The sequence below is a fragment of the Ochotona curzoniae genome, unplaced genomic scaffold (assembly GCF_017591425.1).
Source record: "Ochotona curzoniae isolate NIBS_2020 unplaced genomic scaffold, NIBS_Ocur_1.0 contig_1274, whole genome shotgun sequence".
Lineage (NCBI taxonomy): Eukaryota > Metazoa > Chordata > Mammalia > Lagomorpha > Ochotonidae > Ochotona > Ochotona curzoniae.
Genome location: NW_024465023.1, coordinates 11,117,764 through 11,189,852, shown reverse-complemented (window position 1 = coordinate 11,189,852; position 72,089 = coordinate 11,117,764). Strand labels below are relative to the sequence as shown.

At 41.6% G+C, this 72,089-nt stretch overlaps 1 protein-coding gene across 2 annotated transcripts; it reads right to left on the bottom strand.

Annotated features, from left to right (window-relative positions):
- Window positions 1-28,559: 28,559 nt before the first annotated feature.
- On the bottom strand, window positions 28,560-47,263 carry FUNDC1 (FUN14 domain containing 1). Of its 2 annotated transcripts, XM_040999634.1 has the most exons (5): window positions 47,113-47,263; window positions 46,235-46,391; window positions 42,609-42,684; window positions 33,667-33,795; window positions 28,560-30,063 (listed from the first exon to the last, which is right to left on the bottom strand). In XM_040999634.1, exons 1-5 carry the CDS (start codon window positions 47,138-47,140, stop codon window positions 29,986-29,988), a joined length of 468 nt encoding a protein of 155 aa, XP_040855568.1. In that variant the 5' UTR covers window positions 47,141-47,263; the 3' UTR covers window positions 28,560-29,985. The 2 variants fall into 2 exon arrangements, with proteins under 2 accessions (XP_040855568.1, XP_040855576.1); XM_040999642.1 differs by lacking the exon at window positions 33,667-33,795.
- Between the last annotated feature and the right edge of the window lie 24,826 nt (window positions 47,264-72,089).

Sequence of the window (72,089 nt, the reverse complement as noted above, 5' to 3'; positions counted from 1 at the left end):
GCCCTCAACTAGGAGACTGTTTACACTGGCTGAGAGCCATGAGCCTCTGGCAACTGAATCAGCATGTGCCTAGGCTGAAAAATTACTGAGCTGGCCTTTCTACTTCTTCTAAACACAGGTCATTTCCCTGAAAGTACAATCAGTGTTGTAGCCATCGACAACATTCTGAGTCTGGTTTGGCAAAGCTCAAGTGACCCTGGGTGGTCTGAATTGGGCAGTAAGGGATGATAGGCAGAAGGAACCCTAAACTGTTAATGACTTAGAGCACCAGAATCAAGCCACCTGCAGGCAGATTTTCCCAAACAACATGAGATGAATACTTTATCGAAAACACTCCCACTCCTGAGATGATTAAAGAGAGTCTCAAAGCATACAGGAAGATTGATTTTCTGCTTGGTTATCACTGAAACAAAATCCTCTCTGCTATGTCATGAAGATTTTTCTCCTTCCAATTTCCTGCCCTTTGGACCTAAAACCCTATCTTCTAATCATTGCCACCCTGTGCCAGGCACCAGATCTGCAGTACACCCTATTGCTTTGCCAAAGAATCCGTGTTATTTCCCTTCAACAGATGAGGAAATTGTCAGTTACAAAGTCAGTAAGAGGAGGAGTTAAGGGCCTGGTGTAATAGCTTGGTGACTAAATCAATCCTCATCTTGCATTTGCTGGGATCCCAAATGGGCACCAGCTCTAATCCTGGCTGCTCCACTTCCCATCCAGCTCCCTGCTTGTGGCCTGAGAAAGCAGTAGAGGATGGGCCAAAGCCTTGGGACACTTAACCCACATGGGAGACCTGCAAGAAGTTCCTGGCTCTTGGCTTCAGATCAGCTCAGCTTTGGCTGTTGTGACCACTTGGGGAATAAATCAGCAGATGAAAGATCTTTCTGTCTCTCTAGAAACCTGCTTTTCCAACAAAAAAAAAAAAAAAAAAACAAATAAATCTTTTTTTAAAGAAAGAGATGGAGTCAAACTAAGAAAGCTATTCACACTATACTGCCTCTGTCAACATTTCAAGCATGTTGCAGGTTACCCTGAATCCAGGAAAAATGGTGAGATTTTAGTCTCAATACTTACACTCTTTGAAGAATTAAGAATGTAGTTACAACAAATGTCACACACCTAGGATCTGTGATTGACTTATCAAAGCAGCAAAGTTACAAAGGCACATGACTATATGGAAACATTTATAGGAGTTATTAATCCAAAAGACAGAGTAATGGAGGGAGAGATAAAGAGCAAGACATTCTCCGTCTCCTGGCTAAATGGCAGCAATGGCTGAACCAGGCCAAAGCCAAAGCCATGATCGCCATCTGGAACTCCTACATAGGTGGCAAGAGCCCAAGCACTTAGGTCATCTTCTGTTTTGTTTGTTTTGTTTTTCCTTTTTTCCCCAGGCATTTTACCTGGAATCTGAGTCAGAACTGGAGCACTTGGAACTTTAACCAGTGTCCTGATATGGGTTTCCAGCATCCCAAACACTGGCCTTTAACCCACTGCACTAAAATGTTGATATCCAAATAAAAATTTTTTACTATAAAAAATATATGTATACATGTATATTTGTATATGTTTTATATTATATATAGGAATGAGAATTAGGCACAACAGTAGGTATCCTAACTTCAACCCATATCAGAGTGCCTGGTTTAAGTCCTGCCTGCTCCTGGTCCAGCTTCCTGCTAATGGACACACTGGAAAGCAGCAGATGATGACTCAATACTTGGACCCCTACCAACCATGTGGGAGACCTGGATGAAGTTCCTGGCTCCTGGCTCCTGCCTTCACCCTGGCCCAGGCCAGGTCAGTGCAACTAAATGGGGAGTGAACCAGCAGATGGATAATCTCTCTCTCTGTCTCTATCTCCCTCTCTCCCTCCCTCCCTCTCTCCTATTCTGGAATGCCTAGGGGAGCTGACACCATCATCTTCTTATTTGGGAAGGTGGCTTTATAGGAATACACTTATATTAAAATTGATTGAGTTATATACATGAAGCATGTACCTTGATTGTAGTATATTTCAAGTTGTCCAAAAGCCATGGCACACAGCTGGGTGCACAGAAAGCCTTCATTTGAATAAAAAAGGAGCAAGGAGGCTCATGTATAACTCATGAGAAGTTTCTATGAAAAAAATGAATTACAAAATGTTTCCTTTGGTGAAAAATGTTTGAAATCTATGCATACTTTCACCATAATACATTTTTCCATGATCTGTTTGAAGACACCTTGTACATATTTGGATAGGCAAAGGAAGTATCTAGAATGATGAACAACAGCAGCAACAGCAAAAGACTGGCAACATCAGTTGTATGGGGAAAGTCAAATATGTAAGGAAGACATAGACTTATTTCACCATCCCTGGTGGATCTGCACTTTGCAAATGACTTTTCTGTTTTAAACATTGGTAAAGAAATAACTTCAAGGACAAAGAAGCACAGAACCTGTTCTAGGAAATGGTTAACTATAGAAAAACCCAGCATTGAGTGGAGTATAAGGTTCTTCTAATATGCTGAAGAAAACTTCAAGAAAATGATGAGTAAACAAGGAGCTGGCTTTTTGTTTTGCTTTGTTTTCAGATTTATTCATTTATCTGAAAGGCAGAATAACAGAGAAGGAGAAAAATCTTTCATTATCTAGTTTACTCTCCAAATGGCGGCAAAGTTTGAATGTAGCAGCTTTTTCCAGGTCTTCCACGTGGGTTCAGGGGCCCAAGCACTTTGGCCATCTTCTGCTGCTTTCCCAGGCTCATTAGCAGGGAGCTGGATGGAAAATGTTGCAACCAGACCTCGAACTGGTGCCCATATGGGATGTAGCATTGCTAAGCAGTGGCTTCACTTGCTGTGCAGCCTAGAACGTTTACCCATATTCTCAGCTTCTGCTCCCGAATTGCCAGTAGCACTCCCCAATCACAACAACCAAAAGTGCCTAGACATTACCAAATGACAGCTAGGTGGGAGGTAAGGGGCAAAATCATGGCTGGTTAAGAGGCACTGCACTCAAGGATAATATCTGCGATTAGAGCCGCATTAGTTATTTCCAGAAAACAGCAAGGTAGCAAGTCCATACTTAAAACAGAATTCATGAGAATATTGTATTTCAAAAAGTTCGCAGAAAATGGAATGAAAGGAGAAGTTTGTTTTGGTGCTAAACAACTTTAGAATCTATGCAGTTTCATCAGATTATGCTTTTTTTTCATAAAACTTTAGAAATGTCTTTGTGTAACTTTTTGGAGAGGTACTAATGTCTGTCATTTACTTTGAAATATGTCATGAAAAAGAATTAAGATGGATTGAGTGATAAATGGATAGATACCAGATATAAAAGCAAGTAGAATGTTCATTGTAGAATCTAAGTGATGGGTGTGTAAATGTTCATTTTAACATTCTTTCAACCTTTCTGTATGTTTGAAAATGTTCACCATAAAATGTTCTGGAAGAAGAGTTTATGCACCTTTAACTGTCATAACTAGAGAAATCAAGAGGTTCCTTTCACTTAAAAAAAAATCAGGGGAAGATCTTTGTCAGCACTGTAATAGGGATTTTAATTTTTTGGTCACTTTATTTTTTTTTCATTTTTAAAATTTTAGTCTTAATATTGTTTACATAATTAAGGGGAATGTTTGCCCATGTGGGCCTTAGATTAGAATAGGGAGTATTGAGCTATAGAGGAAAGTAAGTGGGGAAAAATGTTTCAGTTTTTTTCTTTTTATTTTCCTGGTCGGCTGAGGAAAAGAGAAGATTGAGGATAGTGGACAGTCATTTGATGATGCCATAAACCTCATAATGTGAGGAGGAATATTCTGAGGGTGTTACCTGAGTGGCTTTGATGATTCTGAGATGTCCTCTGCTTCATTGCAACAGGATTGAGAAAATCTTTTTAAGATCTATTGGCTGACCATGTTCACCTTAGCGCATCCACAGATCCAGGAATATGCTACAAAGCTTGGCGAGGAGAGTGGTTCAACCTGTTCTGCTTTCCATCCTCTGATGAGGCAGTCAACATCCCCTGCTGGCCTAGATGAGCTGGCTGTCATGTCCCCTGTATGCATCTGCAATTATTGTCCACTGCACAGGCATCAGCAACTGAAGAGTCCCAGTCTTGATATATGGATTCCAAGGTCAGACCACATATATTTTAACTTTCTCTATGACCAGAGTTTGAGTCCAGCAGTCTAGCTTGGGAGTCCCCCAAAATATCTCTCCTAGAGTGACCTTAGATTTGACTTCTGTGTGTGGCAGCCAGTGCAGGGTCCAGTTCAGTCATTTGCACCAGTCAATGTATATATTAGTGGATGCAACCTGCCTGGTCAGTTCCACCCCAGCCCTACCTCTCATGTAAACTGATGGGTGCTGTAACCTAGCCCAACCCAGCCCACCACAGGCCCAGTCTTTACACACCTCAGCGGGTGCCACGGTCTAGTCTGCTCCTAGTCCTGATTTATGTGTGTGCTATATGTGCTGTGGCCTAGCCTGGTCTGTCTCGCATCCCATCTGGTTCTCACGCACATCCATACGTGCTGCAGCTTAGATCAGCCTGACCTGCTGCCAGATCTACCCCACATTTATGCCAACAGCTGCCTTGACCAGTCTGGCCTGCCCCCAGCCTGGCTGTCGTGCTCACCAGCAGGACAGCATATCAGTTCCCTTACCAGCCCTACTTTCAGCCTGACATGACCAGCCCCCAGTATTGGCACACACCAGTGTGTAATGTGGCCTAACCCAACTTGCCTGCCACTCACTCTGGCTCTCACCAGTGGGTGCTATAGCCTAATCCAGCCTGATCCACCCTCAGACCTGGCTTTCATGTGACCTGGTGAGTGTTGCAGCTAAGTTTGAGATGACCCACCACAGTCTTGGCATTCACCAGCAGGTGCTGAAGCCTAATTCAGCCTGGCCCACACCAAGTCCCAACTCTTAACCAGCAAGTGTAGCAGTGTAGCCCATCCTGGCACACTCCCAGCCTCAGCCCTCATGTGAATTGGCAGGTGTTATGGTCCAACCTGGCCTGGCCTGTACCCCATCCTGGCTCTCACTCAGGACGTGTGCTGCAGACTGACCCAACCCAGGCAGAGCCCAAATAGATGCCGATGGGTGCTGCAGCCAAGCATGGCCTGGCCTGACTTGACCCAGCCTCAGTTCTTGCACTCACCAGCAGGAGCTATGGCCTAGCAGGGAAATTCCCCAAGATCCCCTACCAGGCCTGCTCCCAGCCCCAGTTCTTGCATGTGCTGGTGGGTGCTTGGACCGAGTCTGGCATGGCCTGCCTGTAGTCTCAGCTTTCACTGGCAGTCGTTGCAGCCTAGCCCATCCAGGCCCAGTTAACACCCTGTCCTGACTCTTGTGAGTGCCAGCAGATGCTGTGGCCTGGCCCAGCCCAACTTGGTCTCAGAAATGGCCTAGAATGTCTGCCAGTTACTAGCTGCATTTTTCCCAGCAGTGTAACAGTTGCCTGTTATACCTGGGGGACTGATTTTGGTTTTAGTTTTGTTTTTGTTCTTATTTTGCCACTTTATGTCCATCCAGGATTGTGCTAACCAGTCTAACTAAGCTAATCACATGGAAAACCTAATAGTTAAGTGAAAACATTGAACACTGGGACAGGTGTTGCAGCACAGTGGGTTAGGCTGTTGTGTCCCATAACACAGTGCCTGGGATTTACTCTCAGCTCTGTGCTTCATTCCAGTTTTCTTCTAATGTGCATCCTAGGAAGCAGACATTGATGGCCCAAGTACTTGGGTCCCTGACACCCATGTGTCAGGCAGATGGAGTTCTTGGTTCTTAACTTTGGCTTGGCTGAGCCCTGAGTGCTATGGGCATTGAAGGAGTGAACCAGAAGATGGAAGACCTCTCTTAGCCTTCTTTCCTTGTCATGTTGTTTTTCAAATAATAACACATATTTTTAAATGTTGATCATAGACTTGACTTACAATAGAGATCCCTGTCCCATTCACTGATTGTACTGCTTTTGTAGACGGAGCAATGAAGTCTTGGAGCGGTCATGCCCTTGTCTTTTCAAAGAACCGCTTTACACTGGAAACTTTTTCTCAGTCTTCCAATTTGAAGGATTTTCTTGCTGTTCCTGACATTTCATTAATTAAAAACCATCTGAAAAACAATTTCCCCTCCAGAAGTTTCACTGCCTAATAAAATCAGAAATATTAAAATCTCCAAGTAGAATCAGATACGTCACCTTCTGTAAAAACCTTTCCTGCCTTTAATTATGATTACTGTTGCCTTCAAGCATTTCATTAAATCATAATTCATCACACCATAATTCAGCCAACGTTTATTTGAAACTACCATATGTCAGGAACCGTGTGCACAGTGCCCACCCAGAGGGCATTGTAAATTGCAGGGATTTATACCAATATGGGATGGCTATGCCGTTGTCATTTGAAGACTTTTAGATTGATGGCTCCATGGCTGCAAGCTGGGATCTTTGATTCCAGTGTTCTTCAAATTTTTGAAAAGCAGGTACAAGAATGCAAAGTCTTCCAAATCATTAGTCATCAGAGAGATGCAAATGGAGAGCTTGGTGAGATACTCCTGCACCCCACTGCAGTGTCTGCAATATAAACATCTGCTCCTTTTACTTGATGGCAAGGAAGCAGCACAAGCTGTCTGAGTTGCTGATAGGAATGGAGAATGGCACGGCCACTTTGGAAAATAGTGTGGCTCTTCCTCCTACAGTTAAAAATCACCAACTGTCCCATTCATACAATGGGGTATTACACAACAGAGGAACAAGCAACTAATACACACAACACTGACTCATCTCCAAAACAGTATGCTAAGGGGAGCCGTACATTGAGAGCCACCACCTCACTCCATTACTGACAAAGTGTCCAATCTTAGAGTGCTATTCCATTTTCATGATATATTTTCTCTCTGATATAACACAACTCACCACCCCATTTCATTGTGGGCATATGATATATGAAGTCACTGCAACTGTGGAATCAGTTTTAGAACTCTAAGGGAATTTTGAGGTCATCTACTGCAACTTCTCAACTTTTTAATAAAATCTCCTTAAAATTTGGATAACAAGTACCAAAACACAGTGAGATAGAAGTAAGTCCTAATGCCCTATAACAGGAAGGTGACAACTATGTGAGTAGTAAATGATCATTTTATATTTCTACTTTATATTTCTGAGAAGGCTTCAAAGAATTCCAACACAGAAAAATGGTAACTGAGAAGATGGATGTGCTAAGAATTCTGATATGATCATTCATTACATATTACAGACACACATATCAAATCATCACACTGCACCTCATAAATTCTGTGCCAATTAAAATATTTTAAATAAAGGATTAAATAAAAAAAGTGGCAGAGCACATTAAGTTTCCACTTGTATCACCAGCATCTTGTATGAACAATGGTTCAAGTCCCAACTACTCTACTTCTCAGATAGCTTCCTGCTAATGCACCTGGGAAAGCAACAAAAGATGACCTAAATACTTGGGTACTTGCACCCATGTGGGAACTCTGGATGGATTTCCAGGCTCCTAGCCTTGACCTGGATGAGCCCTAGCTATTGTGGCTATTTGGGAAGTCCAACAGCAAATGCAAGTTCTCTCTCTCTCTTTCTCTCTCTCCCTATCTTTCTCACTCTTGCTCTATATCTGTCTGTCTCTCTCTCTCAGTCACGCTCTCTATCTCATCCTCTGTCAGAAACCCTGCCTTTCAAATAAACACATAATTTTGAAAAAAAAAAAAACTAAAGTATCCTAATACTGTTCTTCACCTTATTAAACCCAAATTGTGGAAAAATAGACTTTTCATCAGTTTAGCATTATACTGTTATATGTGTTCACCCAAGAGAGAGAACTTGTATCTGCTGCTTCACTCTCCAAGGGTCCATAACAGCTAAGGCTGTACTGAGGCCAGAGCCAGGAGCTGGGAACTCAACCCATATCTATCATATGAGTGTCAGGAATCAAATTACTTAAACCATCCAGCAACTGTTGTTTCGTGGAATCTGCATTAGCAAGAAGCTAAAATCAGGAGCCACAGTGGTAAATTGAATCCAGACACTTCTAAGTGAGGTGTGAGCATCTTAACTGCTGGGCTAAATGTCTGTTCCTGATACACAAGTTTTCATTTTTACAGAATGGCCCTTGCAGACAGCAGAATTGTAGGTTAATCTGGATGCTTTTGATTATCTTGTATTTCTATGTCTGCTACTTCCTATTTATTTATTTACTTATGTATTTATTTATTTATTTATGAGAATGACAGAGGCAGAGGGACATACACAGATATATATTCATCTGCCAGCTCACCACCAAAATGCCTACAGCAGCTGGGGCTGAGCTACACCAAAGCCAAGAGCCAAGAACTCCATCCAGGTCTCCCATTTGAGTGATTGCACCCTACATACCATCATCTGCTGCCTCTCAGGCACATTAGCAAGAAGCTGAATTAGAAACAGAGAAACCAGGACTCCGGCTGGTGCTCTGACACAGAATGGGAACATCCCAAGTGGCAGCTTGAGCTGCTGAGCCACGAGGCCTGCCTACTGCTACTTCCTGTCATTAGTACCCACCCTCAGGCCTCTACATCCCTCCTTTCCTACCTTTTACATTCAGTTCTCTAGTAGTTCCTCCTCTCCCCTCATTTTGGTTCACTCTCCTTTCAGATTAAAGGCACCTTTTCCATAAAAAAAATTTTTTTTGTCATTCTTTAGTCAATAAATGGCTAATACTGAATAGGTTTCCATTCCTTTGAATGGTTATTGCTGTCATGCTTTCCTGTGTCTTTAGCTATAAAAATTCTGCTTGGGGGAGAGCATGGTGGTATAGCAAGATAATTGTCTGCCTGTGACACCAGCATGCCATATGGACACTGGTTCGAGTCCTGGAGACTCCACTTCTGATCCAATGTCCTACTAATGTACCTGGCAAAGCAGCAGAGGATGGCCCAGGTTCTTGGGACCCTGTACCCATGTAAGAGACCTAGAGGAAGCTCCTGGTTCCTGGCTTCAGATCAGTTCAGCTCCAGCCAGTGTGGCGATTTGCAGGGTGAAGCAGTGGGTGGAAGATTTCTCTATCTTTCCTTTTCTCTCTGTAAATCTGCCTTTCAAATCAAAACAAATAAATATTTCCTGAAAACCTGTTTCTACAGGTTTGCAGGCCTTGCTTCTGGTGAGATTTGAGACTTTCAGATTCTCCAGAAAGTTGGCTACTCAGTGGCCATCTTCTTGATGCTTTCCTGAATACTTGTATAACATTCTCATATAAAATACGTCTCAAATAGCGCTGGGGGGGGGGTAGAGGATTATACATGACATGACCATCCCCAAGCAGCTAAGCAGACTTGACTAACAAGCTCATCCCTATTGATTCATATTTGGTTTCCCTTAAAAAGAATCCATCACTGAAAAATGTTCTCTCTCAGCTTGATTGAAATTCCTAGTCATCTCTTGGCTGACAGAGAGTGAAATGACCTCTACTCCCTTCAATGAGCAGATAACAGTTTTGTTTCTTGGATCACTACACACTGAGAACTTTCCAATCTCTGCAAAAAAGACACCCCAAAATAATAAAGTCATTCATTCAAAGGGATGGATCAAGTTCCCAGTGGGGTTGTAATAAATGATTACACTTCCAATACAGAAAGCTGTGTCCCTTCACTCAAGTTGAACAGTAAACCTAGGGCTGTCAGTCAGTCCTCAGTCAGTCCTCAGGTTTATGTTATTTGATATCATTTTTTTTAACAGCAGGTTAAATGTTTCTATGCTTCAAGGAGCAAACTGAAGTGGAACTATTGGGATGTCTCATATCCAGTTGATCCCTATAAAAGTAATTTCCTCCCCTTTCCCATGTAGAGAATCCTGATGTGTTTTGCTTGCGTAAGCACATGCACCCCAGTCAACAAAAACATATTTCATACTCTCCCGTCCTGTTCCATAGGCGAGGAAGCACGCACACTGCTCTTTAGTCTACTTTTCTCATTTAATAATAAAGCGTGTTGATTTTTAAAACTTTTTATATCTAAGGCATTTTCTCATGTTCTTATAGCTAAATGGCACTCTATTATGGAAATATATCACATTTATTTAATTAGCTACTGATTCATGGGGTTGTTTCCAAACTCTGGTTACAACAAATAATGCTGCAATAACCTTACGTGTATGGCAAGGAAACTGAATAGGGATTATCTTATCTCTGCAGTACAACAATATAGACGATTTGCTGTCATTATACTGCTTTCCTTCTCTAGATGCATGAGGATTTATTAGATGTATTAAGGGAGCCATGAATGTTCTCATTTCTACAGTACATACTTATCGCCAAAACGATTTTTACAGTTAGAATTCTTGGAGCTGTTGAAAGCTAACAATCTATTGGATATCTTGGCATCTATAGCCAATTTCCAACAGTGGATTTGGTCATTCAAAAGTGGCTTTATGGGAGCTCACTAAGCTTCAAATAGCAAATCCATATTTTCACTCACTTCCCCTGAAAAAGCAAAAATAAATATTACCACAGAGTGTAATGAGACACCACTTGCCACCACAGTGAAGAACAAAGAAAAGTCCAGAACGATTTGTGTGTATTTCCTGCTCCTTCACTTATGTTTTGTGGCACTTGGTAATTCCCCTAACTTTAGAATACTTGCTGCCTGCCCATGACACAGAGCATCTATGAACTCATTAAGACTCTGCCAACACCAAAACAAAACAATATATTTAGCAAGACATGACTAGTTCATCTCTATTTTTTATTTACTTGTATTTAAGCATAGGCATTTGTGCTAGCAGTTAAGATATGCCCCATATCAGAGTACCTGGGTTCAACAGGCACTCTAATCCCTAATTCTAGCTTCCTCTTAACGCAGACCCCAGGAGGCAGCAGTGATGGTTCAAGTCATTGGGATCCTGCCGTTCACATGGGAGACTTGCATAGAGTTCTGGGCTCCTGGCTTTGACCTAGCCCAGCCGGTGTCAGCTATTGTGGATATTCAGTGAGTGGACCAGTGAATGGGACCACTCTCTCTCCCTCTCTTTCTGTATGTATGTGTCTCAAATAAATAACCTTCTGAAATGAATTATTTATCTGATTAGTTCATTGAAAGGTGTAGTGACAGAGAGTGAGACAGAGAAAGAGAGGAAGAATCTTCCATGTGCTGGTTTACTCCCTCAAATGGCTGAAACAACCAGGACTGGCCCCAGACTGAAGTCAGGAGCCAGGAGCTCCATCATGCTTTCCCACATGGGAAATCACTGGTCCACTGCTTCACTCCCCAGATGTCCATAACGGCTGGAACTGGCCAGTCCAAAGTCACGAGCCACAAGCTTTTTCGAGGTCTCCCACAGGGGTCTGCACCTTGGAACCCTGTGTCCCAAGGCCTTGGGCCATCTTCTGCTGCTTTCCTAGAACTTTAGCAGGGAGCTGCATAGAAGAGGAGCAGTTGGAACTTGAACTGGTGCCTACATGAGGTGTCAGTACTGCAGGTGGAGGCTTAATCTACTATATCATGGCACTGGCCCCAGAATTGGTACTTTAAGAGCATGGAGGGAAAAATCAGAGCAGCAGGAAATTAAACAATGATGGGGGTTAGTGGTGATTATCAGATGTGAAAACATATTATAGACTACAAGGTAGAAAATAACTGAGACCAGTGTGATACTGTAAAAAGAGCAGGGGAGGGGCAAACAAATCTCATGTGTATCACTCCAAGAAATTTACGTAGGCACACCCAAGTACACAGCCCTCCCTGGCCCAAGTGTGGGCTGCACACAGTGTCTTCCTTGCCAAAGGTAGAGAATGGAAAGGAGAAAAAGGAATCATTCCATAGAGAGAGGGCAAAAGGGGAGAGAGGAGGAGAATGGCATTGTGTTCTTAGAATTGTACCTACAAATCACCACATTGAAATCTCTTTGACGTTCATTAAAAACAGAAACTTCACAGAGAAGAAATCTGTAAAATAAGCCCTTAGGCAGATGATCAAGATCAATATCAGCACTGAGGGACTGGCATTGTGGCCCAGCACATTAATCCTCCTATAGTGCCAATGAGTCTGGCCGCTCCACTTCTGGTGCAGCTCCCTGCTAACACACCTGGCACTCACCTATTGTAGCCATTTGGGCAAGTGAGCCAGGAAATGGAGAACCAATTTCTCTCGGTTTCTCTAGCTCTGCCATTCAAATAAATAAGTAAGCAAATAAATGAATAAATCTTAACAAAAAAAATCAACCCTTATAAGTCCTGTCTGCAATATGTGCCCTTGATATGATATGAGAATAACACGTCATCTCTGTGATATTTCTCCCCAACCGACACAAACCCAGTCTAATCTTGCATAAAGGTGTCATACAAATTCCAGCCACAGGGGTTTGTGCTTGGCCATAAGGGGGCATGGTTAAGACACTACTTAGGACATAGGTATTCCGTATCAGAGGGCCTGGGTTTAGGCTCTGGCTCTCTACTCCTCATTGCAGCTTCCTGGCAGTGTGTGCCCTGGGAGGAAGCAGGTGATGGCGCATGTATCCACATGGGACACCTGAATTGAGTGCCTGGCTCCCAACTTCAGTCTAACCCAGCCCAAGTCATTGTGGGCATCTGACAGTGAACCAATACAGGCAAGGGTCTCTCTCTCTCTCTCTCTCTCTCTCTCTCTCTCTCTCTCTCTCTGCATTTAAAATAAAAAATTTTTAAATTTATTTTTCTTGCAAAGTCAGATATAAAGAGAGAGGAACAGAGACAGAGAGGAAATCTTCTGTCTGTTGATTCGCTCCCCAAGTGGCTGCAATGGCCGGAGTTAAGTGATCCGAAGCCAGGAGCTTCTTCTGGGTCTCCCACGTGGGTGCAGGGTCCCAAGGCTTTGGTCCATCAACTGCTCTCCCAGGCTGCAAGCAGGGAGCTGGATGGGAAGTGGGGTCACCGGGATTAGAACCAGCACCCATATGGGACCCTGACATGTGCAAGGTGAGGACTTGAGCCACTAGGCTACCATAAGGACTTATGAATAAAATATGCATTTTGCTTAAAAATAACCTATCAGTATTGTCTTACTAATTATAACAAATGCATCACACTAATATAGGATGCTGGCAATAGGAGAAATTGGGTATATGGTATGTGGGACTCTATATACAACCTTCTCAATTTGTTTGAGTAAATGTGAAGCCATTCTTAAGTATAGTCTATTTTTAAAAAATTGTGCATGGAACATTTTGGCATAGCTGTCACCTTGTGGCCTCTGCTGTAGCTTAACTGGGGAACAGACCTAGAAGTGAAATTGCTGGGTCACATAATTCAACTTTGCTAGATGTTGTCAAATTGAAAATGCCTGTCCCGGTTTTCATCTCCATCATCAGTGTATGAGAAATGTAATTCTCTTTCCCAACAACACATACACCCTCACTGGTTTTTATGATTTCCAGAACTTCCACATTTATTTATTTATTTATTTATTTTTGCAAATGTCCTAGGGTGAAAAGGTTAGACTGGGTAGAACAAAAAACATGATGCAGACAGCTGTTTTAACTTGTATTCCCGTGACTGCTAGGATAAATGATTATCTTTTTATTTCTTGAACATTAGGACTTCCTCTTCTATGCCTCCATGTCCTTCTATGCTCACCATGCTTTTCTATTTGTTGGGTTGCCTAGCATCCTTTTCACTTTGATTTGTAAGAGTTCCTTATAAGAGGGACTTTAAAAAATTCATTAAAATGGAAGCTAAAGATAAGCTTATTCTGGTGCAAAATAAACTGAAATCCATGCATATGTGATATCTTCAAAAAGTTAAAGAAAATGAATATCATTTTAAAATTGCATGGATTTAAAAAATTATTTGCCCACAAACCCGACAATCCTGTTTTTCCTAGGAGCTTGTTGAACTGCCTTTGTGTATTTTGGAATATTTCAACATGTGTCAAGTATTTTTCATATCCTTGATTATGTATCTTGCATTTGGCCTATTATTTATTTTTAAAATATTTTAAATTTTTAAATATTTCTTTTAAAATATACTTACTCTTTGAAAAGCAAAGACAGAGAAAAGACAGAGAGATCTTTCCTCTGCTAGTTGACTTTCTAAATACTCCCAAGAATGAAGGGGAGGGCAGGTTGCCAGGCTCTCCCACAAGGCTGAAGCTTTGGTCTCCCACAAGCGTAGCTAGAACTCAAGTATCATCAGCCACTGTTTCCCAGGCACAGCAGTAGGAAGATGGATGGGAGCATGAAGTAGCTGGAACTGGAACCAGGCATTTCAAAGTGTAATGCAGGCATCTCAAGCAGCAGCTTAATCCACTATGCTACAACACTCATGCATGCGGCACTTTTTTATGACACCAAACTTTTAAAAACAGGGTGAGTAACCTTGATCCAAAAATCCAAAATATGGAAAAACTCCAAAATTCCACATTTCCAACTCGGTTGCTTCACACATGTGAGCATTGGGGATTTGGAATTTGGGGGTTAGATATGGTTGAACCAGTAAAAAGTCTATGCAATGAGCCTGCCACAATAGCATACTGGCTAATTCCTCACCTTATATCTGCTGGGATCCCATATGAGCGCCGGTTCGTATCCTGGCTGCTCCACTTCCCATCCAGCTCCTGCTTGTGGCCTGGGAGAAGAGTAGAGGATAGCCCAAAGCCTTGGGACCCTGCACTTCCATGGGAGAAGCTCTGGGCTCCTGGCTCCAGATCAGCTCAGCTCCAGCCATTGTCGCCACTTGAGGAGTGAACCAACAGAAGAAAGATCTTTCTCTATGTGTCTCCTTCTCTCTGTACATCTGCCTTTCCAAAAATTTTTTAAATCTTTTTAAAAAGTCTATATAAATTTCCCAAATTACAGAAAACTCTGAAATGGGCAACACTTCTAGTTAAAAGCATTGCAGGCAAGGACAGCCACCTGTACTAAGACATCAGCGCTTTTGTTCTTTGTCCTATATACATCTTATTGATGCTTCAAGAAATCCACCTGACTGAAATAATACAGTGTGTTCTATATTTCCATCTGAAAAAAAAAGTAAATATTTTAAAAACCAGGGCCCAGTGCGGTAGCCTAGTGCCTAAACCCTTGCCTTGCATGCTCTGGGATCCCATATGGGCACCGGTTCATATCCTGGATGCTCCACTTCCCTTCCAACTTCCTGCCTGTGGCCTGAGAAAACAGTCGAGGACGGCCCAAAGCCTTGAGACCCTGCACCTGCGTGGGAGATGTAAAGGAGGCTCCTGGCTCCTGGCTTTAAATCAACTTAGCTCTGGTCATTGCAGCCAGTGGGGAGTGAACCAGCAGATGGAAGATTTTATGGTCTCCCCTCTCTCTGTAAATCTTACTTTCCAATAAAAATAAATCAATCTTTTCTAAAGAATCATAAAGCCTCAAAAAGCTCAGTATCTGTTCAATTGAAAAGCAGGCAGACTTATCTGGACAATAAGACGCTGAACTTTATGCTAGGCATGTGTTTGCAAGGAATGAATCTCAACTGAACTTGAACTATGGTTATGCAACAAGGTGGAGGAATCCACCATGGGGGGAGGGGTATGGGAGGGGTGGGGGAATCCCCAGCGCCTATAAAACTGTACCACATAATACAATGTAAGCAACAATAAAAAAAAAAAAAAGAAAGAAAGAAGAAAAAAAAAAAAGAAAAAAGAAAAGCAGGCAGATGTCCAGGCTTGGTTCTCAGCAGGGTTCTGCCGGCTCAGAGCCACAGCCAGGTAAGGCCTCTTGCCAATGGGGCTCAGCAATAGCTGAGTGGAGGTTGGCTTCCTTAACTGGGTTGAAGTTTGCCACTTACAAATCAGCTCCTCTCAAGAGGTTTCTGAAATTCTTAAGCACATGTTAATATTCCAGAGGCTTGATGGCTTAGTTCGCTATTCCTCCTTTTCCATGCATTTGGGATCCCATATGGTCGCTGGTTTGTGTCCTAGCTGCTCCACTTCCCATCCAGCTCCCTGCTTATAGCCTAGGAAGGCAGTGGAGGACGGCCTGAATCCTTAGGACTCTAAACCCATGTGGGAGTCCTGGAAAAATCTCCTGGCTTCAGATCAGATCAGCTCCAGACGTTGTGGCCACTTGGAGAGTGAACAAGCTCATGGAAGATCTTTCTCTCTGCCTCTCTTCCTCTCTGTATATCTGTCTTTCCAATGAAAATAAATAAATCTATATAAAAAAAGTTACTGTCCATTCCAGTAGCTCAAGTAATTCACAGCAGCAGTAGCTGGTATATCAAAGCAATAGTCTTTTATATAAAAGATGGAAAGAAAAAGATTTAAAACAAGGTCTGTTCAATTCCAAATCAGAGAGAGAGAGAGATTCTAAAACTAATAATTAGAAGTGGACATTTAATGTCAGCTTTTTTGGTTAGGTTTTAGGATTTTAAGGTTCAAAGGAGAGGAGGTAGCTGGCAAAAGTAGAGACAACTGTATCTTAGGGAGGACAGAGTGGGGTGGAGATAAAGAGCCAGCGATAGAGCCTGCCTGGAGAGAGGACAGGAGGCTTCATGCAGTCTGGCAGCAGGCAGAGTCCTTCTTAGGTGACTTACTGGGGGAGATGCAGAGCACTCCAAGGACCCTGATGAGGTGGCGGGGGTGTGCAGACAGGCTCCTGCTGAAAGTGGACAGTGTGTCCTCTTAGCACTTGGGAATGTCCCCAGGTGTGGGGCTTTCCCGAGCTGTGAGCATTCCACTAAGCCTTGGATGAACTATCTGCACCCAGTTTCATCAGGCCTGGGGGCTCAGGCCCAGGGTTCCAACAATGCATCCTACACAGCAGGGCTGGGCTTGAGCACAGGTGTTGGTTGGTCCCCGCCCCACCATGCCAGCTCTGCTCCTGTGTACCTTGGGAGGCAGCAGGTGTTGGGTTCCCTATCATCCAAGCAGGAGGATCTGGATTGAGTTGCTGGCTACCAGACGAAGCCTGGCCCAACCCCAGCCAGTGCAGTCATTTTGGAAGTGATCCTGTGAATGTCAGATCTCTCATATCTCTTTCCTTCAAACTTTTTTTTTTAATCATTTTCAGTACGTAGGCCATGCATGTACATGGAATCATGTGTGAATTCCATAACTCAAGAATACAAAAACAAAACAAAAAACCTTTCTTTAGTAGGACTAAAAAATCAGAAGAATGGAAAAATAATGTTAAATTTAGCTATTTAGAAAATGAAAAAGAGAACTATATGCAAAAAAAAAAAAACCCACCAGAAACTATGGAAAATTGCAAATGGGAAATTGGGGAAAAAAAAATGCAACTCACATTACAAGAAAAGGTCTAATTTCCTTTAAATTTTGTTTGAAAATAGAGAAGAGACCATCTACCCCACAGAAAAATGGGAAAGGGAAATGAACAGATATTTCAAGAAAAAGAAATGCAAATAGTCCTTAAGCATATAAAAAAAGATGTTCTTCCTGGTAATAAAAGTGATGAAAATTAAAGTTACACTGAGATACGATTTTTCACCTATCAGATTGGCAGAACCCCCAAGTTTAATAACATACTGGCTGGAGTCTCTAGTACACTGCTAAATAGAAGTGGCCAAACTAGATTTTCTCATCTCACTGCAAATACAATCAATATTTCACCATAAAGTATAATGCTGAGATGCAGGTTTTTTTTGAAGATAGTCTATCAAATTAAAGTTCTCTTTTATTCTTTGTTGAATCCATATTTTTATACTAAATAATGATTTCAGTTCATTCGATACCTTTTTTGTGTGTCTGGTGAGTAATAATATGGCTTTTCCCTTTATTCTGTTAGGGAGGTGAAATACACTAATTGTTTTATAAATGTGAAACCCTTCTAGCATTCCTGAAATGAATCTCCCTTGGTCATACTGTATTTTTACATGTTGCTAAATTTCGTTTGTTTTATCAGGATTTTAGAGAGATCAAGCTTTAATTTCTCTCATAATGTCCTTGTTAGGTTTTGATATTAAAATCATGATGGCCTCTCTTTAACAAAAAATCATGATGGCCTCATAAAATAACTTTGCTGTTTTTATTCCTTGCAGAAATATTCCTACAGATGATCTTATTTCTTCATGAAATATTTGGAAGAATTCAGCATTAAAGCCATCTCTGCCTGGAGTTTTTTTTTTTCCCCCCACACAATTGTAACTACACACTGAAATTCCTTTACTGAATATAAAAATCCTTAAATACTATTCACATGTTTTATTTCTGCTTGAATTGCTTCTGGTAAATTGTGGTTATTGAAAATATAGCCTTACTACGTATTTCCATAACCTGACTTTCCTGTACTAAAAGTGACAAGACAGTTGATAAGGAAACGTTTTTTTCTTCTAAAAAAAAAATTCAAGCTCAGGACATTGTGGCATAAAAGATTAAGCCATTGGCTTTGAAACAGTCAATCCATTTGGGCACTGGTTCATGTCTTGCCTGCTCTACTTCCAGCCCCCTGCTTATGGGCTGGGAAAGCAGCCAAAGATGGCCCTATTGCTTGGGTCCCTGCACTCATGTAGGAGAATTAAACAATGCTCCAGGCTCCTGGCTGCATCACCTGGCCCAGCCCTGGTGATGCAACCATTTGGGAAGTGAACCAGCAGATGGAATATCTCTCTGTCTCTCCTCCTCTCTCTCTTAAACTCTGCCCCTCAAATAAATATTTAAAAAAAAAAAAAGGATCCACACTCATAAGTTCTTTGTTCAAGAGCAGTTGACTTGGGACACAGTTGTTTTTTAAGGCCAAATGAATTCTGAAGGGTATTCAAAAAGTTGGTAGAAAGATACACAGGGAAAAATTATGCACAATTTCCATTTTCTGAACCAAAATATACTTAGCTTCTCATTTAATTTCCTCCACCTACTTTCTAAAGCCTCCTTTCCATAGATCTGGGCAGTGATCATTAACAGCAGTTCAAAACATTCAAATGACACATGTACGATGACTGACATATGCTCATACCACCTGTCCATACCAGGTGGTATGGACAGGCCACATGCCATACCAGCCACTGTCCATGCCTTTCTTCCTCCTGATCTGGGAAGTGCTGAGACAGAAAGGCAGAGATCACCTGGCCCTGTGGCAATAAGGAAGCCTGTTGTGATGGAAGAGCTTCCAACAAGCGGGCAAACCACGTGTCTGAGTTCCTACCACTCACATGGGAGACCTGCCTGGGCTGTTGTAGCGATCTGCATAGCAAATGAGCAGACAGATGACCTCTCTCTCCCTCTCTGCTTTGAAATTTTTTAAATTATTTTTAAAAAAAATTAAAAAATGTTCTTTAACCAAAATGAATTTTCCTTTTAATTGTGTCTGTCAACAAACTCCTACCTCCCAGTAATTAGGGATACAGTTAGAAGTAGGTAGGGAATATTACTAAGATTGACCTGGGGTGATCACTGTTGGGATTTCATTATATTATTCCTTGTACACATACATATGCTTGAAAACTGCCATAATAAAAGATTTTCAAAGGCTCCGGTGTGGTGGCTCAACAGCTTGATCTTCTACCTGCTGGCAATGGCATCTCATATGAATGCTGGTTTGTGTCCCGGCAGCTCCACTTCCCATCCAGCTCCCTGCTTGTGTCCTAGGAAAGCAATCGAGGATAACCAAAGCCTTGCGACCCTGCACCCACATGGGAGACCTGGAAGAAGCTCTTGGCTCCTGGCTTCAGATCAGCTCAGTAATAGCCACTGTGACCATTTCAGGTGTAAGCCAGCAGATCGAAGAGCTTTCTCTCTCTCTCTCTCTCCTCCCCTATGTAAATCTGACTTCCCAATTAAAAAAAAAAAATCTTAAAAAAAAAATGGAGCGTCAAAACCTGAGAATGCAGAATTGTCACTGCCGTAGGGACAAGGACAGGGAACAGGAAAGCAATTTAAAAGGCTGCTTCCCTCTAGCTGTGCAGGCTGCCCTTCCTGCACCAGAATGGCACCTGCCTACCCTTCTGGGTCCTCACCCCACCCCTCCCACTCCGCACCCCTTCACACCCCCCGCTGCTGTGACCAATTCTCCTGGCAAAGACAAACACCACGTGATCTTGTTTATACCTGGGATCTAAAACAGGCAAGCTCATAGGAACAGGGTGGAGCAGGGGAGGAATGAGAGTGGGAAGAGACATTCATATTGGTTAAAAGACACAAAACCTCAGGCAGGAGGATTAAGTTGAAAAGAACTATTGTGCACTACAATGGCTACACTTAATAAAATCATTTATGTATTCAAAAATCATTGAGAACGGATTTTTAAAAAAAAAAAAGATTTTATTTTTGTTTGAAAAATACAGAGAAGACAGAGAGAGGAGTCTTCCATCTACTGGTTCACTCCCCAGATGGCTGCAAAGGCAAAAGTTGAGCCAATCCAAAGCCTGGAATCAGGAGCTTCTTCTAGGTCTCCCACATGAGAGCAGGGTCCCCAGGCTTTCAGCCATTATCTGCCTTTCCAGGCCACAAGCAGGATGGGAAAGTGGATCCGTTGGGAAACAAACTAGTAAACTAGTGCCATATATAATAGTGTTGTCACAGGCAGAGGCTTAGCCACAATGCTGGTCCCAAGAATAGATTTAAGTGTTCTTATCACACACAGAAGTGATAATTATACAAAGTAAGGCAACATTAATTATCTCAATTGCATTATTTCACTCTGTATACATATTTCAAAACATGTTGCATACCACAAATACACAAAAACTTTCACTTGACAGGGCCAGCACTGTGGTATAGGAGGTCAAGCATGCATCTGCAGTGCTACATCCTATATGGGCACCAGTTTGAGTACCAGCTAATCCAATTCCTATCCACCTTCCTGCTTATGGCCTGGAAAAGCAGCAGAAGATGATTCAATTCCTTGGGACTCTACACTCATGTGGAAGATTTGGAAGAAGCTCCAGGCTCTTGACTTCAGATCAGCCCAGCTCTGGCCATTGTAGCCATTTGAGGCATGGACCAGTGGATGGAAGGTACTCTGCTTTTCCAAGAAAAAATATTTATTAAAAAGACATTTATTTCATTATTTATTTATTTATTTGAAAGGCACAGTTACAGAAAGAGAGAGAGAGACTAAGGGAGATCCTCCATCTGCTTGTTTTCTCCCCAGATAGCCACAATGAGATTGAACCAGGCTGACGCCAGGGGCCTAAACTCTAGAACTCCGCCTGGGTCTCCCATGTGGGTGGCAGACACCCAAGCACTTGAGCCATCTTCTGCTGCTTTCCCAGGCACATTAGCAAGGGGCTGGCCAGGACTCAAGCCAGAGCTCCCATGGGATGCTGGTGTCGCAGGTGGCATGTTAACTAGCTGTGCCACAATGCCAGCTCCTTACTTGTCAACTTTTAAAATAAATTGAAAACAAAACAAAATAAGGAAAAAATTCACCTGTCAGGGAATGCACACCAGCACAGCTGTCAAAACAATCCACCCTGGCTATCTCTAGTACCAAAAGAATCCTTCCATTCATAAACACAATGGGAAAATGAGAAATCACCAGATTTTGAGAAAAACTCATAACAGCCTCTGTAAGAAGTAATGGAACTAATTCTTAGAGGACACAGGGATTTCAGAGGATAAAGAAGTAAAGTATAGGCTGTAACAGAAAAACAGCATTGCAGAGATGGAAGTTTCTTTGAATGAATGATGGCTGCAAATATGCAAAATAATGCAAAAACAAAGAAGAAGAAAAAGAAAACACTGAAAAGTTATGAAGCAGGGTAGGTGTGTAGTCCAGCAGGTCCATGCCAGTTTGGACTCCTGGCTCCATGTCAGAGCTCCAGGGTTTGACTGGCCACCCCACAGGAGAGCTGGATTTAAGTTCCTGGCCCAGTCCCAGTCATTGTGGCAATGTGGAAAGTGACTCAGCGATGGAAGCTCTCTCTTGCACTCTCACTCGCTCTCTGCCTTTCAAATAACTGAATACTCTCTTTGTTTTGAAGTTATAAAAGAAAAATCTACATGCCCCAATGCCCAACATATCAGTGGTTAACAGACATTTCATCACTCAAATACACATTAATGAGGGTGTTGGATCAAAGAGACAGAGGAGTACGTGGAAAGAGCCACCAGTGGACAGAGAACAATTTGAGCCACAAAATACAGTATTACTTTACAACTCAAAGGATAAAACCAGTGCCCATAAATCTCTATGGAAATGACTGGATAAACCAATGGGGGAGAAAACACTCCACTCTCATGCAGAATTCCACGACACTCCACTTCATTCCACACACCTTCCACGTAGACTGCTTATGATCATCTTCCAAAGAGCATTGCATAGAGAGCAGGAGGGAAAAGAGTGACTTTACAACAAGAAACCTGAGAAACAATCCCTCAGCCAGGTGATCAACCGTAACAGTGACAAGTCATTGTGACATTATGTTCCTTTGATGTGATGTGACACAATGACACTTTATGGTCTTATTCTTCAAAGCCACCTTAACTCCAGTCTAATTTTGGAAAGGAAAAAAAAAATCCTGCAAGATGGGCATTCTGCCACATTTCAAAACTGTGACAATGATCAAAAAGAAAGTATGAGCAGAGGTCATGGCCAAGAGGAGCCTAAGGAGACATGAGGACTAAATGGAAGGTGGTATCCTGGATGCGATGCTGGAACAGAAAAGGGACATTAGGTAAAAACCAAATCTAAAGGGCAACTGTTATGCTATAGCGGATTAAGCCACCATTTGGAATGCCCACATACCTTACCCAAGTGCCTGAGCTGAGTTCTACTTCCGCTTCCCATCCAGCTCCCTGTAAATGCACCCAGGACAGGAGCAGATGAAGGTCCAAATACTTGGGTCCCTGTGCCCCATGTGGAAGACACATGCTGACCCAGCTGCATGTTAGGATAAATTTCTCTCTCTCTCTCTCTCACCATCCCATCACTCTAATTTTCAACAAGTAAACTAATTTTAAAAACTAAGTATGAGCGCACACTTTATTTAACAATGTCAGTATTGGTCCATTAATTGTAACAAGAATTACAACAATGTAGGCTCCCAACAGTATACGGATGTAGGGACATTCTTTATGCGAAGTCCTTTACTTCCTGCTCAATTTTTCTGTGACTTTAGACTGTTTCTAAAAATTAAAGTCTATTTTTTTTAAAGTATAATTTCCTTGAGGCAAAAATAAGATTCTTCAGAATGAAAGCGCCTGAAGAAAGTTGAGTATAATGAAAGAAAAACATTCAGAAATTATTATCTGTTTCGCTTCCAGTATTCTGAACCCCTCCCTCTCATAGTTACTGAATACTTCTTTTGGGGCTTTTGATAATCTAGAGAGTGAATTTTGACCCTCCCGTGGGCCCTGGCTGTGATTTTTAAATGCTTTTAAATGTTAGCTATGTGTATCTTCTTTGTGACGATAACAATGCTCAGTGAAAGGACACTAATGTGCATTTTGTAAGTCCTCTAATTCCATTTTCAAAAATTGAATTAGAAAAAAAGGTTTTGAGTTTCAAAAGTCCAAGGTGAAAGGGAAAAAATCCAAAAGCTTTCAGAGAAAACAAGGAACAAAAGGTTACTGAGAAAGGTTCCAGAGCAGTCTGGCCTCATTTCTATGATACTAAGACAGAGAAATACAACAAGGTAATATCTTCACAATTCTAGGGGGAATAGATACTACCCCCCTTGAACTGCATGGAGACAAGGTATTTAAAGACATGTAAGAACTCAGCAAGTTCACCTTCCATACTCCGTAAGAATTAGTCATGAAAATAACTGAACAAAAACACAAGCAATCCAGGAAGAAGGAGTTAGGAAGGAGTAGGTATCGAGTCATTCCAAACTGAGGGAAAGGACAGGAAGATGAAAAAAATAATAAATTAAGAGGCTTTATGCTACCTTGAATGATGAAGTTTTACATGCATTTCTTTTTCTCTAGGGCTAATCCCACCACTTCATTCCACATGGAAAGATGTTTATGAAAACATCACATAGTGAATTCTGTTCACTTTCCTTTTGCAGTGTGTTCACTATTTGCATTTCTTTTTGCCAAATGTATTTTATACGTCTTGCTTATCTTGTTTTCTCCACTTCTGTTTCTTTCTTCTTCCTTTCCAGTCTACACCTGCACTACTTGTTGAAATGTTATTCGTTCACAATTATTAGGGAACACATGTAGGGATTTCCCTTAAAATTTGTTATGCATATAACACTCAAAGTGTGAGGTGAATCAACATGCCATGGAACAATGTTTTTTATACAGCAGCTCCAAATATTTGGTATTTGTTTTGGGTCCTCACCCCCCCCCCAAAGTAGCTGTATCTATGACTACAACCAAGAACATGTAGTGTTGCTTTTGATGTGCCCACTGGAGTGGGTACTGGTGCCAGACCCTTTTTACTGGGCCACAGTGCTCATAGGTCAGCTCAAGTGCACCCTGCCTAACACTGCTAGTGGCTCCATCTCCTCCTGAGGACATGTCCTTCCTGCCTGGGAGGTTACCTATGCCCCGCCCCCCGCCCAGTGCACAATGCAGCCAAACACCTCACCAATTCAGAAACAGAAAAAGGCAGCCCCACAACATTCCAGGTACCTCTTTTCCATCGCAGCTGTAACGAATTACTACAAACTTGGAGATAAAAAAAAAAAAAAAAAAAAAACAGGTTGATTATCTTAACTGGAAGGCGAGAAGTCTGGCCTGGGTCTGGCTGGGCTGAAATGCAGGAGTCAGTAGAGCTGTGTCCATGGCGGCAGCAGGGAAGAACCCATTTCCTTGCCCTTGCCAGTACTACAAAGCCACTAGCATTCTTCAGCATGCACACCCGCCTGCTCCATCTTCAAGAGCTGCAACCCAACATCTGTCTGATGCCTTGTTCCACAGTCATCTGCCTCCCTTTTCTGTATTTTTAAAGATTTATTTATTTCTATTGGAAAGCAGATCAGATTTACCGAAAGACAAAGATCTACCAAAGATCCACTGGTTCACTACCCAAACAGTCACAATGACTGGAGTGGCTGGAGCTGATCCAAAGCCAGGAGCCAGGAGCTTCTTCCGGGTTTCCCACTGTGTGTGGAGTCCCAAGGCTTTGGCCCATCCTCGATTGCTTTCCCAGGCCATAAGCAGGGAGCTGGATGAGAAGTAGCAGCCGGGATATGAACCAGTGACCATATAGGTGGAGGATCAGCCTAGTACATACATAACTGTTCAAGCACCGCTATCAGGTTTCTTAAGCTATGTATATTATGTTGAGAACAACTTGAAGGGGTGGGTATTTGGCTTTGTTTAGATGTTGCTCAGGAAGCCTGCATCCTTTTATCAGAGTACCCGGATTCAAGTCTCAACTCCACCCCTAATTGTACCTTCCTGATAAAGCTCAACCTGGGAGACAGCAGTGGTGGCCACGTGACCAGATTCCTGCCACCCACGTGGGAGACCCGGATTAAGTTGCAACCTCAAACATAGATGGGGAAAGGAAAACACCGTGCACATATGGGCCGTGATCCAGCAGATGGGAATGCTCAGTCTCTCAAGTCAATAAAAGAATAAAAAAAAAAATTTGAAATTACTGTTTGGGGTGCTAAATATTAACATGCATTCACTGTAAAAATTTCAAACACCTGGCCCGGCACAGTAGCCTAGTGGCTAAAGTCCTCGCCTTGCACAAGCCGGGATCCCATATGTGCAACAGTTCATAGCCCAGCAACCCTGCTTCCCATCCAGTTCCCTGCTTGTAGCCTGGGAAAGCAGCTAAGGACGGCCCAAAGGTTTGGGACCCTGCAGCCACCTGACTCCTGGCTTTGGATCGGCTGGCTCAGCTCCAGCCATCGTGGCCACTTGGGGAGTGAATCAGCAGACAGAAGATCTTCCTCTCTGCCTCTCCTCCTCTCTGTATATCTGACTTTCCAACTAAAAAAAAAAAACCTTAAAAAGAGAAAATCAACTACTAAAAAAAAACCCCTCAAAACACAGTAAAAATGTTGAAAAAAAACAAAGTAAAAATCTATATCAACCTGAGAAAAGCAACATGAACACTTGGTGTGTTATATTTGCCAGAATGTCCTTCCAAAACAATACAATCACATTGTTTGCAATCTGATTTTGTCACGAGGTGTATGGATTATCTCGCAGATCAATTATACAGCTCTACATTGCTCTTAATAATTCTATAGAATCCTATCATTTGATGATACCACTAAAGCTAGCAATAATTTAACAAAAATCAGGACGCAAGAGAGACTTTATGGCTTTTCTTCTCTCATTGGAGGGAATTAGGAGATATTACGTAATCTAGTAAATTAAGACAGAAAACTAAAATACAATATTTAAATAAAGATGTACATTTTTTCTGTAATGAACACATTTCATTTGTGTTGCATCTGAAAAATGAAAGCACATTAAAACATCTTTTGTGCAGCAGAGTGGGAAGGACTGCAACAATAAAACAAATCTGTCAAAATGTCCCTATATATCTTTTAAAACCTAGACCACAAAAGAGCTATGTTCTATATACTCAATTTTTAATAAATCCTGGGAATAGCTTTTATGGCTTCAAACATAAAAATCCCCATTTTAGACAAGGGCAAGCTGATGTAGACTTTTCATTGCTACCAAGCCTCACAAAGTCATTTCTGATGGTGCCTGGGACTCACTGGGCTATGACACAAAGAAAGCACACAGGTAATCCCATATGGGTGCCGGTTTGTGTCCTGGCTGCTCCAGCTCCCTGCTAACAGCCTTGGAAAGCAGTGGAGGATGGCCCAACTGCTTGGGCCCCCGCACTTATGTGAGACACCCAGAAGGAGCACCTGGCTCTTGCTTTGGAGATGCCAACCCTGGCTATTGCAATCGTTTGGGGAACATCCTGTGAATGGAAAGATCTCTCTGCAACTCTGCCTCTCATATATGTAATATATAACATATTATATACTATATATACACATATGATATATATTATGTATTATATATATACATACATACATACACACACACATATATATGGTTAGTTGTGTATTTGTTTCAAAGTCAGTGACAGCATCTGAGACTCACAGATCTTCCATCTGCTGCTTCACTCCCTAAGTGACTGGAACTCCATCCAGCTGCCCCACATTGTGTGGCAGGGACAAAACTTGATCCAGCATCTGCTGCCTCCTAGGTGCATTAGCAGGAACCTGAATCCAAAGCAGAGGTGCCATGACTCAAACCGGGCACTCGGACATGTGAACAGGTGTCTGAAGCCACAGAAGAGCCCCTCCCTTCCTATGTTATTTGTAGCTCCAAGTTGCTTTCTTTCCCCTCTGACCCCAACAGGATAGTGGTCACACATGCCATATAAAATTTTGATTACAATCAATTCTCACCTTTTCATTTGTGATGTGAGTAGAAAATCTTTCAGGAAAGCATTTGAGATTTATTACACAAATTGCACAAATTCTTTGTGAAAAAGAGCAAATTGTCAGGATACAAATAACAGACTGATGGCTTTTGACTGCTTATGAAAGACTATACCATTGTAATAATATAGGGGAAAAAATCAGTTGGGGGGAGGGAATTTGGGGAGGGGGTTAGGAAAATTCCAGAGCCTAAAGAATTGTACCATAAAATTAAAAATAAAATAGAAAAGAGCAGATTGTTTAAAAAAAAAAAAAGCAGCAAATTCTTGGGCTTCCAGTTGATTTACTGATCAATGAATGGCTCCAAGCAGGGAGTGCATCTGATATCACTTGTGGTTAGTTCGATAATATTTTGGCTTTCTAGTTAACCCTAAGAGAAAACAGCATCTGTGACTAAGGGGATAATGGTTCACTGCTGTTACAGTAAAGATACGCTGCACTCACATCCTCCTTGCCAAAGGACGGCACTCTGATGCTGTGAGGCCACCCTGCTAGATGAATTTGTTTATTTTACATCAAATGATTCTGCGGATAAGCTCACCTCCTGTGATAGGTGCAACATAGCCAAGCTTCTTGTTATGGTCTGACATGCTCTAATCCCACTGGCTACAGAACTGATGAACTGTATGCCTTGGCAAGAGAGAAATTGTGTTCGGGCACTCGCTTCAGTTTGATGAACACATTATTCACTGAGCCCTTGAGAAAACTGTGAAAAGGAAAAAAACAGTCAAAACCCAATTTGAGCAGATTCCATCTACAGTGGTTAGAAAAGTTTTTTCAAATCCAACTTTTTATTGACTTAAGGCTAAAACAAATGAATAACTATTCTTGCAAATATTCAGAAAAGAAGGTGAAATGGCAAAAAAAAAAAAATACAGTTCTATCTTTTCCAGGTTTCATTTGTGTATCTGGACTCTGAAAGTACTTCTCTTTCCAGGTAGCTCTCATTCGCTGCTAAGTCATAAGTTAGGTTCCTAGCCTAGCGTTATGCAGTTCCTCATAAGTCTATTGAATGGGCATCTATTCAATTGAAAAATTGAGGCAAATATTGTGTGTCCTGCACTTTGCTGAGTGTACAGTGTATCATGCACAGAAATGAACACACTGAGCCAGCTAGAAGAATTCCCGACTGCAGCCTTCTGCCTTGTATCAGCTCACACACAAGTGGTGCCAAGAAGTGTGGTCAAGGTTCTATGCACGGTGACTGCCATACTCATGCATAGTTGCCCCTTTCAATGCAACAGCTTAGCCAACTGGAAAGAAAGACGCTTAGAGAATAACAAACATTTATAAACAAAAGCACTTCATATTAAGAAAGTCTGAGATTTATTCAGCATTATATTTGAGGCACTAATGACAATAATGCAGTAAATTCAGATTGAGTTCACATTTAATTGTCGGGAGTCTTGTGATGATGCAAACGCACAGCCTATAACCAGTCCTGGAAGTATGACATGTCCTACGTTTATAATACACACACGGATTACAGGAGCTTCCTATGAAACATACATGGTCAAGCCTTTCAACCTAAAGACTCCAATTTGCATTGCCCTACCTTTTTGCCCAACTCCAACCTAGAACTCTGTGGACAAAACTAAAATTCCAAAGACTTCTATGGGTCAAGCAGCCTCTGAGGGAGTGTGACACCGGCCCTGAGAAATAAGTAAACTGTTCTGGTATTCAAGCAACATAATGAGACCAAGAAAAAGCCTGAAGTCTTGGTGGTTACATTGCAGACTAGATGTGGAAAACAATTCTCTTCAAGTGACAATCTTTTGATTACAAAGAAAACTGATGTGCTCCAGAAAGGAAACTCACACTATACTACCAAATATCTTTAAATTATTTTTTAAACCTTTTGGTAGAGAAGAAAGGGCCAAATTGATGTTTTTAGAATTAAAATGGAGGCACATACAAAGTTAATAGTATACACCAATGATCCAATTATATGTACCCTCAAAATTATGAGCTCTTCTCGGGCTGCAGACACATAAAACAAATACACAAAATAAAAGCTTACATACAGGGAGACACTTTTAAAACTACAGACATCAACAAAAGGAAAAAGAGCTTCAGACCATGATTTGTCTTTCCTTAGAAGAGCCTTCTTTGAAATGTGCAGATGTTACACAAGCAAAATAAAAATTGCAGGAAAAACAACCTAAAAATTGTTTTTCAATTCTATCAGCAGAATTTATTTCATATCATTAATAATTATTTCTAAAGCCTTCCAACCAAGGGCATTGTGGTTCTCCAGCTCATTGCAAAAAAAAAAAATTATCTTAAAAAAACAAAAATTCAGCTTTAATATTGAAGCAGTAATACAAATTTGCAATTATCAGTACTCTACTCTAAAGCACAATGAGTAACACCACATTTAAACAGAGGTTAACATGTCCCTGGGCAAGAAGTCCAACTGGTCTTTTTCTCTCCAAATGTACATCTAATAGTGATATTTCACAGGCTAGTTTCTACACAGATACAGTTAAAAAAAATGATGAAAGCCACGTTTTGCTCAGGAATACTATTATTCACATACTATTTGGGTTGTTTTACAGCAGATACTAGTTTGCCAAGCTTCAGATGGCAAAATGCTAAGTTGTGAGTTCAGTTTTTCCCAACAAGTTGTTTTTCTTTGCCTGGAGATTCTGTCGGCAAGTACTATTGAGAGAGCACCCCGTTGCCTCCACTTCTCTTCTCACTTGGAAATCCACTAAGGTGCAACCTTCATGGTCTTAAGATGCAAGGCCCAGCAAAAAGCCTCCCACAAATCCACTGGATATCACAATGTTCTGTTTGATAAATTCTGTTGCCTGAAACAGAAAGTCCACTTAAACAAAAGTACTTTTAATTATGGATGCAACTTGAAAACATACTAAGTGAAATAAGAGACCAGAAACAAGGACAAACACTACCATTATTCCACTAACATGAATAGTCAAATTCATGGAGCCAGGAAGTACAACAGGGACATGCATTTGGCCCAGCAGTTAGAATGCCTGCCTCCCACACTGGAGAGCTTGGGTTTGAATACGGGCTCTGGCTCCTGATTGAGCATCCTGTTGCTACAGACCCTGGGAGGTAGCGGGGATGGTTCAAGCAACTGTTGCTGCCACCCATGTGGGAGACCTCGATTGAGTTCCCAATGTTCAGATTCACCGTAGTCCAGTCCCAGCTGGCTTATGCATTTGGACAGTAAGCCAGCTGTCTCTGCATCTCAAATAAGTTAAAAAAAAAAAAGAGAGAGAGAGAGAAAAGAGAAAAAGAAAGAGAGAGAAAGAAAGAATAGTTACACAGGTATTTTTAACGAGGCAGGCGTTGGATACAGCGCTTAAGAAGCCCTTGGAACGCCTGCATCCTGCATCGGAGTACCTAACTCAAGCCATGGCTACTCTCCCATTCTACTTCCTGCTGACCTGGGGGTAGCAGACAGATGACAGCTCAACTACTTGGGTCCCTGTCACCCAGATGAGAGTTCCAAAAGGAATTTCTGATTCCTGGTTTCAGCCTGGCCCAGCCCTGACAGTTGTGGACATTCGGGAAGTGAAAGAGTAGACATAAAATCTGTCTTTTGAAATAAGCAAAACAAATAATTTTTAACAAATGTAATAGGGCCCGAAGCGGTGGCGCAAGTGGTTAAGGTCCTCGCCTTGCACGCCCAGGATCCCATATGGGCACCGGTTCTAATCCCAGCAGCCCCACTTCCCTTCCAGCTCCCTGCCTATGGCCCAGGAAAGCAGTGGAGGACGGCCCAAAGCTTTGGGACCCTGCACCCATGTGGGAGACCCGTAAGTCTCCTGGCTTCGGATCAGCATAGTATTGGCTGTTGCGTTCACTTGGGGAGTGAATCATCGGACGTAAGATCTTTTTCTCTGTCTCTCCTCTCTGTATATCTGCCTTTCCAATAAAAAAAATAATAAAAATCAATCTTTAAAAAAAAACAAATGTAATAACAAAAAATAGATACTATAAAAGACTGGGGGGAGAGGAAATTGTGGGAATTGATATTTAATGGGTACAGAGTTTGTTTGGAATGGTAAAAGTTCTAGAAATGGGGCCCGGCGCGGTGGCGCCTGGGAAAGCAGTCGAGGACGGCCCAAAGCTTTGGGACTCTGCACCCGCGTGGGAGACCCGGAAGAGGCTCCTGGCTTTGGATTGGCATAGCATCGGCCCTTTATGCTCACTTGGGGAGTGAATCATTGGACGGAAGATCTTCCTCTCTGTCTCTCCTCTCTGTATATCCGCCTTTCCAATAAAATATAATAAAAATAAATCTTTAAAAAAAAATGTTCTAGAAATGGACAAGTATAAATGTACTGGATGCCACTGAACTTTACATCTAAAAATGACTAAAATGGTAAGCTTTATTATTACATATATTTCACAATAAAATGCAAATTTTAAAAATACGTTGAATGTGGAGGTAACTAACATTCTCAACTATGTTCTTTAATTCAATATTCAGCAAGAACTGCTATGCATCTACTATTGCAGGTGTCAATGACCGCACAAGATCCCAGAGCTGGGACAGCTGTATAGTGGGTAAAGCTGCTGCATCAGCATCCTATACGTTCACTGGTTCGAGTCCAGGTTGCTCCACTTCAGATTCAGCTCTCTGCTAACGCACCTGGGAAAGCAGCGCAAGATGGTCGAAGTCCCTCGGCCCCTGCACCCAAGTGGGAGTCCTGGAAGAAACAACTGGCCTTCCGACCAGCCCAGCTCTGGCCACTGCAGTCATTTAGAGAATGAACCAAAGGTAGAATTCTCTGTCTCTTCCTCTGTCCCTCTGTCTGTAACTTGATCTTTCAAATAAATAAAATAAAATAAATAAAATTGCAGAGCTGCCCAATACAAGCTGCAGGAGCCTAGAACTCACGGCCGGGCCCAGGAAGCTCCTTAGCTGCCAACATAATAAGTCTATGGGCAGCAATAATCTCTTGGACACCTGTAGGGAAGATGCAAACAGTCTATTCATCCAAACACTAACAGAGAATTGAATAAATCGCCACAGCAGGCACAGACACATTTGCTAATAGTCCATTTAGCCAGCTAGAAAAAATGTGCAGGATCAAAAAAAACACCACCTTGGTAAAATGTTTGACCTAATTAAGATCCTGAGGAAGCCAGTAGACAAGGCCAGAGTACGAGAAAGTTTGCCTGGAAGCCAGGAAGGAAGGGGGGGAAAAAAGCAGATGAGAGGAACGGTTTAATCTGAGACTAAAGGAGACTTCAGAGACATGACAAGCAAAAGTAACAAAGAATTCTTCATAGGGCAAAAAGGTCATAAAAGGTACTGTATAGAACCATTTCGATGTGAACTATTTGTTAGGCAGTCTTACAGTATCATGTTACACTTTTTAATAATAATGGTATTTGGAGTTATGCAAGAGAACATCTGTATTCTTAGGCGATACATGCTGAGATATTAACAAAGAACAGCCATGTTGCCTTAAATAGTTTGGCAAAATAAAAAAGCATAAATCTCACCCAGAGAACACATGCACTAAATCACAAGTTGGTGATTTGGGCATTCAGAGCATTTGTCGTTCTGTTTTTCAATTTGGTTTCAATTTTTGAAATTAAAAGGTTTGGGGGAAGTCAACGAATGAAATAAAAACAAAGGCAAAGGAATATTCAATTCAACTTAATTCAATCCAAAACAGGAAATAAGAAAAGAAATCCACCAAAATGTAAATGTTAACACTGATACATTTAATGTACTGATAAACAGAAGGCATACATTCTCAAACTAGTCTACCTCAAGGAAAATATCAATTTTAAGTTTTACTATGTTTTGTATATACATACATATTTTTAAAAAGAGGAAAAAATTTTTTTTCTGTTTTTAATGTTTCTTCTTCTACTTGAAACACAATCTTTTAACCACTGGTTCACTCCTTAAGTGCCTACAACAGTCAGAGCTTGGTTAGGCTGGGTCTCCCACATGTGTGGCAGGAAGCTGCACTGGAAGCGGAAGAGCAAGGACTCAAACCAGCAATCCAACATGGGATGCTGGCACTGCAAGCGCAGGTTTAACATGTGTTGCCACAATGCCATCCCTCTTTTAAAGTTTTATTTATTTACTTATTTGAGAAGAAAGAGGGATTGGAAGTGGGGTTGGGCAGCATAGAATTCTTCCATCTGCTGGTTTACTTCCCAAATGCCCAGCAGCCAGGCCTAGCTAGGCTGAGCCAGGCTAAAGTCAAAAGCCCAAATTTACATCTGGTCTCCCCATTTGGGTGGCAGGGACCCAATCTATATTAATCACCATAACCATAAGCCACCAAGTGGCTCATCTCAAATTTGACTCAATACTCCAGTTATCATTAAGAACATAATTAAAAAAGAGAGATAATCCCCACATTTTTGGCTGAGACCACCACAGTAACAAAAGTCAAAATTACTTATCATCTTACTTCTTCGATTATATTGTTGATTTCAGGTGCTGCTTTATTTGCTCGTTTCTTAATCTGTCTTTTTGCTTTGTTTACATCTTTTTCAACCCTCTTCCAGTCAATCTGCACATAGCCACTGTGACTGGCAATCTGAAAACCATAATAAAAATGGTGAATTCAAAACCAGTTGGGTTATTTTAACTAATCTATTACTCATGAACATCTGAACATTTAGAGTTCAAGAGCTCTACAAAATATAAAGGTAAGACATTACTACTTATTCATTAATTTATTCATTCAGCAGGCATTGTCTATTCTGTGCCAAGCATTAACTAGTGATTTATGCTTCGTGTCTGTTTTCCCTAAATGATTCAGAGTTCCTAGTTAGAGGTAATGAATACAGTGTTAAGAAAAGTATAGAGTATGATGGGAAAAGATTCCAAAAATTGTAGTATAACTGTGCTATAAATCTATCACACCCTTTGGAACAGAGAGCTGGCTAAAAAGATAGACTATGCAAGCTATTTAGCAGATAAAAATATCTTTTAAATAACAAGATGCTTAATTACTAGGTATCAGAAGCTCATTAGTTTTAGTTCCCTAAAAGAAGTCCAAAGCAGTCTGATAAAGGCCCTTCACTAATTCTGACCTGGTACTTAATAATCAAAAATATTTTCTCATAATTGCATTTGAAAGTATACCTACAAAAGAAATACACTCTGCCCAAGTTCCAAACCATAAATGCTCTTAATAAAACTATAGCTAAATGCATATGAATCATAAGAAAACCCTCCCATGGTGCTACTGAGATGCTGCCAAGTCCACACAGAAACAATTCTGTGTGTGTGTGTGTTTGTGTGTGTGTGTGTGTGTGTGTGTGTGTGTGTGTGTGTGTGTGTGTGTCTGTGTAGGCTACTACAGGAAGTTAGCACCTCCAAATAACATCAAAATATAAACACATGAGAAGTACAAAATCAAGCCACATATACCATTGTAAACCAGTCCTATCAACCTTATGCTTCATTCTCTTGTAATGTATCACTTTGACTTTTTACCACCCACAAAATACCTCAAATAATAAAAACATCAGATTTTCTATAAAAAGGTAGACTGGAATCTTAGATTCTACTTTGTGCATGAACGAACAGAATTTATTGACTTATCTGCATTTCCTCCTGTATTTAGTCACCTGCTATCACTTCAAACTCCAGACTCAGCAGGACAGAGTGGTAAACATATCAAATGGCAAATGCAAGCTCGTTGGGGTAGAACCTGACCCAGCATTTTGGATCACAGGAGCGAAATCTTTGGAAAAGAAACCTTTTTTACATCTACATTGAAGACTCCTTCCTTACTTGCATTAAGCAAACTGGCTGATTACTCTGAGGCTTTTGCAGAATTTAATTTTGCCAAATCTTAACATATCTTCTTAATGCAAAGCTTGTGAGAATACCAAGATTTTATGTAGGTATATGGCAATACCCAATTTGTCATTTTCAAGACTAAACATTTTAAGTTATAGAGCTTTTTAAAAAAAATTTCGTCTTTATATTGAGTTATCCTGGTGATAAAATAACCAAAATAATTTAGGTATATTCCCTGGGTAACCCCTTAACTATCTCCCACCCTCAGCTAATGAGTAAAGGAAGCTAAGACATTGTAAGCTAATTCTCACAAGTAGTATTCCACACAATATTCAAAAGTATTTTTAACACAGCCACTCGTGACTGAAAAACTAATAAATCTGAGGTTATCTGAGGTAGACAGACTCCCTCATGTTTTGGGGTAAAATGTCAAACAGCTGCAAGAAAAGTCAAAATAAAACCAAAACCAATGAGCACGCACCATGAAAGCCCTCTAGGGTCTCCTGATTTCTCCAAACACGCACCTTCAACGTCATCCCACCAAGTATCCATCTCTCCCGGCGGGCTGAGAACGTTGCCCCTACAGTCCCATCCAAATAATGCCAGGCAAATGGACGGGGCATGTTGAATGGATGGTACAAAGATAGTCAATTAAAATCAAAATCCCCGAAGCTGTATTATCCAATCTGACTCAAATACTAACTCTTGGCAACAAAGTGGACGAGCTAGACTATTCTAAAGGGCCCTATCTTGGCTGCTAGTGAGTGGGAGCATGGTTCCTTGGACACTCAAGGGAACTGCTGCCACTGCAGTTTTCCTGGGAAAGTTCATGGCTGTGTTCCCTTGAAGGCAAATCTGGCCAGACTGCAGGACACAAGTCTAAACGGGGCAGCATGTGGAGACGGGCCAGCACAAGCAACCTATCCTTAGGGGGATTCAGGTACATACAACCTCACTTGCAAACCTCACCTTCCAAGAACTGACCCAATCGGACCACATTCCAGTTGTGTCCACTGAGAATTCGTCTGAGCAAGTAATATGAAAAAGTAAACCAACAGATTGGGAAGCAGGTAGAGCAAAGATGACTGCTTTCGTGTACAACATTTGACTTGCCCACAACACTGAAATATTTTTTAAAGATTTATTTATTTACTCATTTCCTCATTTGCAAGGCAAAGTGAGAGACAGAGAGCTTCCATCCACTGGTTCACTCCCTAAATGGCCACAATGGCTTGGGCTGAGGCATCTCAGTCTCCCCTGTGGGTAACAGGGACCCAAGCACTTGGGCTACATTTGTTGCATTATCAAGCACATTAGCAGGGAGTGGGATCCCAAGTGGAGCAGCTGGCACTCCAATATGGGATGCTGGCATCAAAAGTAGTGGCTTAATCTGCTACACCACAATGCTAGTTCTAATCTAAAATATTTAATGAGATTATATAAAAAGGCATTATCAGAACAAACACTTCAAAGTTAAAAATAATGCCAACCTATCAAAGACTCATGTCTACTAGAAAGCTATAAATGGATACATAGGGCTTTTGGTTTGTAAGCATCACCACATGGTGATCTAACCAGGCTGTTTTCCTGGGGAAAATTCCCTCCACCTTTAAGTTCAGATCTTAAACCATTTTTCTTGGACTGCTCAGATTTCCAGAAGGGAAAGCCCTATTACGCACTTAGAGCTTCCTTCAGTTTTTAGTGTCCAATTCTTAAAAATAAGCACAGAATCAAGCATCATTAGGTATGAAAATGGTCTTTCATATGAAAGCACTGAAATTTAGACAGAAACATGTTCGATCTTCAAAAAGTTCATGGAAAATGTATACTATGAAAAAAACTATGGACTGGCACTATGGCAAAACAGGTAAAGCTAGGCCTGGCACAGCAACCTAGCTGCTAAAGTCCTCACTTTTCACACACCAGGATCCCATATGGGCACTGGTTCTAATCTCAGCAGTTCCACTTCCCATCCAGCTCCCTGCTTGTGGCGTGGGAAAGCAGCCGACGACAGCCGAAGGCCTTGGAAGAGGCTCCTGGTTTCAGATTGGCTCAGCTTTGGCCATTGCAGCCACTTGGGGAGTAAATCAGCAGATGGAAAATCTTCCTCCCTGTCTCTCCTCTGTATATCTGACTTTCCAATTAAAAAAAAGTAAAATAAATCCTTCTTTAAAAATTAGGAGACTTTATTAAAAAAAATATATATGGGTAAAGCCATGGCCTGCAATGCTGGCATCCCACATGAGTATCAGTTCAAGTCCCAGCTACTCCACCCGAATCCCATTTCACAGCACTAGTTCAAGCCCAGGCTCCTTTGTTTCCGATTCCGCTCCCTACTGATACTCTTGAGAAAGCAGATGGCCTGCCCAAGAACCTGAGCTCTTGTAATCTACACGAGGAGACCCAGACAGTTTTGGACTCCGAGGCTCTGCCTGGCCCAATCTTGGCTGCTGTGGTCATCTGGATTGAATCAGCACACGAAAGATCTGTGCGTCTGTCTCTGTCACAAGTTCTAAAAAAAAAAAAAAAAAAAAAAAAAAAAAAAAAAAAACCAAAAAACCAACAATTATGTCTAGATTCAAAAAAGATCTCTTTGCACCAAAATAATTTCTTTTTAAAGAGGTTTATTTATTTGTTTGTTTAAATTTGAAGGGCAGGTCTACAGAGAGATCTTTTTTTTTTTTAAAGATTTATGTATTTATTGGAAAGTCAGATATACAGAGAGGAGAGACAGAGAGGAAGATCTTCCATCCGATGATTCACTCCCCAAGTGAACGCAACAGCCGATGCTATGCCGGTCCGAAGCCAAGATCCAGGAACTTCTTCCGGGTATCCCATGTGGGTGCAGGGTCCCAAGGCTTTGGCCCATCCTCGACTGCTTTCCCAGGCCACAAGCAGGGAGGTGGATGGGAAGTGGAGCTGCCGGGATTAGAACCAGCACCCATATGGGATCCCGGATCCACTAGGCCACTCTACCAGGCCCGTACAGAGGGATCTTGTATACACTGATTCATTCCCCAAATGGGGCAATAGTCAGAGCTGAGCCCAGCCGAAGCCAGGAGCTTCTTCCATGTCTCCTACGTGGCTGCATGGGCCCAAGGACATGGGCCATCCTCTGCTGCTTTGCCAGGTCCTAAGCAGAGCTGGATGGTGAAGTGGATTCAAACCAATGCCCACATGGGATGTCATCACTGCAGTCGGAGCAATAGTCTGTTTAGCCACAGCACCACACGCAACTGTCTCTTAATTTTCCATGGGCTGAAAGATTGTTTGAGGGGCTGGTGCCGTGGCACAGCAGGTTCATCCTCTGTCTGCAACATCTGCATCCCATATGGGCACCAGGTGAGTCCTGGCTGCTCCACTTTCAATCCAGCTTCCTGCCTATGGCCTGGGAAAACCGTGGAGAATGGTTTATGTCCTAGGGCCCCTGCACCCACGTGGGAGACCTAGAAGAAGTTCCTGGCTAATGACTTCAGAACGGCCCAGCTCAGGCCACTGTGACCATTTGGGAAGTAGAACAGTGGATGGAAGATCTCTGTCTCTCTGTAATTCTGCCTTTCAAATAAAAATAAATGCATCCTTTAAAACGTGTTTCAGATTTATTTATTTGAGAAAGGCAGATAGATGGTGACAATTCCCATGCAATGAATCACTCTGCAAATATGCACAAGGGCAGGCAGGCTGAAGCTGCGAGCCAGAATTCAATCCAGGCCTCCTACATGGAACCCAAATAATTACTTGAGCCATCACAGTTGCTTCTCCATGTTCACATTAGCAGGAAGCTGAAGTTGGGAGCTGGAGCCAGAAATCAAAGCCAGCTACTCCAACAAGGGATGCAGGCATCATAAAGAGGCTTACTTACTAAGCCAAACACCTAACCCTTTGTAACTCAGTAAACAAGCAGGGGGGCAAGGAAGGGGCAGACTTAGAACAGAGAGTATGTAGAAATCAGCTTGAAAACAATCAATCATTTATGTCCTCACATAGATTAAAAACATGATGTGTAATTTAAAGAGCTCTCAATTGCCACAGCGGGAACAACCTGAGCAACCAAACATTACTAGATATAAACCACTGTATGAAACAAATGTCCATGAGTCCATGCTACAAGTGAACTGGATAGATCACAGTATAAAACTATTTATATTCAACAACTGGTCCAGGGGACCAATGTAACAGGAACTACAGGTGAAGGAAATGTTTTGCAGGGCAGGAAATTAGCTAAATCAATCTCATGAAAAGTCTCCCAGACTGAAAGAGCCCAGCTTAATGCATGATAGGGCCACAGAAAAGTACATCAATGTGAGAATTACAAACAGGCAGCGAAAGGCTGAGCGTCGGCCACTGCACCCATCTGGGGAGTGAACCTGCAGATGGAAGCTCTCTGTGTCTCCCTCCCTCTCTGTAATTGTGTCTTTCAAAGAAAGAAATATTCAAATATGTAAAGTCTTAAAAGCTATACCCCTTGGGCCTGGAGTGATAGCTCTGTGGCTAAATTCTCACCTTGCACATGCCAGGATCCCATGTGAGTGCTGGTTCATGCTCAGCCTGCTACACTTTCCATCCAGCTCCCTGCTTGTGGGCTGGGAAAGCAGTAAAGGATGGCCCAATCCCTGCACCCACGTGGGAGACCTGGAAGAAGCTCTTGGCTTTTGGACTGGCTCAGCTCCAGCCATTGTGGCCACTTCGGGAGTACACCAGCAGATGGAAGATCTTTCTCTCTGTATTTCCTCTCTGTATATCTGCCTTCCCAATAAAAATAAATAAAACCTTAAAGAACAAAAAAAGCTATACCCCTCATGCACAATTTGTCCAGAAGATACTGGAAGATGTGTTCCTCTCAAATAGATCCAACAGAACTAACAGTAAAGCAAACAATCCATGACAACAGTAAAAGAAATATCCCAGAATGGCACTGTGGGGAGATCCCAGGATAACGTACAGAACTCTGGAATGAAGCTTGTCCCCAAGATGAAACTGACAGCCTAGTTAATGCATACAACCACAACGAGTGGAGACTTAGACAACTAGTAGTTACTCTGTGAACAGTAATCCGACACAATGGTGGAATAATACATGGATGATGGGGTAGGGACAGAAAGCACTCAGTTGTGTGGCATGGGGCAGGGGCAGGTGGCAAAGAGGGAAGTTCTATAAACAACAGCCTGCTTTTCATCTTCTAAAATGGGAACTGTTCCACACTCCAACAGTTAATACCTAAAATGTAAAGACTAAGGAAATGCCCAATTGGTTTGTTTAAGGAAAAGGAGATTCAGCTGAGTTCAAGGTGGCTGGGGGAGCAAGGAAAAGCAGAGGGTGACAATAACCTGTAACAAGCCTTGTGTGTTGACCCTATTCATTATGGGTGTTTATAATCCATCCCTGCCCCCAAAATAAAACCAACCAAAGCAAAAGACTTATATCACGGCCTTTTTAAAAAAAGATTTATTAATTTATTTGAAAGGAATATTTACAGACAGATCTTCCACCTGCTGGTTCACTCTTCAAATGGCCACAATGGCCAGGGCCAGGACAGGCCAAAGCCAGGAGCAGCCAGGAACTTGTTCTGGATCTTCCACGTGGGTGCAGAGGCCCGAGGATTTGGCCCATCTTCCATTTTTTGGTAGGGAGCTGAATCAGAAGTGGAGCCCTCAACTTGAAACAGTACTCATATGGGATGCTGGCAGCAAAGTCATGGCTTACCCTGCTGTGTGCGCCACAATGCTGGCCCCTATCGTTGTCTATTTTAACATGGAATTTGTGGTAAACTACTACTAGAAAACACTTAATACTGCTACTGTAAGTTTTTAAGTTCTAAATAAGCAAACCTTTATATTTTAATGTAAGATTATAAAAATATGAAAGTGGGCTGATGAAATACTAGGTAATTAGTCTAAAGGCCACTTATTACTCTATTTCCTCTTTGGGTCTCCTCCCACTAACTTTTCAAGGCTGGTTACCTTTGTGGGCAAACCTGCTTTGAGGTGGACAGGTTCTTCAACCTTAAAGGCTTCAAGGAACACATGGACTAGGTGGAAAAACAGCAGGTAGCAACGGTAAGCCGGCTTCCCATGATGCACACGGAGAGCCACTGAAATGGACTACTGAAAAACTGACATGCAGAACGGAATAAAATACACAATGCTGAGGCTAGTGCTGTGGCACAGCAGGCTAAACCACAGTGCTCTATATCAGAGTGCTAGCTGATATCCCTTCCAGCTCCCTCCTAATGCACCTGGAGAAGCAGTGGACAGTGATGCCAGCACTTGAACCCCTGCCACCCACGTGGCAGATGAAGATGGAGCTCTGGGCTCCCGGCTTTGGCCTGACCCCGCCCTGGTCATCGGAGTGAATCAACAAATACAAAATCTCGCTGTGTGTTATTCTGCCTTTCAAATACATAAATATATGTGTATATACACAATGCTCTCTATTCTATAAACACTTCTGGAAAATCTGCCTTAGTTCACTCTTTTACAGTAACAAAAGTGACAATTCAATTTTCAAAATGCCTATAAAATTAAGTATAGATGATGAGCTGCTTACTAAAGGGCTTTTTTAAAAACACATTCCTTCTGTCGGTGCCTTTATTGGGAGTAATCAAGTTATTCCTTGTGCTAAGAGGTGGAAACGGCAATGGTTAACGTCTAATTTTAGTCCTTTAGATAAATATGCCAGCATTTGTACCGAAGTGAATTTTACCTAAGCTGATTCTGACTTGGATTTCTAGCAAATCAAGAAGACACTTGGCACAGAGGCCTGCAGCCCCTTTGTCCTCCAGATAGGACACTGATCGCGGCTCATCAGGCGCTCAGGTGCTGAAGGGAGATTCTGATTGCTGTGAACATCAACCACTTTCTAAAGCGGGTACAACTGACACTTCCCTATGTCTTTACAATTATTGCTAACATTCATTCCCAGAGATTTTTCAATTTTAACATTCACTAGATTTGATCCTCAGAGAATATTTTTGAGAAAATACATACCAAACAGACACAAATGCTAGATAACATCCTGATAAACATCTTCTGGTGGCAAAATATTTTAAATTTCAAACCCACCTGCCTCAAAAATAGGATTATATATGATTTTTTTAGACCCATTTTTCCATTTTATATATGATTATGGCTCTTTTTTTTTTTAAGTTACAAATTGCTGATAGTAGTTTTATCTGGAGAAAAAAAACTGTATGTCTAAGAAACAGTGAAGAAAGCATTTGAATCTTTCCAGGCTATGTTTAAAATGGTCAGTATGAGTAAATCATATTATTAAAACATTTAATTTGTTAGAGAGAGGCTTCAATGGAAATTTGGATAATAAAAATGGATTTTTAAAACTCATTTTAATTTTTTTACTTTAATGTCTATCTTCTTAAATAGGTGGGCTCCAACTGCTTATTAGAGAGCTTAGAAGTATTTAAGTTATTGTTTTTCATGGCAATTGTCAGATGTCAAAATTCAGATTCTTTCATAAACATGCTTTTAAAAATTACTCCTTCTATTAAAATGGACAGGAAAAAAAATTAGGAGTGAAATGGCTAACCTTGACTTTCTCAGTTCCCAAGTGCTACCCATGTAAGCCAAGGCAAATCAGACATACCTGAAGGAGAAGAAAACCACCGCCTACTGCAGTTGCCGCAAGTTTTCCAACCTTCTGGAACAAAAATCCTGCACACCTGTAGTGAAAGATAATAAAAGATGACAATAATCAATGACACACTCCACCTTCCCTACTTTTCATTCCTTCCCTAATAAAACTTGAGAGCCTTCCCAATTCCTTTGCTCATGTCCCTTACCGGCTCAGAAACCGTCAATGTTTTCCCTTGCTACTATAGGCTACCTAAAACATCTGAGATGTGCTTCAAAATCAAGGATGAGAGAGGGACCGCATGGGGGAAAAACAGCTACTGAAACTTAGGGTTTCAGTATACTTCTTCTGTATTTGCGTAAAATGAAATTTTCCATGATAAAAACATCTGTTTACTTTTGCCTAATAGAATCAAGATGTTCTGAAAGCCTGATTCATCTCCACCCTACCCAAACCTTCTGCTCCAGCACTAGTAGTTCCCAAACCGGCCATCACCTTTGTTCCAGCAATTCATATCTCTGCTTTCTGCCCAGCTCTGCCAAAGCATTCCAATCCTTGAGGGTCCAGCTACAGTTCCACCTTGGTGACACTTCAGCCCACATTTCTCATGGCACACCTATCCTATCAAAAAGCCTCAGCCATACTTCTGTTATGATTAATACTCTCCATCAGTGAACTCACACCCCCTCCAGTGAGATTCATACTGTGCAAAAGAATCATGAATTTCTAACTCTACCCTTTAGCACTGAACTGAATGGTGTCTCTCCTAAATTCATGTCCTTTCTTGAACCTTACCACATGATCTTATTTGAAATTAGGGTCACTGCAGATATGACTAGTTAAGATGGGGTCATACTGGGGCAGGGTGAGTGAGCCCTTAATCTGAGTCATACCACATGAACACAGACACAAAGAGTCAAGACGACCCAGTGACAACAGAAATTGGAGTAATGTATTGTCCACAAACCAAGGAACGACAAACACTGCTGGCAACCACCAGGATCTTGGATACAAACATGGTTGTCTCAACCTACCACATTTGTGGTACTTTATTACACAGCCCTAGAAACTAAGACATCTTCCTCAGTGGAAACTCTACATTTTCAACCACACAACAGATTTCTCAAACACATCTTCAAAACGTCCCAAAGCACAGAGCATCTTCCTAGCCAAACTGAATGTTGCTATGGTCCCAATGTGTGAGAACTCCATTCTCCGAGTTTGCCACCTGATACTCATCTCATTCATCCTAGGTACAACTGACTGCAAAGTTCTCTATACCAGGAGTCTCCCAAAGGCTCATGGAAAGCACACATTAGTAGTAGATTTCAAAATCTTAAGCACCAAAATAAAATTTATAATTCCATTTTCCCACACACTTTCTGAAGTTCCCTAGCACTCTAGCTGCGAAACATTCATCGACTCTGTCTTCTCCTTTCTATTCTCAAGGGCATCATTACCTTGCTTCCAGACTACTCTAAGGGCCCTCTTAACTGGTCTTCAGCCCTCATGTCTCCTAGCAACCACCCACCCTGATTAGCAGTTTTAACTTATCATCATCAAAAATCTATAGCTACCTATAGCTAAATATAATCCCTTTAGCCTCCCATTCGTGTCCTGAATTGTTAACCAGTTAGGCTAACACCTATTAACAGCTCTCTCCTCAACACCCAGCTCAATATGGTAGCAGTTTTACACCCTAAGAAAACTGCAAGAAATTGACTGCAGTGAATCTAAACTCACTGCGGCACATCATTCGTGCAATGATTAGAGTCCTAACACACAGCTTCTGGGCTGACACCCGGCTAGAATGCAAATGCATGCGTTTCCCATAAAAAACCTGTCCCTAGGTATAGCAGTCAGCAACAAAGGCTCAACAAAGGCAGTGAGAGAGGCGAGCAGCCATCAGGAGTGCGCAACCCTGCCGGCAGTGAGCTGCACGAGCCGGTGTGACCACTGCCTCCCGGGTACCAGGCTCTAATGCGAACCTCCTTATGCCCACTGCTCTGTCTTGTAGGCTCTTCAAGCACACTTCTGCCACACTTCTCTCCAACTTCAGTCTATCACAAGAAAGCAGATAATGACTTGATAATGCCATTTTTCAATTCTATCTACAAAAGAGAGAGAGAGAGACAGGGCTTTTGGCTTGGATTCACATTAACCACTCACAGATTAGATCATACCAAATTGTGAGCTTATTATTTAAGCAAAGGACCATCCACTCAGTGATGGAGATGGAGGTACAAGCAGCCTATGCAGAATTATCCGAAGAATCAGGGCCCAAATCACACCTGTCTCTTCCAACAGCAGCCTTTCCTTATGAAGTCCTATTAAGAAGCATGTAGCATGAGTCACTGTGAGACCTCTGTGTCACAGATCCACACAATGAGTTTCCACCATCAAATGCAATTTACAAAAAGGCACTGAATGTGACACTGTCCTAAGAGACATGTACAACACAAATTAGTTCATACTTACTAAGCAGAGATAACACAAATATACACATTAACTCAATGGAAGATGAATTTAACTTAACACCTAAGGAGAAAAAAAAAATGACCACTCACAACTTAAGCACCCTTACTTAGTTAACTTTATAAAAACTCTGCCCGCTCATGAACATTTAAAATAAAAGGGCAGGAAGAGGCGTGCAAATTCGGGTAGGGTGTTCGGTGCAGCTGTTGTGTTTCTGTGTGGGCTACCCACATCCCACATGAAGAGTACCTGATTCAAGTGCAGGCTGCTCTGCTGCTCATCCAGCTTCCTACTAATGTGACGCCTGCGAGAGGGAGCAGGTGATGGCTAAAGTGCTCGGCCCCACCACCCACGTGAGAGACGCCGACTACATTTTAGGCTCCCGATTTCAGCCTGGCCAGGCCTAGGCTGCTGTATGTAAGCACGAAGCCAGGGGACGGAAGGTCTCTGGCTCTCTCTCTCTCTCTGCTGCTCTTTTCAATAAAACTAAGGGAAAAGAATTCAAAACAAACACCAAGTTGGTTTTGCCCCTTTTTTGTCTGGCTACACTTCTATTTCAAGGTCAACGGAGCAGGTAGCGTGTCATCATGTCATGTGAAATGCTAGCAACTTTGGCTAAAGCGTAGGCTAAGTGCTTACTGAAAAGCACTCCTCCTTCGTGCACCCCACAGCATCACTGGGGTAAGCAGTGAGCCCCTTTCGTTTCCGCACAGAACCAAGGCTCTACAGCTTGTCTTTCTAGCACAACCGGCACCTGCACGGGCCCCAGCATCAGCCGCATCCGCGGCAATCAGGTTCGCCGAGCGTTTTCCCGCTGTTCTTGACGGCTCAGCGTCCTGGAGGCAGGTTCCGCGGAAGGAGCACAGACAAGCACAAAGCTGCAGATAGTGAACTGTCCCTGACCTCAGACCCACCGCAGGGGTTCAAAGGGAGAAAGCCGGCCGTCTAGAAGGAAGACCGGGGAGGGGACCCACCCAAGCCCCACAGGGAGCCTCTGAAGAGAGAATACAGGGAGAAAAGGTACAGACAAAAGCCTGGGGGGCGGGGGGGCTGTACTGCAATGGACAGTGCGCATCCACTGAATGCGCACGGGGACTCCGGCCCAGGTAGAACAGGACAGCAGCGACGCCACCAACGCAATGTAATGAAAAAGATGTTCTCACCAGCCAGTCACGCCACCCATGACAATCTGGGTGGCTACTGAGTATTTTTCTACCATAGGTCCCGAGCTGTGGCCAAACACTCGAGTCCACCAATGGTGTCTTCTCGCATACTCAGTCAAATCCAACACTTCGTAAGAGTCGTCGTCACTTTCATAGTCTTCAAAAGACAAAATGGAAAACACAGATTTACAGTCAATCCAAAGGCACAAATGGCCTAGCCCTTCGGGTCGGTGACAAGTATAACTGCTACTTTTGGCCTATAGCTTAAAAAAAAAAAAAAAACAAGCCCATATGGAAAGGAGTTTAAGTCGGCTCCTGGCATCTAGGGCCTCGAGAATAAAGGACCTGGCAGTACTAATCCCGTCTCCTTTGCAAAGTCCCAGCTCTAGTTCAAAGTTACACGGCAATGAGGGTTCACCCCCGAATCGCAGTAGGGTTAGGGTCAGGGGCAGAGCAGGGTCTATTTTCACCATTCGGAGAGCGGGGTCTCCACTCGTAGCAAACCAGGCAGCAGCAAATGAGGAGAACCACTTTCGAATCAATACTCATTAACAGAAAAATAAAAGGCGTCTGAAGATGGGAGATGAGGGGTTAGGAATAAAGGTAGGCAGGCGGGTAGGGCAGAAGGTGGACTGTGTGTGTGTTTGGGCGGGCGGAGGGGGGAGGTGCTGAGTGAGGGTCGCTCTCCGCCCGAGTCCCGCAGGCAGGGGAGGGAGAGGGGGTTCAAACAGCACTGCCTCTACCAGAAACAAAAACAAAAAAAAAAACAAAAAAAAACCCTGGGAACCCTGAAGCCGAGGAAGGAAAAGGCGACCCGACAGCAAGGTCGAGAGCTGTGAGCCGCGTCCCAGATATTACTTCGGGCCCTGCCTGCTCACCTTGGGGAGGGGGGTTCCGGGTCGCCATGATACCGCCGGCGGCCTGTTCTGGGCTGGTCCCCGCCCGCCCTCCTCTCCCTGGCACTTTAAGGGCCGCTCTAGGCCAAGGTAGACGTCTATGGTTTCGTTTCCCCCCCCCCCTCCTCCTTCTCCTTTTTCCCCTTGGCCTCCTCCCCCTCCAGCCGCGTTGTCCTGTCTCCGCCCATTCTCGTCACGCAAACGCTTCTGCGCAGGCGCAGCACTCAGACTTGGAGGATGGGACGGTGGGAATTGCGGCTCCGCGGGGGCTTATAGGAATTGTAGTCCCATGCCTACGCAGCTGTGACGGAGGCGGCGTTGCGGGCTGTAGCGGCGTGTAGGGGAGAGGGAGGAACCCAGATGAACTTACATAATCTTAATTTCTCGATTTTGTTTTAAAGAGCCTCTAGGATTGGATCGAGAGGCGTCACATGGAGGTATAAAGGGGAAACTAGCTTGACATTGACCACGTCTCCTTGATCAAACCTCACTCAGAAGGCTGGTCTGAGCTCCCTATTTGGCTGGGCCTGCGCTGCATGCCATCTTTGACCTGCCAAGTCCAGTTGCGGCGAGAATACAGCTGAGTCAATTTAATGAGATTTCCCTGCCTTGAAGATCTAATCATTTTCATATCTGCTCAAATTCCTCACCCGCATCCTTGCTACCTGCTCATCCAAGCAAGGATGCTTTCATTAGAAATACTGTTAAGTCCACCTTGATGTCCCTGCCCTTAATGCCTCCTGTTGTAATATTCCACTCTTGGGTTCCTCGCTCTGATCATTGGCTATCCTTCCATAGTTGTCTGCATTTTTCTTGAGTCCAGTGAGTTATCCCTATAAGTCATGGCCTTGATGCCTATTCTGATCATTCTGAATATAGCTTTCCTCAGTATTTTACTAAATGTCAAAAATGAATTTTAATAGTATTTCCCAGTGTCAGAATTCCAACATCTGAAGAAAGGGCTTTTTTTTTTTTTTTTTTTAAGGAGTTAGTTCTTTGAAAGGCAGAGTGACCCAGAGAGAGGGAGAGAAGACAGAGATAAAAAAGGTCTTTCATCTTCTGATTCTCTCCCCAGAGGGCTGCAGTAGCCATGGCTGGGCCAGGCTGAAGCCAGGAGCCGTTGGCCCAGAACTGGTTCACTCTGCAAGTGCCAGGGATTGGGTCAGGCTGAAACCAGAGGCCCAAAACTCCAGCTGGGTCTCCCACGTGGGCAGCAGGAGCCCAAGGACTTGGGACATCACCTGCTATCTTCACAGGCGCATCAGCAGAGAGCTGGATCAGAAGAGAAGCTCTGTGACGTGGCATGCCAGCGTTCCCAGGTGGGTGGCTTAATCAACATCATACCACAGCATTGGCCTCAGAAAAGACTTTTTTTTTTTTTTTAAAGAAGTGAGAGAAATTCTTCCTCATACTTTTCTAGGAGGCAAGGGTGGAAAAGAAGGTAAAGGGTGAACTGTTTCTGAGGTCCTGTGCAAGGGAATGGGACGCTGGTCCCTCACTGCACATTTACTGCCAGAAACCCGAGGAAAGCAGACAGAGTCCTGGGAGCTGACCTGAAGGAAACTACACAAGACAATATCATTGTTCAGTCTCGTTCTTGTGACTTGAATCTGACGCAAGAGCAAGGAAGCCCTTCACCCGGGAGCCCCGACAGCTTCTGTACAACGGAAGGTCATGTTGATCACCAAACAACTAACTCAAGCTCACCTAAACCAGCCCCTGGCGTGTTTTGAGCTTGCATTGAATGCACTCTTGCTTCATAATTAAACAAAACAGCCCCTCTAAAATAAGTTTTAAAGGAAAAACAAAGAATTCTGGCACAAATCACTTTACTTAAAATATTGACTTGCATAATTCACATGATTTTTTTGAGCTCTGATATTTTGGTTTTTTGACATTGCAAGATTGCTTCACTCATTTTCTAAGAAAAGCATATAGTTTTTCTAAGCATGTAGCATCCCTATTAAGGGAATGACTTAGCTTCCTTACCAATTTGTTTTAGGAAACTAATAACTATTAAGTAATTTATACTTACTTCTTATCATACCCATGCAAATAATTAACCTGTTAGTTTCAATGATATGGTTTTCCTTCATTTAAAATTGAAAACAAATTCTCTGTTGCCATGATCCAGTACAATGACCCAATCTAATTGAGACTAACAAATCGTGAAAACAGGAAAATTCTGGCAATCATTTGACTTAATTAAACATTTCCTTTTCATTTATTTACTTACATCTAATTTGAAAGGATCTAATTTGAAAGGCAGAGATACAGGAGATCTTCTATTCTGTGATTCACCCCACAAATGTTCTCAAGAGTTGGGGCTGTGCCAAGCTGAAGCCAGGAGGCTGGAACTCCATCAGTATCTGGCAGAAGCTGGATCCAAAGCAGACATTCTGATAAAGAGATGCAGGAGTCTTAAGTACTGTACCAAATGTCTGTCCCAATCATTTGATCCTATCTATTTTTCAATGTTGTATTTACTTATTTGAAAAGTAAAGTTAATGAGAGAGAGAGAGATCTCCTATCTGCTGATACACTCCCCAAATGGCTACAACAGTCAGGTCTGGGCCAGGCCAAAACCAGGAGCCTGCAACTCCATCCAGATTGCCAATGTGGGTATAAGAGCCCAAGGACTTGGACCATCTTCTGATTTTGCAGGCACGTTAACAAGGAGTTGGATCAAAAGTGGAGAAGATGGGGCTGAAACCAGAGCCCAGATGGGATGCTTGAGATGCAAGCAGTGGCTTAACACACTGCACCATGATGTCAGGTTCCTACCAGCAACTGTTAACCAATTAATATTTTTCACCATTGTGACAGTTAGATGGACAAGTAATCAGCATCAATTTCCTGTCAGAATAAGAAAGGAGGGGCATTTCAAAAAATGTGTAAGATGCTTGCTTCTGCTCAAAAGGTACTTTAAAAATTATTTATTATGATTGGAAATTCAAAATTACAGAGAGAAAATGAGACAGAGAAAGATCTTCCACCCACTGGTTCACTCCCCAGATGGCCACAATGGTCAGAGCCAAGCCATTGTGAAGCCAGAAGTAGGGAGTTTCTGGGTCTCCCATGTGGGTGCAGGGTCCCAAGGCCTTGGGCTGTCCTCAACTGCTTTCCCAGGCCACAAGCAGGGAGCTGGATGGGAAGTGAAGCAGCTGGGACATGAACTGTTGCCCATTTGGCATGCCTGAGCTTGCAGACAGAGGATTAGCCAATTGAGTCTTGGCACCACCCTCAGAAAATATCTGTTAGCAAGACAGAAGTGCCGTTTTGCCTTTCAGAGTTTTAACTTATCATTAGTTTGGAAAGAAGTTATCAGTCACACCCTTCAGATGGCTTTTTGTATTATCAAGAGCAAGCTGGTGAAATGGCTCAATTTGGTAATCCTCCAATTCCAAGTGCCAACACTGGTTCACGTCCAGCTGCTCCACTTCCCATCTGGTTCTCTGCTCATAGCCAGAAAGCAGCAGTAGATGGCATAAGGCCTTGGGACCCTGTGCTCGTGTGAGGAACCTAGAAGAAGCTCCTGGCTTTGGATTGGCTCAGCTCTGGCCATTGCGACCACTTGGGAAGTAAACCAGCAAGAGGAAGATCTTACTCTCTACATCTTCTTCTCTCTGTATATCTGCCTTTCCAATAAAATTAAAAAAAAAAACTCTTAAAAATAAAATCCATTCTTTAAAAAAAAATAGTCAGCCAGACAGGATTCAATTGTGGCTTTCAGATGCCCTTTGCCCCTGCCCTCTTGTTGATTGTTGGCCATTGTTCTGCTCACTAGAATTGTACTTAAAGGACACTGCTTCCAGCATTTTCTTGGGTCTTTCCTCTCTTATAGCCCCTCTCCTGATGCTGCGCATGAGGGTTGCCTCTTTTATATCTTTAATAAATCTTGCTTTGCCCACTGAAACTGTCCACATGAAAATTCTTTTGTGTGAGACAAGAGTTGAAGTTGCCTGCAATATCCTCTCCCTTCCATACCCCAGCCCTTGTAGTTAAGTTCTGAGCATTTTTTTTTTTTTTGGTTTAATATACTACCCATTTACCAGCCCACTGCTAATGAAATACAAAAAGAATAGAAAAACAGCAAATGACCATGGAGATATGAAGAGGGAAAAAAAGCATGAAAAGAGAATACTATAATTAGGAGAGCAAGACAGAGGGTTGACCGAGCCAATGACAGACAAATGACACTTTGACATATTTCTAACCATGTCTGCCAACTACAGAAAGATGTCACTTTCCTGTGAAGCCTCGCCCCTTAGTGAGCCTTTGCCATTTAGGATCAAATGACTATGGAAAAACGAGGGTGAGAATGAAAACAAAACTGTATCTTTCTAATGCCAAAGAATAGAACTTTGTGTCCAACTGTACTAAAAAAAAAAAAAAAAAGCAAATAAAAGGAAGTCACTTCTGTAAAGACTGAGAAGTCAGAAGAAAGGTTTTCTCTTTTAAGTGTTCTTTTCGTCTGCTTGAAGACAAAGGGAGAGAAGAGAGAAAAAGCAGGAGAAAGACAGAGAGAGAGATTTTCCATCTGCTGGGTCATTCTCAAGATGCCCAAAATAGCTGGGAGTGGATTAAGGCAAATCCAAGAGCTTGGCACTCCATCTCACATGGGTGTCAGGTGCCCAAATGTTTGAGTCATTATTTTTTCCCTCCTAGCATTCATTAGCTGGAAGCGGGATTGAAAAAGTTGAGTAGTTAAAAAAAAAAAAAAAAAAAAAAGAATAGCTACAACTCAAACCAGTGTTCTAATGGGATGTGCGTGTCCCAAGCAGCAGCTTAATGTGCTATACCACCAAGCCTGTCCCAGGAAGGAAGTTTTTAATGCCATTCCCTTCCATGTTATGGTGATACACCCTTACCATTATCTTAAGGAAGTTGGTTGTAGAATGTGCTTTTCTAGTAGAAGTTTTTTTTTTCCTACTCCTTAGTAACAAAAGTGCTGATGTTTTCTGGGCCGAATTGACCAGTGCTCTAGTGTATAAATTGTCCACACAGACTTCAAAATACCACCATCCTCCTGGTTTGTTCCACAGGGTGATTTTTTTTTCCCCAATTCCCATTTAAAACTTTGTTTTGTCAGCACAAATAAACATTTTCATTATAAATATTTATATCTGTGACTGTGGCCAAACATTTCAATGGCTCTTGTTTCATTGTACATGGGTGCCAGCTGGAGAGCTTCTACCCAGCCCAACCTCAACCACTGCAACCATTTGGGGAATGAACCAGTGGATGGAAGAGCTCTCTCTGTAACTCTGCCCTTTAAAAACATACATACACACACACACACACGCATACATACATACAGAGCTGCAATAAAATCTATTCAGAAAAAAGTTATGAGCAACCTATGTGAGCATTTTCTCTAATCCATAATGAGGCTGTAATGAACCCTGATCATTCCTTCCCAATCTTCACCCTTTATTATGAAAAAGCAGAGCTTAACCCTACAACAAAATATCTCTGTATCATGAGCTCATCTTTGGGTCCAATGCTTATTTTTACATTTCACTAATTTTTATCTATTTGAGACACAGACAAGAGCTCCGCCATTTGTTGGTTCACTCTCCCAAATGCACACAAAGGCCAGGGCTACCTCAACCTGGAGGGGGGAGCAGAAAACTCATTCTAGGTTTCTCTCCCTCTCTCTTTCTCTCTCAGATTTATTTATTTTTATCGGCAAGGCAGATTTACAGAGAGTTGTGGAGACAGAGGGAGGGAAAGATGTTCCAGCTGCTGGTTCACACCCCAAATGGCCACCAGGGCTGTAGCTGAGTCAATCTGAAGCCAGAAGCCAGGAGCCTCCTCTGGGTTTCCCACGTGGGTGCATGGTCCCAAGGAGTTGGGCCATTTTCAGTTGCTTTCTCAAACCAAGAAGAACCTGGGTCAGAAGTGGAGCAATCAGGATATGAATTGGGGCCCATGTGGGATGCAGTTGCTTGCAAGCAGAGGATTAGCCAATTGAGCTATCATGCATGGTAGCCTAGCAGCTAAAGTCCTCACCTTGTATTGCTGGGATCCCATATGGCTGCCAGTTCTAATCCCGGCAGCCCCACTTCCCATCCAGCTCCCTGCTTGTGGCCTGGGGAAACATTCGAGAACAACCCAAAGCCTTGGGATGCTGCACCCACATGGGAGACCCGGAAAAGTCTTCCTGGCTCCTGGCTTCAGATGGACTCAGCTCCAGCCATTGTGGCCACTTGGGGAGTGAATCATCGGATGGAGAATCTTTCTCTCTGTCTCTCCTCCTCTCTGTATATATGACTTTGCAGTAAAAATAAATAAATAGTTTTAAAAAAGAATAAAAGCAACAGAAAAATAGGAAAAATCCAGTAATAGATACACACTTATGGAAATTATCAACCATTATGGTTAAAAAGACTGTGATAGTAGGAAAGTGATGAGGTAGAGAAAAACTACCAAAGTGTAAATACAGTTGCACTGCCAATTATTTATTCAATTTCTGCTAAAAATGCAGAAGACTTGATCCTGGGACAGATTACACTGCAGACCTGATTTTGGCCTTATCACATTTCTCCCTACATTGGGCTCAAATCGTTTATAAGGTGGGGATAGCAAAGGACTACATACAAAATAGGCAAGGAAACACTCTGAAAATAAAGTGCAAGTAAACCATATTCCAACAAAATATTTTTTCTTAATTTTTAAATTTTATTTTAGATGACGTTAACATAGTTGTTCAGGGTAGGTAATAAAACATTTTTTTAAGTGTTTTTAAAATAATTAATTAAAAGTAATTAAAATATTGTGATACTGCTGCATTAAACAGACTAAAGGAATGAAATAGAATGTCTAGATAAAAACAATACACATCAGAATTCAGTATATTATAAAGGTGGGATCATAAATGAGAAATGATAGACTTTATTAAAAATTATTGTTAAGGGCCCAGCACAATAGCCTAGTGGCTAAATCCTCACCTTGGATACACCAGGATCCTCTATAGGCACTTGTTTGTGTCCTGGCTACTCTACTTCCCATCCAGCTCTCTGCTTGTAGCCTGGGAAAGTAGTAGAGGATAGACCAAAACCTTAGGACTCTGCACCCACGTGGGAGAGCAAGAAGAAGCTCCAGGAACCTGGTCACGTAGGGAGTGAACTAGTGGACAAGGAATCTTTATGTGTCTCCTTTTCTTTGTAATTCTGACTCAACAGTGGAAATAAATAATTCTCTAAAAAAAAAAGCCTATTTTTTTCCCATGGTTCAATTAAAATTTCAGGCAACAGTACATATGAGGGTTTTCTAAAAATAGCAAATGTGGCAGGCATTAGGAAGGAATGAAGGCAATTGGCAACAACACACCCTGTGCATTTCTCTTGGAGGAAGATGACTCAGGCAGGCGACTCGCAGCCATGCAGAGTGGAAGTGTTGCTGGAGGGGGCAGCGGATGGCATCTCCTGTGGCATGAGTGTGTAGTCCTCAGCGGTTGACAAGGGAGTGGAGGAAGATCGGACATGATGTCTAATCAGCCAATCCGGGATCCAAATTGGCGAGCATGGGTCCTGTGGAAAAACAAAGCATATCCTCTCCCAGGAGTTAGAAGAAACTCAGGTTCTAAAAAAGCCTATTGTTAAGAATCTAAGACCGATATCTTAACATCTGGAAAAAGATAGAGCTGGGGGACTGACACTGTGCCTCAGAACCACTGTTTGTGATTCTGCCGGCATCCATATGGGAAAGTTCTGGTGCTCCGCTTCCATCCAGCTCCCTGCTAATGTGCCCAGGAAAGCAGCAGAAGATGGCCCTTACACCTGCATACGAGACTCAGCTCTGGGCTCCTAGCGTAAGCCTGCCCTTTGTGGCCATCTGAGGAGTGAACCAGCAGATATAACATCTTTCTGTGTCTGTCTCTTTCGCCCGGTCTCTCTCAACTGTGATTCTCAAATAGATGAGCAAATCTTAAAAAGAAAACATAATTAGACTATACTCCCAACATCTACCAGCGTGAACTCCAAACAGCTCAAGTATCTACATGTAGGAATACTCGTCGCCTGAAGAAACCATGGACAAGTTCTTTTATAACTTTACAGGGGGTAACAGCCTGTTATCAATAACTCAAAAGTGTTCTATTCGACGGCAAAAAAAAAGGGAGCCATGTTTGCAATTCATTATCAAGAGCAAAGGCCTAATCTCCCTAACCCGCATAAGCGCCTATAAAATTCAGATTAAAAAAAAAAAAACAACAACAACAACAACCACTGGATGGACGAATAACCAAAGACGTATAGACAAGTCACGGGGAAAGAACCGTACGTGATTCCTCGTGATTCTCTACCACTTACAAGCTCTTCAACCTAAATCCGAATAATCCAGCACAGCAATTCTCACTTAGCAGATAAGCCAAAGCTGCAAGCACTAAGGACAGCCTTGATGTCTTCATGTGATATTTCCACAGGAATGCACAGTTAGTCACTGTAGCGCTGTTGAGAACAGTAAAACTGGAAGCAACCCACGAGTTCAGCATTTGGGGACTGGTTAATAAGCCGTAGCATAGCCACGCAACCACAGCTGTCATAAATAAATCAGAATGAATGAGGAAGTTCTCCATTGCCTGAGTTGGAAATCTCTCTAGCATATGTTGTTAAGGGGGGGGGGGGGGGGGTGGAAAGAAAAGATGGAGAACATTGTGGTGCTTTCTTTTGAACAGCTTTATTGAATTTTAACTTGCATATTCATCAGTTCCTGTATTTGAAGTGTGTGCTTTTTATTATATTGCATTATTGACTTTTAAAAATTGCGCAGCAAGTATGTACAGTGTAAAACTTCCCATTTTAACCATTTTTAAAATGTGTGTTTAGTTTCATCTACTGAAAGGAAACAATGGCAGCAGGAGACAGAGACAGAGAGAACAGTTTTCCATCTGCTGGTCCACTCCCCAAGTGTTCAGAGTGGCCAAGGCTGGGCCAGACCAAAGTCAGAAACTTAAAAGCACTTGAGCTATTATTCGCAGCCTCCCAGACTGCCTGAGCAGGAATTTCAGTCAGAAGCAGAGAAACTGGCCGTCCAACCAGGCACTTCGTCATGGGGTGTGGGCATCCCAAGCAGGAACTTAGAACTAAGCCAGGAGCTAGAATCCTGCTCCACATCACCCACGGGGGTGCAGGGTCCCAAGGCTTTGGGCCATGCTCCTCTGCTTTCCCAGGCCACAAGCAGGGAGCTGGATGGGAAGTGGGGCAGCCAGGACATGAACTGGCACCTATATGGGATCCTGGCTCATGCAAGGCAAAGACTTTAGCCACTATAGGCTGCCGTACCAGGCCCCTAGTCTACTTTCTGTTGCTATGAATTTACCTATCCTGAGTATTTCTTTTATGTAAAATTGTAAAATACTTTCTTTTTATGTCTGGCTTATTCACTTAGCATAATGTTTCCAAGATTCCTCCCTGTTGTTATTGGAACATCCCCTTGTATTGGAGCTTCATTTCGTTTTTATGGTCGCACAGGCCATTCAGGTCTTTCACGTGGGTTGCTGGGAGATAGGGAGGCCAAGCACTTGGCGCCATCATCTGCTGCTTCCCAAGTCCATTAGCAGGAAGCTGAAGCAGAAGCAGAGGAGCTGGGACTTCAACAGGCAACCATCTGGGCAGCAAAGGGCAGATAGACGATTCTCCGTGTAACTCTGCCCTTCAAACACAAAAGTACACCTTTTAAAACAGCAGCAGCAACAGCAATAGCCCTGGTTTCACCTTCTGAGAAAGAGAATGTTTCTTACCGCTGCAGGCTTGTGGAAGAAAGAAGCAGGTCCTGTCAAAGCCTAAGTCAGTCTGCCTGCACAAAGAGAAGTTTGGGAGTTTCTGGAGTTTAGGTAATTTGGAAAGAACAGGGTGAAACAAAACTATGGAACATGTGTGACAAGTGCAGCAGAAAGGGACGGGAAAAGCCCTGTTAGCACTGACCTTGACAAATCAGGCCTTCACGGGTGCACTATTTTCAAAGATGGCTGCTGAGTGGCATTGGAGGCACGTCATCCAACACTGCAGTGACTACCAAGTAATCCCCGATAGTTTAATCAAACTGCACAGGCTCTAGGCACAAGGTTGGCTGCAGCTGATTGTGTCCAGTTTTATCAGGGACCCTGGAAAGATAGAAAGATAGTTCAGAATTTCTCTCTCTCTTTCTCTCCCCCCCTCCTCTTTTGCAAAAGTAGCTATTATGGGATGGTGATTTACTCTGTAACATTAGGTAACTCTTATGGGCTGTTAGTATTTCTGGCAGCCAGGGCAAGCTGGCTGTTTGGCAAAGGGTGGGAGAACCCTTTGTTAGCTATAGTTTCGAAACCTACACAGGCTAAAGGAAAAAAAAAAAAAAGTAGGCTTGAATAGCAAGTTATCCACTCTCTGGTCATTGAACAATTTCTGCAAGTTCCAAGTGAGTAAAGAATCATTTACTTAAAAGAGTACTTTAAAAAAATGCATGGCGGGGGAACCCTGATGTTTCTTCAAAAACAATGTTAAGTTTGTCCTATATACAAAGTACAGGAATGTCAAATTACACTGATAGTTTTTTACCCCTAATGTTATATTAAAGTAATGATTCTTGTAAACTGCACACAGCATTGCAAATAATATTATCTTGCCATTTCTCAAGTTACAGTATTCTGGAATTGAAAATAAAATAACTCCCCTAGGAGAACAGTGGTTGAAGAAAGTCAGTTGTCCTAGGAAATAAATGAAATAAAAAACAAAGCTGACTTTTCCTGATCCTTTCAGCAAAAGATAGCATTGCTGGAGGAATTAGACCCACACTGCCTCCTACTTGTGCCTCCAAAAGCAGGGTTCTTACTAGCTCAGGACCATTAACAAAAGCAGAAAAAGGAAGCCATCATCTCTTATTGTAACCAGAAATGCAGGTATGTGAAAGAAATAACACATTGTGCAAAGAAAGGCACAGCGACAAGCTTAGTAAGAATGTCACCCAATTATTTAACAAAAGGAAAACGAAAGCAGACCTTACACCAGATCAGTAAACATGTTACTGTTCAGAAATACCCAGAGGAGAAAATCGCTCACATGAGTCAGAGAGAGCGCAGGAAAGGAAATAACCCATGATCAGATATGGGGCCTTCAAGTCAGAGACAATATTTTGTTGCAACACCTGGCTCATCAGAGGCTCTCTAAGGCTTGTTGGTGAGTCCCAGGAAAACTATCAAGACTGGTTTTTTTTGTTTGGTTGTTTTTTTTTTTTTTTCTGGCTAGTTTTCCTATAACTCAAATACAATTCCTCAGGGGACCACAGAGCAAACAGGTGGCCAGCACAGTCAGCCCCGAGGGTGTCAGAGACGGGAAGACTGCCAACAGCCCCATTCCCTGTTGTGAGCCTTTCTGCCCATAAGCAGATTGCACAATAACAGTTCTCACTCCAAACTCTACCACATTCCTGACAGTTCGTTAGGGATAGGGAGGTGGGCGTAGGAGTAGATCTGTTCTTGGACGGTCTTTTGGAAGCACATCTCTTGCCTGAGTTTAGAGCCTGACAAAATAACTCAGGGACCAATCTTTCCAGCACTTTCTTACACTTTGAACACCTGTGCTGACCCATTGCTGTCCCCAGATCAATCATTCTTCTGTCTGATTGTGCTCATAGGCTGTGCTCTTCCAGACCCAATAAATGTTTGATTGTAGCCTTGGGTTTCTGTAAGGGAAAATTTTAAAACAGAATGAATGCTACTGACTTTCAATTATGCTTACTAAGTTCCAGCCACAGAGCTTTAGTTAACAGTTTTGAACTGGGCCCAGCATAGTAAGTAGCCTAGTGGCTAAAGTCCTTGCCTTGCATGTGCTGGAATCCCATCTGGGCGCTGGTTCATGCCCCAGCTGCTCCACTTTGCATCCAGCTCCCTGCTTGTGGCCTGGGAAAGCAGAGGAGCATGGCCCAAAGCTTTGGGACCCTGCACCCACGTGGGAGACGTGGAGGGCTCCTGGCTTCTGGCTTCAGATTGGAGAGCTGTTGCAGCCACTTTGGAGTGAACCAGTAGATGGAAGATCTTTCTCTCTGTCTCTCCTTCTTTCTGTAGATCTGATTTTCCAATAAATAAATAAATCTTTTAAAGAAAAAATTTAGACCTAGCTCTTCAGAACTAAGCAAGTGCTAAAATTGCTAAACGTGACTTCATTGGCCAAAAGACAGCTTCCGTTAGGTCCAGGTAGGGTCTACAGAGCAGGAGCAAAATGAGATGATGTCCTACCCAGAGCAGACAGCCAATTCACTTCCCTTGCACTGGAAAATTGCTGCCACTCGTCTTGTTTGCTTTTCTTTTTTAAGCTCTTATCAACTCCACTTAGAAGACTGAATATTAATCACGGAGTTTGGCCAAAGACCCATGTAAGTTCAGGGTCTTTGTTTCACTTAAAGGGAACCATACATTCCAGACTGAGTGTGGGGAAAGGGTAGAGCAGGAGGAGGTAGCTGAGTTATACATGGTGTGGTCTCCAAGTTACAAAGTCATTTTGGTTTTATAAGGTGTGGTTAGTAGAGTTCTGTTTTTTTTGTCCTCATAATTATCCTAACATTTGATTAGCATTTAAAAAATCATTTCAGGTCAGGCATTTGTTGAAGACGTGGCTTGGGACACCTGCATCCCGTATCAGTATCACAGCCCAGCCCTGTTCCTGTTCCAGCTCCTTGATCTTGCGCACCCTAGGAGGCAGCAGCGAATGGCTCAGGTGCTTGGGTCCCTGCTACCCACATGGTAGATCAGATGGAATTGCCAGTTTCTGGCTTTGCCCTCAGTCCAGCTCCAGCTGTTGTGGGTATTTGGGGGTGAGTCAGCAGACCACAGCGTTCTGTCACTGTTTCTCTCCCTCCCTCCCTCTCTCTCTCTCTCTCTCCTTCTCTCTGCCTTTCATGTAAATACAATGAACAGATACATATATTTAAAAAAAAAACCGCTAGAAGTGTCAAAAATACCTGAGGTACTGCAATGGTCTTTTATTATCACATGGGGGTAATTAGTAGCTTATTATTATTATTATTATTATTCTGTATTGTTTTCTTTTTACTAGATATTCTATCTTGGTGGTGCGATGGTTTTAAAAATTTTTTTGACATAAACTATTTCAAATTTAGATATACAAATTATCATTCTACCCTTGAATATTGAGAATAATTTAAAGGGGCTGGTGCAGTGCACACTAACACTCTGCTTCTGGTGCCAGCATTGCCATATGGCAACCAGGTTGTGTCCCAGCTGTTCTACTTCCCTTCCAACTCCCTGCTTGTAGCCTGGGAAAGCAGTAGAGGATGGCCCAAAGCCTTGGGACCCTGTACCCCATGTGGTAGACCCAGAAGAAGCTCCTGGCTCCTGGCTTTGGATCAGCTCAGCTCTGGCCATTATGGCAATCTGCAGAGTGAACCAGCAGATGAAAGATTTCTCTCTGTCTCTCCGCACCCCTTCTTTCTATAACTCTGAATTTCAAATAAGATACATAAATCTTAAAATAAATGTCAAAATTTATATGTTTAAAATGTCATTTATTACTGGGTAGAATGATTATATGAGGATTTTTTTTCCTGCCTTCTCTAATTATGCTTGTATATTTCATATCCCCACAGTGCTTTATGGGATTTTTATCTTACTTTTTTTATTTTCTCTACTTTCTAAATTTTCTACAGTGGTGGTATTTTTCAAACTTTTTGTCAAAGTTTATTCACACATGTGATTTCATAGTTTGATAATGGTTGTTACAAAGAATAGCAGGTAACCCCAACCCCACAAGCCCATTTATTAAGAGACAACAACTTCCTGCTTTTCTGACTATTTACCACAGCATTCTGCATTGTGTAGATTTTGTATTTGTAGGCCAAATCTATGGGCTTCCTTCCATGGAAGAAGAGGATTTCTCTCTGTTACCCAGGTGTATCCACAGCCTTGTTACAGCTATTGCCCCAGTACTCATGGGCTGTGTTGTAGTTTTGGTTAGATCAACTAGGTATTTAAGGTGTTACACAATATAGATACTATTGACCACCAAGCTGTAGCATTTTATGTATTCTGGCCCTATAGGAAAATAATATTTTTTATTTTGCAACTTGGAGAAAATAAATTTATATGGGCCATTTTGGAGCTGTGTGTACCCTATTTGCATACTGTGTTACTCAGCACCTGGAAATTCAAGAGAACTTTCTGCTGGACCATCTATCCACCACGTTGCTGACACTCAGTAAGTTGTAGAATGATTAAATGCAGATAGGTGCTCAAATGACAAGTTCAACCCATTGGAGACTGTGATTGTTTTAGTGAGGTACATTATGCAAACAAGCCATTCAAAGCCATTCAAAGACTACCGTGGCTACAAATGATTCAGGAAAATTTCTGGTTGATTTTTTAAAAAAGATTTGTTTACTTATTTGAAAGGCACAGTTAGAGAGAGAGAGGAGGGAGAGTTAGATAAACAGAGAAAGTTCTCATCCATTGATCCACTTTCCAGAAAGCTGCAACAGTCAGGACTAGACTAGGCCAAAGCTGGGAGGTGAGAGCCAGGAGCTTCTTCTGGGCCTCCAGCACGGGTGGCAGGGGCCCAAGCACTTGGGCATCCTCTGCTGCTCTCCCAGGCATATGAGCAGGGTGATGGGTCGGAAGTGGAGCCGCAGGACTCAAACCTGGTGCCCATATGGGATACCAGAACTATAGGCTGCGTCTTAATCCAATATTCCACAAAGCCAGCTTTAAGAATTTTCTAAAATGTATCAATCCACATCTGGTAGATACTGAGTGCCTTTCCCCACAACTCGGGGCTTATTTCAGTATGGAAAAGCAGCCTTCAGTGGTTCTGCAGATTGCTCACTTCTTCACACCTGATTCTGAAAGGCAAAAACAAAAATAAAAAATATGATTTAACCATAGGCAATTTTCACTTTTCTTGCAACACTCATAATTGGGAGGTTGGTTGGTTTGTTTTGTGTGGGTGTGTTTTCTGTAATACAGCAGAATATGTGGCTTGACATAAACTTGAATTAGTTCCATGAATAAAGGCGATTATACCTGATGACCAGCCTACATTATCGCCCCAGGTACACTTCTGTCTTTGCCAGGCACATCATGGTTTGTAAAATAACCACTAGTGAAAAAAAATGTCTTCTCCTGTCGCATGATTTCTCAGTTATAATGAGAACAAGCTGTCACCCAACCCTTCCTCTTCATGTATGTGTGACATGTTTGCTAAGTGCTGAGTCATCCTTGGCACTTGAACAGTTATACCTCCCAGTAAAGCAAAATAGCAACCTAGCACATGACACTACTTTTTTGCCAGGAACTAACTGGGCTTTGTCTTTGAGCCTGCTAGATCGCGTCAATTTTGAGTTTGTTTTTCCAAGCTTCCAGAAATACTGGGATTTCTATGTACAGTTGCCAGAAGAACAATTTTGAATCATGCCTTTTTAGACTGATCTCATTTCTATCTTTATGTATAAAATTATAATTTACATAATGCAAAAACATTCTTTAATGCTTATTTTGACCAAACACACAATCTATTTATCAAGGAGGTGATTCTCATTTGAAACAACACAAGTTGTAGGGCCTTCATTCCATTATTTAACAAAATTAGCTGACAAGGCCCTACTGTTTGAAATCACAGGTGTTACAAAAATCCATTTTGCAGAATTACTCATTGTACTTCTGATTCAAACTTTTCCTTTTTTTGGCTACTTGTGTGAAATCATCACATTCAGGTTCAGTTGTATTAACTTAAAAAGTCACACACAAAAAAAAATAGACTGAGACCCCGTTGATGGTATTTATGAATTTATTTTAAATCAGAGCCTATCACTATGTCACTATTTTTCATCCTTGCTCTTAAATAAATCACTCGTGAGTCAGCGCCCCATTTCCTTACGTTGTAGATTCAACATCACAGCACAATATTGACCATGCAAAAATCCAAATCAGACAAATGTACTCAACAGCTTGAAGACAGTTTGACACACTATTAGTTGAGTCCAACAACATTGACAATGATGGTAGTGAGAAGCTGACGAAATTGCACAATATGCTTATCCACACAAACATATCTTCAAAAAGTTCATGGAAAATGTATATTTTGAAAAAACTGCATGGATTTCAAAATTTTTCATACTGATATAAATTTATCTTTTAGCTGTATTTTTTTTCATGAAAAAGTTTTAAGTAGCCACATGCAAGTTCAGCACCTGATGACCTGAAGGCAGAGCTGGAGGGAGGAGTGAATTGGCAGCACCTCCCTCCTTGGTGGGAAACGAGCATGCTATGTGCACATGAAAAGGGCCTAGACCCTTTGACTACCTGCTCCTTGTGACAAGGTTTAGTTTTGCCCATGCCTTTGCCTAATAGTATTGTAATCCAGTTCCTTTTAAAAATTAATTTATTTTCATCTACTTGAAAAGCAGAACTGACAAAGAAAGACACATAGATAGATTTCCCATCCACTGATTCACTCACCAAATGCCTACAATAGCCAGGGCTGGATCCAGCTCAAACCAGGATATAGAAGTTTCACCTGGCTCCCACATGGGTAACAGAAGCCCATGTATTTCAGCCAATACCTGCTTGCCTTCTCAGGATGCATTAACAGGGGGCTGGTCAGAAATGAAGGTACTGGAATAGCCTTTGATCACAATATTAACTTTCAAGCAGGCAACATACCATAGACAATAAGAAGAAGTTAACACTTTTGAAGGCTTTGAAATCCTTACTGCTCACCACTGCTTCCTCTCCCAGCTATACACCAAGCAGGTTATGGTTGTGAAGAAACTCATAGGAGCTCCATGGCAATAATAATTATTTTTGCAAGTTGGACCAAAGTGGAAGAATCAGATCTTTCTGTTTGCTTCTTTCCCGAAATGCCACCACATCTCATACAGACACAACTGACCCCTTTTCCTTGGACCTTACTGAGAGGGATGAGGAAGATTCCCTGGGAAGGAGAGGGAGATGGCTGTAGGCAGGATTTCAAAAGATCATGGAGCTGAGCTGCAGAAAGAAGATGCAGAGTGCACCTGTGGCCTCTATTACTCAACCACTGGGGACACTGGGAGCTCAGATATGACTCAGCTCCATCACAAGCTTCAGACTGAACATGTGACTTGAAGGCTAGCTAGTCTGTGTTTAATCACTCTCTAGCGACTTACTGAATGCCAGAAATGTGTAGGGTGGACTGCCAGGCTGAAGCTCTCTTAAATTTCCAATCTTTGAGGAGTGCAATGGTTGCCCAAAAAGTAGACAGAAAAATGAAATAAAAAGATTAACTGCCTCTGTATGCAAAAAAATGCTTGCATGATTTTTTTCATAATGCATATTTCCAAGAACTTTCTGAAGACTCCTTGTATGCCTGGATTTAAATTTTTTTTTTTTTTTGCACTCCAACTTATCTCTTAACTCCATGAACTTTCATACAGTAACAGATGAGGTACCTGCATTTCTGTTATGGCCTGCATAAATTCTTTACTTTTTCTAAAATATAAAAAAAAATCATTTCTCTATATAACAGGAACACATTTAAAAATGACTTAGTGTCAACAGGATTTATGTACTCGCAATAATGTCAATACCTAATCACTCTAGCCAAAAATTGCCACATAACTCTATCAGGAGAATGGAGGCATGCCTGTGTGCATGAGAAATCTACCAAAAAGGAAACCCCAGAGTGAGCATTTGGCAAAAGGATTAAGACACTGTTCAGAATGCTTACATCCCATATCTGAGTTCCTGGTTTGAGTTCTAGCTTCTTCACTTCTGATCCAGCTTCCTGTTAATGCACACCCGGGAGGTAGCAGTGATGGCTCCAGTATTTAGCTCCCTACCAGCTGTGTAGGAGAACATGTTGATTTCTCAGCCCCTGGCTTTATGTAGCAGGTATTTTGAGGAGTGAACCAGTAGTTGAAAGATTCTCTCCATCTCTCTCTCTTCCTGTCTGCTTACCAAATAAAATAAAAATGAATGAATGAATATTACAAAAATCAAATGGAAGTTCAACATCTAGGTGACTGTAGCAGCTTGAGTGACCCAAATCATACCAATGGAAGGACTGGCTAGCTAATCCACTGACTCAGGAGAAATAATACATTATTATTATATCAGCTCACTGTGTTATGCAGTGATTTGTAGTAGTTATTGGCATAATGAAGACGAGAGCCAATGCTGTTTCAGAGAGTATCAACTTTGAGTGCAAAAAAAAAAAAATCTGGATTTAGCTTAGTTCATTCACTTACTAGCTGGATGACCTTGCTTAATTTCCTGAAATTCTCCAAGCTTCCATTTTTTTTCTTCTTCCATAAGATGGGGATAGCTATGACTAGCTCAAGTTATAAGGACCAAAAAAGTTTACTGTCTTGTATATATTGTGCTAAGAACAGTGTCCAGAAGATAGTAAGTATCCAATTTCTTTCTTTCAGTTAATACTGAAATAGTCAGGATTGGGAGAGTAGTATTAATAATAACCATTGTAAGGTACATGCTGTACGAGACTCAATAAATGCATAGTAGCTATTGTCACTTTTCTTCTGAACTTTTACAGTGTTCTCGTTTCTAGCATTCCTACAGCTGTTTTTATTATGCTACCATTACTTAGGTACGTCTCCCGGATGCTAGGTCATAAACTTCTGTAGGACAAAGTGTGTCTCATATTTATATTTTTGTATTACATAAACCCCCAATATTCGTGTGTTAAGTCTGTACGTGTTTGTAAAAACACCATTGATTATAATGTTATACTCATTTGTATGGTACAAGAATACTACACTGTGAGAAAATACAAAATTTCATTTGCTTATTTGTGTTTGGTTGAAAGGTAGAGATGGCAACACACAGATGCAGATAAATTTCCCATCCACTGGTTCACTTTCCAAATGGCCGCAACAGCTGAGCTGGATTAGGCTGAAGCCAGGAGGCCGAAACTCAGTCAAGGTCTCCCAAACAGGCAGTGGGGACACAAAGACATGAGCCATCACCACTGTCACTGCAAGGTGCTTTCCCATGAATCCAGGCACTCCAGTGTAGGATGTGGATCCCAAGGGCTACCTTACCCCCTGTGCCAAATGCCTTCCCTTGTGAACAAATGTTAGCAGAAGCTTTCCCTGTATGAATGAGTACAATAGCCGCTTGCCTTTCTGCAATGCAGTAGAAAACCCCGCACTTAGTTAATTAGCTGTCCATTTAACCAAACAGCTGATCCACACAACAGATTTCTTCCTTCATCAAAAATTACAAATTTATTAAGTAATTGTCTCCCTTTTGGCAGTGGAACTAAGTAGGAAATGCTCATTAAGAAGATCACAGGAGCTTGGTGCAAATAATAATTAATCTCCTGTTTCAGATTTGACAGTGGAGCTGTATTCTAACAGTTCATAATGTGCTATAAAGCCTTCTGTATTTTCATGTCCAATTCAATTTATCTAGGAAATATTTCAAATATTGATAGGTTAAAAAAAATGATTTCTCTTTTCTCTGAAAAAAGATTACATTCACATGCTAATGAATAAAAGTTGAGAACAATAGAGTTTTAAATCCAAAATGACATGGCATGCCATGCTGTTCCCCCTTTTTAATGCAGTAAGATGTTGGTTGTGTTCAATAAATGCAGGTGCAGAGTGAACAACAGGCAAAGATCCATTTTGTCATTGTGAGTTTCAGACTGTAAACAAATTACAAGAAGGCAGCAGTGGTAACGCTTGGCTTATTATGGTAAAGTGCTTCATCTCTATCCCATCGAAAAATGGAATTCAAATACAGTAACAAAATTATTGAAAATTGATTCTGCACTTCATGCAACACATGTGTATGTGTATGAATATAGCACAGCGACAACTAACAAAACAGCTGCAAGATTTGGGAGTCAAGAGAGGTCGGAGGGTTTATAGAAATCCATGCACAGTTCACTTTACAGGATCACCTAACTGAAAGATTTCTGATTTTTAACAGTGCAGCAAGGAAGGAAACAGAAAAGGTATCTGCATGCAGAAAATTCATCTGAAAATACAAGCGGAGCTGTCTTGTATTAAAGAAGCTGTGTTGGAAAAGGAAGCGAACTCTTTTGTTATAAGAAATTGCTCCCTAAATTGTACTAATTTAGGATACAAGATGTTTTTACTAGCCCACATCAAAAGTTTATGTTTTCCACTAAATATGAATCTACTTTCCCATTTCTGTTTTTATTATATTGATATTTTACTGTTTATGGAACTTTTCTTTTTTAATAAAAGGTTTACTTATTTTTATTGGAAGGGCAGATTTACATAGAAAAGGACAGACAGAATGAAAGATCTTCCATCTGCTGGTTTACTTCCCAGGTGGCCACAATGGCCTGAGCTGAGCCAATTTGAAGCCAGGAGGCAGGAGCTTCTTCCAGGTCCCACATGTGCGTGCAGGATCCCAAGGCTTTGGGCCATCCTTGACTGCTTTCCCAGGCCACAAGCAGGGAGCTGGATGGGAAGTGGAACAACTGGGACACAAACTGGCACCCATATGGGATCCTGGCACACGCAAGGAGAGGATTTAGCCTAATGCTATCATGTGGGGCCCTTCAGTTTTCTTATCTTTCAGATTTTGTTGTTGTTGTTGTTGCTAAAGAATAAATCTTGGCAGGTGAAGTTTAAGGTCTCTTTGTTTCTCATTCCAGTGGTGGCAGACAGATTGTAGCAGAGCTTCCATGACCCCTACCTCCTGATACTGACACCCTTAGAAATTTCCTTAAGTGTGGGTGGCACCTGTACTGGCATTTGAGCAATAGAATATGGTGAAATATTTTGAGAAACAGAATATGGTAAAAGTGATGGGTATTACTTCTGTGAATTACGTTTCATAGCTGCTGGCTCTTTGAAGAAGCTGGTTGCCTTGACTCCTACAACCACAAAGAACTGAAGGCTTCCAACACCCATGGGTATATGGGATAAAATGTTTCTGTAGTGGAGCCTCTGGTTAAAGGCCTTTTCAATCAACACCTTCATTCTAGCTAGTGGATCCCAAGAAGAGTACCCAGCTAAGCCCAGACTTCAAGCCCATAGCAGACAATGAATCTGTGTTGCTGTAAGCTGCAATATGTATGGTAATCTGCTATGTAAGCAGCAGAAAACCGATAAAGAGTTTTGTATGGGAAATAGAGTGCTATTGTTAACATGTACCTAAAAAAGGTGCGAATTGCATTGGAGGGAATAGTGAGTGGATGCTAGAAGAATTTGGAAAGTATAAAGGAGGAAGCCTCCAAGTGAAAAGACATGCTCCTTTCCCTGGTTCAGAGACACGGAGAATTATTCCTAAGCCCTAAAACCTAAACCAGGAACTCATAACATTTGTCCAGATTCCATACCCATATGGACTTACTGTAGCTGTAAGCCCCTCCATTTGTGATCACGTTATTATGTAACATTGAGTAACTGACACACCAGCCTTACTATTTCCTTCCACCTCAAGACTAGGTACAATCATGTATTTAAGTGCATGTTCTTGGTCTCCTATTTAAATGTCTCTCTTATATATGCAATGGCCATAGAAACAAACCAAAAAAAAAAAAAATCACCAAAGTGCATATTGTGACTAAAAAAACCTGTATCTTTCAAATAAATAAATCTTTTTTTAAAAAGATACTAAACGTTCAAAGCAAAAATAAAAGCAAAATGTTATAAGACTTACAATATGTTAGCAGTAAAATATATGACAAGAAAGTGTATTAACTTGATCAACCATACTTGTTATTGTCAGATTGTTTTAACTTTTGTCCAGCTTGTGGATATGAACATTTTATATTATGTATTGAGCAGTCTTTCATATCCTTTTGCATATTATTGACATTCCAGGTTTCCTTATCTGTAGAAGTCTTATTGTCTGAGAGAGAGATCTGCTAGTTCACACACCAATGCCCATAATGATTAGAGCTGGGATGAGGAACTCAGCCCAGATCTCCTGCACTGGCTGCTGCCTTTCAGGGTCTGCCTTAGCACAAGGCTGCCTGCAGGACTAGAGCTAGACAGCAAATACAGCTACTCCAGTGTGGACTGTGGGCCTCTCAGCCCTCAGGTAAATGTGTGACTAACCCTCAGTCAGTAATCTGGATTGTAATTATCTTTTTCTTAATCCTTGGGGTTTTTTCCCCCATGTTTTAGTGGTCTATTTGAAAAAAATAATTTAATGCAGTCAAATCTATTATTTTGTAGTTTTTAAAATTTATATAAGCATTTTAATGCAGTCACTTTTTAATCTTTTCTGACTATTTATTTATTTATTTAACCTTGCTGAACAAATCCTACATTTTCTTTCAAAACTTTAGAAAGTTTTCTAGTCACACTGAAGCCTTTAATTCATCTGAAATTCATTGTGCTCAAATTGCTTAAGCTGCCCCAGTGTGCGGCCATCGTTTCCTTGTTGGTTTATGACACCTTCTCTGTGGAACAGTGAAGTGCTTAGGTTTGGTTCTGAATTTTTGTTATGTTCAAGCTGAACCATTCTCAGACTGGTTTATTTTCCTACAGTTTTTTATTAAGCTTAACATTATAGCAAACCTCACTTCCTTCTTCAGCAGATTCTTGGATACTGTATAGAATTTCTTCTCGAGATAAAGACAGCCCAGACAGGATCATTTATTATTTATTTTTATTGTAAATGACATTAGTACTAGCTTGCTAAAGGCATCGAAGAATTCTCAACACACTTAAAAGAAGGAGTCTAAATTCTGCACCCCAACCCATGAAACTGTAATTTGTGCCTAATATCTTCCATTTTGTATCTCTAATCTTTTAGATGAATTTCACCATTCAGTTGTCAAGCTCCAAGAAAATTCATGTGTAGTTTTTGTTTGAAATTGCATTGCATGTGCACATTCCACCTATTCCACAGTGCCATAGATTCTGAGACACATCATTATTTTATGTGCCAGTAAGAAAGAAAAATTGCTTCCCATTAACTATGACATAATGCTTTCTTATCACTTAAGCTTTTTATATTATGCTTATTGAAAGTGCTGCTTTAGATTTATTTAGATGTATACTTTCATTATATGTTTTTCTCACGTGTGCATAAAAATGAAAATATAAGTGAAATAAATTGGTTAAATCTATCCCTAAAATTTCTGGCTTTCCAGAATCGCTGCAAAACTTCAATATCAGTATTTTTCCACACAACAATAGCCCCTGTGCCATCAAGGACGATGGTAATGCCATGTTTGTTCTAAGAACAGCCTAGTAACCTAAACATAATTCAACTTCACCTATGGTGAGTATCTTCCTGTCTAGGTCCTATTAAAACTGTTGGCTGTTCTTTGTGAGGCAATTTGCAATTTCATTTATTGTTCTAAAAATATAGATTGGTTCCCTTTATATCAAATCTATGCCCGCTACCCTGTTTTTGTGCATTTCTGCATACATGATTTTTCCTTTTAGTGCTAGGTCATAGTATCAATGTTTTAAGACCCTTTAAACAACCATAACTCAATTAAAGTGACAAGAATATGAACAGCTGTGATGAAAAGCTTACTTAGGCTCAGACAACGACAGATCCATCACAGCCTATTCTGGAAGGCAAGAAGTAAGGAACTATTGGTATAAGACATCTTCCACTTTAAGAGCTTCTTTTAAAATACATGCTTATAATGGATAACCTAACATGTTTGTAACAGAAGCATCATTTAAAACTGGAATTACATAGTTTTCAAACATCATAAATGAAAATTGAACATGGCTTTTGAAAATGTTTGCAATTGTTTTTTATGACTTCTTTGCTATTGTGAATGGTGCATTGTACAATCACATTTTTAATTGATTCTTGGGTTTAGGTGTGCTGTGACTATTCCATGTACTCATCTAGTATGCAGAAATTCTACTAAACTAATTCTATACATTTGCTTAAATTGTCTATGTAGACAAAGCATGTTGTTTACAGCACAATGTCTCTTCCTTAGCAATCTAGGCCTCCTAATTACTTCCTGATGTTTCATTGTCTGGGACAATTAATACAATTGGAATGGATATGGTTATGATGGGCATATTTATTTTCGTTAAAAAGTTAGTGCTTCTTGAATTTCACCATCAACGAGGCATTCTCCCCTGCGGTTTTTCAGCCATCGTTCTTATTGATATCTGCAGAGGCCTGGTTCCAAGACCTGTCCTGCCCCCACTCTTCCTGCTGTGATGCCAAAACTCAAGGATGCTCTTATCCCTTACATAAAATGGCAGAACATTTCTAAATTTAACATATGCATGTCCTGTCACATAATTTAAATCATCTCTTATGACTTATAATACAAAATATCACATAAGCAATCTGTAAATACTTGAACTATTTAAGGAATGACAAGTCAAAGTCTGCACATGTTCAACACAGACATGATTTTTTTCCCAAACATTTTCAATCCATGATTCAATTCATGGCTATAGAACTCCAGAGACTGACTGATTTCCTAGCTTTCTGTAAATTTTAATCCTGAGTCAAGGTTGAATTTTATCATATGTCTTTTCTATCCACTCACATGATCATATGGTTTTTCTAATTCAGTAATGCAGTGAATTCAGTTGATAGAAGATTCTGATTTTTGAACAACCCTTGTGCTTCTGGTATAAACCCTACCTAGTTATAAATTTCTTCTTTATTCAGGATTGCAGTTAAGTTGCTATTAGTTTATTCAGGATTTTGGAATCCACAGTTAGATGTAAGATTAATCTATAAATTTTCTTGTACCTCATTAAATAATTGTGTAGCTATCGCTCTTTTGCTATTTTTTGCAAAACTGTCTTAACCAGGGACTTTGGTGAGATATATTTTATTAGCAATTAAATTTCTGTCTATGGTTAGTAAACTGCTCATATTTTCTATTACTTTCAAATCAACTTTGGATATACATTTAATTACCTACTTTATAGGTTCTTCAATTTATTGGTACTAATTTGTTAACAGTTATTAAGTTATTGTTTTTAAATTTCTTCAGCAATTTATTAGTAATTTTTTCTTATTTCTAACTATCCTTCACTGT

What these genes read in the sequence shown, in the direction of transcription:
- FUNDC1 (XM_040999634.1), bottom strand. Translation starts at nt 47,140, where the DNA reads ATGGCGACCCGGAACCCCCCTCCCCAAG. An exon ending in CCGGAACCCCCCTCCCCAAG is followed by an intron (nt 46,392 to 47,112) that starts GTGAGCAGGCAG and finishes TGTCTTTTGAAG; the next exon opens with ACTATGAAAGTGACGACGAC. An exon ending in TCAACAATATAATCGAAGAA is followed by an intron (nt 30,064 to 33,666) that starts GTAAGATGATAA and finishes TTTCTGTTTCAG; the next exon opens with GCAACAGAATTTATCAAACA.